At 47.4% G+C, this 71196-nt stretch overlaps 1 protein-coding gene across 1 annotated transcript; it reads left to right on the plus strand.

Annotated features, from left to right (window-relative positions):
• The first annotated feature begins 4638 nt into the window (after positions 1-4638).
• On the plus strand, positions 4639-51361 carry LOC111144440 (PEAK1 related, kinase-activating pseudokinase 1). Its single transcript, XM_022498749.1, has 6 exons — positions 4639-4805; positions 8939-9429; positions 11476-13316; positions 32445-32602; positions 43356-44113; positions 50091-51361. Exons 2-6 carry the CDS (start codon positions 9100-9102, stop codon positions 51282-51284), a joined length of 4281 nt encoding a protein of 1426 aa, XP_022354457.1. The 5' UTR covers positions 4639-4805; positions 8939-9099; the 3' UTR covers positions 51285-51361.
• The last annotated feature ends 19835 nt before the right edge of the window (positions 51362-71196 follow it).

Genomic DNA, 71196 nt, shown 5'->3' on the forward strand with positions numbered 1-71196 from the left:
GCTTGGAATATGATACTGTCAATTATTTAGAATATTTTATCCTGTGGAGAATTGCCTAGGACTAGAGTCGGGGGGTGAGGGGAGAATGGGATGTTGGAAAAGGTTTTTTAAAACACTGGGACACAAGGATGTAATGCCATAATCACAGGACAGGGGTTGGCTGATGAAATTCCTTGAATTTCCACAGTTCAGAGAAGAAAAAGATAAGTTGGGTTGGCAACCAAAAGAGCTGATTATCACTTGGGGAGAAAGAAGGAGGGGAGCGGGGCTGTGCACACTTGCTGGACCAACCTTTGGCTGGCTCGCTGAGACGACCAGCCTCCAGCTCAGATGACTCCCTCCCAGCAATTTTCAGAACTTTTTCCTTTGCTTCTTCCCTGACCAGTCCCCTCTGGGGTGGCTTTGGGCTCCTGCCTATGGCTTCCAGTGATTCCATCCTATCTCATCAGCGGCCCATCCTCCTCCCCGTTAAATGCCCTTTTCTGGACCAATAGCCCACTGGAGGAGCCCACCTTCTCCATCCCATGTTCCTCTGTCCCTGATTTCCTTCTTCTATGGGGTCCACTGGAACTTCCTGCTGTTATAAGCAGAGTAACTAAGAGTTTAAGCTGGTCTCAGACACTCTCCATCTGACACAATTCATTGCAACCTGAATTCCCTTCATGTTACCTCCTTCCTGGCTAGTCTCCCTCTGCACACGGCTCTAGGTTTCAGAAGGTCTCAGAGAGAGGGCCCATGCTCTTTTTCTCCATGGCATCTTCTAGATTACGTGTTTGCCAACACTTTGCCACTTCATATCATCTCTTCTCCAATGTCCTTCATTTTTTTCTATGGTTCCAAACGTCACAGCTGGCAGGATACCGTCCTTCCCCGGCTGGCTGCCATACACACCAGACACGAGAGCCCACTTCCCTACTTGTACTAGCACAACCATTAGTCTACCAGTCTCTGGAGGTTAAAATTCTGCTGGTTATCTTTGATTCCTTCCTCTCCCCCATAGTAGCACCAACCTGGGAATTTCTGTGAGCTTCCTATGAGAAAAGGCATACAAATCTGTTAGCACACAGGGCCTGACACAGAGTAGATGCTCCGCCGTGCAAGCTGTTATTTGTAAATATCTTAGTGCCCTCAGTGAATTACTAAGCAGTCAGTGCCCAGATCTCCCTCTTCACATCTTTCCAAACCATCCATCCCACATCCCTGCTTTCCATTCCCACTGCCCCTTACCTCCTATCTGGACCAAAGATAGAAACTCCAAGCCAGTCTCCTTGTCTCTCACCTCTTCTCCCACTTCCTAATCTATCTGGGATAGAAGATCCAGGTAGAGCCAATGAAAAACTAGCTTGGATGACGTCATTCGGTTGCTCAGAAAAGTCGGTGCTCCCCCATTGGTAAGTTTCCTCCTTCCTGCCAGTCCCATGCTGTGGTTTCAGCCTCATCTCCTATAACCACGCTCAGCCATACCGCATGGGGAATCTCTGCAAAGTCTCTTGCCTCTCCTCTGACCACTCTTTTGTGGATACCATTCTCTCAGTCTGGAAATTTCCCACTGTCCACAAATTGAAATCCTTCTCATCCTCCTAAGCCCCCTGCCTCTGTGAAACCACTTTTTGGGTTTCTGTCTTTTCCTTCTTTGAGCCCCCACTGTCCCGGCATTACCTCCAGCTCACAGACCTGTTTTCCCTGTAGGACCTCATCCTGAGCTTTGTAAGTAGAAGTGCTCAATAAATGTTTGTTTACTAACACTGAACCCCTTTCTCCCTTTAAGGGGAGAGACACCTCTCTGCTGTTTGGAGCTCTACTTTCCGGCTGGGGAGAAATCAGGCATTGGATTACTTTGGTTCAAACTTCCATGGTCCAACCCCTCTAGTATCCCAGCTAACCTCTTCTCAGTATATTTTCATGTGTACACTTCCTCATTCTGCCTTTTTGCTGTTCTAATTTCAAACGACTCTAGCTTACCGACCACCAAAGCACTACCTATCCCGGCCTTTGTCCTAATTTCCCCCCATTTCACGGCTGTCTTATACAGACTGGTGCTCAGGGACTAAAACCTTAAAGGGAATCACTCTTCTTCAAGGTCTGATCTGTATCTGGGAACCCGAGCCCTGCAGTTAGAAGTGTCATGAAATGGACCGATAAGTAACTAGAAGCAGAACGCTGTGTACACACCAATGACATTGCATTGCAGGATGCATTGTGGAAGTTCGAGCGAGAATTGTTTATTAAAATGCATGAGCTTACCGCGGCTTTACCGAGGAGATAACATACTTAACAGTCACTGGTGGAACCCTGCATGAGAGAACGGGTATTTTATGTGGCTCTAAGTGGGTCTTTTGAAGTATTTTTTGATTCTTTTCATTAGGTAAGATGAAGCCATCTTTAAGACCATGTTGCTGGCATGAAAAGATTCACGTGATATGTCAGCAACTACGGAATAATGCATTTATTTTGTGTGAGTGCAGCAAAACACTTGGGGACACGGATTATTTGTCAGAAAGACTGAATTAACCCTTACATTGCCGTCCCACGCCACAGAACTGCCAATCTCGTCACACCGTTGCCTTTGCTTCTGATCCTTATGTTCTTCCGCCTGTTTGTGTGTTAGGGATACGTTAAGTAAAGAGAGGAAGATCAAGGGGGAACGGAATGCTTTCTCTATGCTCAATCCTGTGAGGTGGGTGTCCCCAGCCAGGCCTTATAGAGGGAGAACTAGAGGCGCATCTAGCCTGAATCATGGGAACAAGGAACTTCTCGAATCCCAGGGATGCGCCATCTCCCACTGTAACTGAATCGCACGCATGTCCTTATGCCATTTTTTTACTTCTCTGGTACAGACCACTTTGTACCTACCTGCTTATCAACCCCCCGGCCCCCTGCACCCTCCCTCCACCAACAGGTCTTGTAAAGAGAGGCCTGGCCCCTTCTGTTTTGTTGGATGCTGACGGAGGCTAGCCAGAGTTTCCTTCCCTGTTTGTTCACATGGTTTCCTCTCACTTTGAGAAGAAGGAAAAATCGGGCTGGACTGCCAGGACTTGGAGAGGGCAGCACGGCAAGACCGGAATTGTCCACCAGTGGAACCAGATGGCTGTTGCTACCGGTCCCAGTATTACCGCTGTTCAGCTGACAGGCCCTGGCAAATTCTGTGGTCCTCTGCGCGTCAGGTTTCTTCCCTGTAAAATGGGGATGGCATCCCTCTCGTAGGGTGGCTTGGCACAGGGTAGGTACTTGAACAATGTTAGCTCCCCTTCCATCCCTCTATGCTATCTCCCCTCCCCCCAGTTCTATTCACACTAAGGAGAAATCCAGACATTGGAGCATGAGGAAGTATTCCTTATATCCCTCTACCGTTCCCCTTTTCTCGCACCCAAGCCAAACCTCAAGAACAGGTCCCCCCCCCTCCACCTACCTCCTCACCCTCAGTCCTGCTTTCACTGCCAGATCTCGTGGAAAGCCCTGGAATCTCAAGGGAAACCAGTCTTGCGCCTCTCGGCTGGCTGGAGCCTCATGGGCTTACCCCTGTGGACTGAAAGGCAGAGGACCTAATTGGAGTTGCCATACATTACCTCTCTGGGGAACAGGAGGGCCAGAGGGGAGGCCACAGGTGTTTTTCCAGGGTCTTCTTTCTATTCCATTCCACCACATTGCCCTTACCCAGGAGTGCTTACGGTGGTGACCCTGGCGCTCGCTAATTCCCTGAGGAAACACCCAGGTCAAGGTTCCGGGCCCGTCACAGGCCACTGGAGGAGGCGAGGAGACTGACTAGGTGGTAGGCGGTCATACTCTGTCACAAGAGTTTTTAGCCCGGGGACTCTTTCGAACTCAGTCTATCTCAGTGAGTGAGTCACTCAGGGAAAACTGTAAACACAGGTGTAATACGGGCCCGCGGAAGCGCTGGCTGTCGGTCCAGGTGAGGTGTTAGACCAGCTCTCCCCAGCCCCAACCCTTCCTTCTATGTCCAGAAAACTGAAGTTCCCGGGGGTTAAGCGACGTGCCTGACGCTCAGTCCCGGGATTGAGCGGGACCAGGAATCCGCGGTCGGGAGTCCCAGCCGGGCTCCCTCGCGTCCCACCGCCCGCCTCCTCCCCCGCCACAGTCACGGCCAACATCGGTGCCCACGCAGCTTTCGCGACCCGGGGGGGCTCCCGACCTCTCTGTTCCACTCCCGACCCCTCGCTTTCTCGTTCCCCCGCCCAGCGGTCGGGCTTTACCGCCCCGGGGTCTAGCAGAGCCGGCCGGATGAAGGGATGCCGGACACCTCTGATACCTACACACGCATTGTGCTCAAGGGAAGGCGGCAAGCCCGGATCGCCGCCGTAGCGGAGGCGCGCACCGCAGCCTCTGGGGCGGGGGCAGGTGGGGGCTCGGCTCGCGGGTCGGAAGGCACCCAGCGCCGGGGCCAGGGGCGGGGCCTCCCGGGCGGGCGGGTGGGCGCGGGAGGGAGGGAGGGGCGGGGCGGGGAGAGTTGGGAGCGCTCGGAGCTGGGAGAGCCGCAGCCCTGCAGCAGGGAGCCGGAGGCGCGCGGGCCTGCCGGGGGCTAGGGGCGCGCGGGGCGGCGGCGGGGACTGCGGAGGTGCGGCGGGAGCCCCGGCGCGCGGCGGAACCGGAGGCGGAGGGGGCGGAGCCGCGCTCGCAGCTGCCACCCGGCCTCCAGGCCCAGGCAGAGGACACCCGCCCGCGGCCGGGCACGCACCGCGCGCACTCACTCTCCAAACAATGCTCCGAGGCGCCCGGCGGGGCGGCTGGCGGCTGGGCGACCGGCGGCTGGGCGACCGGCGGCGAGGCCGGGGGAGCGCGGCCCCGAGGTGAGCCCGCGACGCTTTCTCCAAATCCCGTCTCTTTTTGTCTGGCGAAGGCGGCCGCAGAGGGGAGCTCCGGGGCGGCGGGGAGCGCCTTGGTGCCCGAGAGGGCGACTCCCCTGTCGGCTTCCCCCGGGGTGACAGGCGGCCGCTGGCGGAGGGTGGAGCGTCCGGACCGCGTGCGCCCGGGGGTTGTGCTCGAGGTTGGAGGCGCTGAGCCGGGAGCACACGGGAGCCGGAGGGTGTTTTCGATTCATTCGAGAATCGCGCTTTTTTAAAACGGGGAAACTTTCCTTCGAGTTCGGGGAGGGGAAGCCGCCTGTTCAGCCGGTCTTGTTGGGCTTGCTGTTCTGTCTGGGGCAAGAGACCGAAGCGATTTGCGAGTTGCTAATGGGGAAGACTTCATTTCTGCGGCAGCAGTATTGTCAAAGGAGCGGAGAGGGAGAGGCCGCCGGGGCTGCTAGGACGGGGACCCCGGGGGCGAGATGGTTTGGGGCCCCAGGGTAGCCGCCTCGTGCGCTGCCCCGGCTTAGATGTCAGCCTCCGAGCCCCCAGAGGGAACGAGATGATGCCTTTCTCCCGAGCGCTGGCTGAGCCCCCTGAAAGGCGTACTGTGGGCATGTTCCTAACCTTTGCTCCTGCTGCTTGTGTCCCCAGCTGGACACACTCACACACACACACACACACACACTGAGAAAACAGAACCTCTCCATCTCTCCGCTTTCGGGTCCTGTAAGAGGGAATGGAGGCAGGGCCGGCTAAACGTGTTTATTTTTCTCAGGTAGAGCTCAGCCGGCGAAGGCATGGCTTTGCAGAGCTGGAAAGCCCAAAGGTCTACGGGCCAGGAGTTTTGCAATGAGATCAGGGCAGAGCAGGTTCCACGGACCTTATTGATCACTGGCCCGAGCTATGGTGGCAGCCTTTTCCCTTTTTGAGAGGGAGATGTGACAGGAAGCCCTGGGGAATTCTGTAGCTACTTTGTTATCAGGGGATCCTGTGGAATCCGGCTGCCCTCCTTGCTGGCGCAGGCTGTACTGTAACCCATGAAAATCACATTCCTACCACTGAGATTAGATTACATAGCATTGGAGAAGGAAAAAAATAAAATTAAAAGTTGGGCAAATATCGTGACACCCTGTGTGTGTGTGTGGGGGGTGTTAGGGAGATGTGTTAAGGTTGTCATTTTGTTCTTTCTGTCTGGGCAACCCCGGCCAGTGGAGTATTGAAATCCAGACACCTTCCACATGTACTTTTCTTTTTCAGTGTTGCATTAATTTAATCTTCATATATAGAGAGATAGATATAGATATCTGAATATAGATACAGAAAATATGAATATTTTCTGGAATTCTGTCACTTCAGAGTAAGGCATTAACAGCCTTTGATGCAAGTGTGAGGGGCATTTGGAGCCACAAGATTTGATTTTATGGATCTGGCCACCATTCTTCAGATTCTTTCGAAATGGGATGGGAGTGTGTCTGACAACTTCAGTCTTGCAAACTGTAGCCACAAATCCCGTGCAGAAGTTTGCAGAGGCAAAGCTATTTTATCATGACTTGGATCAGAAAGAATGCTGGGATCTTTTTCTAATCTTACACTGCTGCCTCCCACTGAAATGGGGGAATTTGCATAATTCTGGGGGCTGCCTCCCCTCTGAGGTAAGGAATGTGGGCAGGAAGGTGCCATTCCCAGGCTGTGGAGAGTCAGCGCTGGGAGGCCCAGCACTGCTACCACTCTGAGAGCGTCACTTGAGTTTTTCACCATCTTTCGCTGAAAACAAATAGGTGATAATTCCAGGCAAAGAGCTCTCTAGACAGAACTGGAAAAGGATCTTTTCTGGCTTGACGTGATGGTAAATTCTGCTTGCTGTGACTGTGAAACCAGTTTTAACAGGAGGCAGTGAGTCTGTGATGGTGGAAGTCTATCGCTTCATTCTGTTCTCGTAGTCAAAGACTTCCCCTAAAAACCTTTGCATCTCTGAGCAGTGGTGTGGAGAGCTGTGCCCATGTCAGAGAATCTCAGAGCTGGGCATGGGAGCCGGCAAACGTTCTGAAGGAAGCTGCCTGTACCTCAGTCATCCAGAGCTGATCCAAAGTCCCAGGGCTGTTGTGGGCCATCGGGGACAGAGAATGGGACACTCTGGCACCAAGCAGATGTGACAAGTTTGTACTCTGGGTGGCCTGCCGGGGGAGGAAATGAGGGGCGGCCATCCCAGACTGCCTCTCTATGAGTCTGTGGTAGCCTTGAGGAAGTGGTTGGACGCCTACCTCCACAGATAGCTCAGCCTTATAAGGAGCTGCAGGAACCTGAAAGGCTCCCACAAAATGGGCTTCTAAGGTGTTCTTTCCCCATCCTACCTACGGGGCTTGGGAGCCTTTGCCTGCAGTAAAGGGGAGCGTTTCTTTCCCTGTGGTCAGGAAGCCAACCGCTCTCCAGGAGAGGACCAACTCCCCGCCTTGGGGCAGGGATATGGACACTTGCTCTCTGAATACCAGTGTGCTTCCTCTACTTCCCCCAAATTCAGCAGCAGAGCCGAAAGCTCTCTGTGGCTCAAGATTATGGGAGGAAAGAAAAACCCTTGCTCTCCTCCTCTGCTTGTTGAAGCTTAGTGACCTCTTCTGGGGAACTTGGTGAGGCGTGAACCTGCTACTCAGATATATTTAGGGGAGGAGAAGAACGCAACCCACAATCATCTTAAAGAGAGGGATGCCTAAGCCCCCACCAGCAGTTGTTGAAAGACAAACACTTGCCTTTATTTTGGAGCGTTCATTTAGCTTCACGAGGCAGTGGCTTCACAGTGATCCTTGGAGGGAAAGGAGGCAAATTTAGCTCTGGTCCTTGGTGATTAAACACCCCTGTCCGTGAGTGTGGAGCACTGGAAAGAGAGCATGCTCCCTGCAGATGCTGGAATGGGCTCCTGGCTCATTCCACCCGGTTAGTCCTGTTGATAATTTGTCCAGCATCAGCCCCAAAGCAAGTTCTCACTGGAGGAGAGTGGAGAGCAAACCCCAGGGCAGAACTCCCTTTTTGATGAGAATCTGATCACCCGCGGTTTGTAGAGATGATTTTCTCATGAACGTTTTCCTTCTGAGGAGGCCAGTTCATTTAAATGAGGGAAGGAGAGTGAGGAGCAGCAAACAGGCAATGGGCAGCCACCGTGTGTCACGAATGACGTGATGAAAGTTGAAGGGCTTCCGGCACAGTTGGCCTTTTGCCTTCTAGAACCACCAAACTCCCTGTGTCTTTTGGACAAGTCTTAGTTTATGTCACTGCCGTTGTTTCCTCATCTGTAAAGATAACAGCTCCCTGCCGGGCTGTTATTCAGGCTAATTGGCTAATATCTGCAACCCCTTTGGCTCATCTTCAACAGGTGAATTTACTAGGTTCTCTGGGAGAACCTTCTGCTCCCTGTTTCGCTGTCAGAGACAACTCTTGCAACAAGCTGGCTGCCTTACCCCTAGGGCTATCATAGGGAAAAACAATTGTGTGATAAGCTCTTCCCTCTGTTATATTTTACCTGGCCACCCTTAGACCAGAGGGCTGTGGTAATTGGGCATTTCTCTTTCTGTTTCCCTCCTGGCCTGCAGCCCCAGCTCTGCTGACCTCCCTGAGCACTGGGATGAAGTAAGGGGAGGAGAGCCAATTCCCAAGATGCTGGATCTCCTAACGCAGTTCCCCTGAGGGGCAGGCCGGCCCCATACCTCTCCCCTTTCTCATCCATACAGTGTCCGCGGGGCCAGAGGTATGGCTTCCAAAGCTAGGCTTAGGGCCCAGGCCTTCCTGCCCACTCACAGTCCTTGGTGTGAAGTCGTGGCTTGTCCTCTGGAAGGTGTGAAGTCGTGGCTTGTCCTCTGGAAGCCACCACATTTATTTGCTGTACAGCTTTGTAGTTCTTGTCCCCAGCGCTAGACCCCTTCGGCCCTGGGGACTGAAATGCCCACTGGGCTCTGTACTCCCGTCCCAGAGCTGTGTTTGGTTTTTACAGCTTCTGATAAGGCTGCCCCACCGGAGAGTGACTAAGAGCCTTATGGCAAATAGGTGAGGGCCTCCGAAAACGCGGAATGCTAATCTTTACCTTTTTTTTTTTTTCTCCTCCTTTCCTCCTTCCTCCCCCTTCTACTTCCCCTCGAAATAATCAGACTCCGGCTGGTAATGCAGCTGTCCTAGGGCTGGGCAGCCCTCTGATCGGCCCAGTGTTCTGCTACTGTTCCAGGAGGCCGCCCTGCGACCCACCTCTGTCCCCCAGAAGCCCACGCCGGAGAGCTGAGCGCAAGATGAACCAGTGCGCCGCAGGCTCAAGATGCACCAGACCGTCCGCCTGAGCGCCGAGAGCCCGAAGATGTCTGCGTGCAGTGACTTTGTGGAGCACATCTGGAAGCCCGGGTCCTGCAAGAACTGCTTCTGCCTGAGGAGTGACCACCAGCTGGCGCCCGGCCAGCCCCAGCCCAGAGCCGGCCACCTGCCCCCTCCGCCTCGCCTGCCCCCCAGGCCTGACACCTGCCGCCTGGAAGATGAAGCCGTGAACGGCTCGCCCTACTCCAAGCCCACCATCGCCGTGAAACCCACCATGATGAGCGCCGACGCCTCTGATGTGTGGACAGAGGCAAACCTGAGCGCCGACGTCTCGCAGGTGAGGCTGACTAACGCCCGTGGTATTTTTACAGGGGCTGCTCTTGCTGTAACGGGATGGCTGGCTGGCAGCCAGGGAGGGCTGTTAGAGCATGACTCCCGAGGGGTGGCCTCCGGTCAGCCCACCCCATGACGGCTCCTTTCCAACTCCTGCCCTCCGTTCCTAGCTGCGCTCCCTTCCGTCTGTCCCTTCAGGCTGAGAACCATCAGTCCGGTCCCGCAAGTGGCATTGGAGAGTGTCTTAATTATGTAACTGGTGGCACACAAAAATGCAGCTTTAAAAAGAAAAAGTTTTTGAACTTTTTTTAATCGCTAGTTTACAATGCATACACAAGTAGCAGTGATGGCATAAGGAATGTCCCATGTCCACGGCCATGAGTGTCCGCAGATGAACTCATGACCCCGTCTTGCTTCCTCTCTGCCCCCAGCCCCACCCTCTCCTCCCTGGGATTTTAAAGCGTACCCCAGGCATTGCACCATTTCTGCCCATGTCTTTAAAAAATAAAGTCTTCCTAAAAAAGGGAACCGCAAGGCCAGATCACACTTGACCTGTGAGTGGTCATCCCTTCATATCCACTTCCCAGCCGGTGTTCATGTTTCCCGTTGTGAAGCTTGGATTTCAGCAGTTTTGACCTGGGACCCCTAGAGACCGTTATATCCCCAGAGATTAGACTGGTCTGCTCATCCCACAGGTCCCCCTTACAGAAGTATAATTATTTAGAAGGCATGTAGAGCCTGCTGCCTCTAGACAGGTCTAGGAAGCTGGAAGTCTAGGACATCTAAGAACCTCTGGGGACTTGTTTGACCTTTTTGCCTATTCTGCTTTTACTAAACCATCATGCTGAGTGGATTAGGAAGGGTGTTTGAGCCGATGTGAAATCAGAGGTCAGTTTTAAATTGGAGGAGGCTTAACTGAGGAGCGGCATTTCCTGTGGTTGCACTTAGTTCCATGTCCTTCCAGAACCACTCCATCAGTCGGAAGCTGGTTACACCCATTCACCAGGCTGCACTCAGGACCTTTGGTCTTCGCAGACATAAGCCAGGGACTCCTTCAGTTCAGAATCATCTTGGAAAGGAGGCAAATGGCGGCCCAACTTTGAGGCTGCTTCTTAAAGTTTTGGGGTACGGGGAGACTTTAGAAGGGAAGGGCAAGGGGACCGTGACTTCAGTAATGGGAATGACCATCTACTTCTTTTTTTTTTTTTTTTTTTTTTTTTGAGAGAGAGAGTGTGTGTGTATGTATGTATGAGTGGGGGGGAGGGGCAGCGGAAGAGAGAGAATCTCAGGTAGATTCCATACTTAGTATGGAGCCCCACATGAGGCTTGATCTCATGACCCCAAGATCATGACCTGAGCTGAAATCAAGAGTTGGACACTTAACCAACTGAGCCACCCAGGTGTCCCATGACCAACCAGCATCTTTGCCTCAGAGCTCAACTAGTCCAGCCCCTTTTGCAAGCTCGGGCTGAGTCACACTGCCTGTAACTTGGAGGGGAAGTAGCTCTTCGGCAAGGCCCAGAGAGCAGTAAGGGAGCTGGGGACCCAGTTCAGAAACCAGCCCTCACTCTCCTACCCTACCACCCTCCCAAGCTGTTTCAAAAAGCCCCATGACTTTGGTTTCTTCAGCATTGTACTGTGACACGGTTATCAAAAAACTAACAGACATAAAACAAAAATGCACCCAAACTCAAAACTCTGTTTTCAAATCTCTTAGGAGAATTTCTCTCAACGGGCCATTTTGAGGGAGAAAGCAGAATGTCCTTTTTCAGATTTTTTTTTCCCCTGCCTCACAGACTTAAGCCAAAAGAATTACAGACCCCGGGTGGGAAGCACAGCTCAGTGTCTGGGAAGACCACTGGCTCCGGGGGGGCCCCAGCCATGAGGAGAGTCTGTGGGGAGATCAGAAGGTAGGCGTGCTCTGCAGGGAGGGAGCTCTGCAGCACGGAAGACCATTCACAATGTCATGGCACTTCCCTCTCACTTTTTCTCTCTTCCTTTTTTCTCTGACAAGGTCTAATGTAAGTCTTTTAACCTTGGGGCTGTGTAGGTCATCTGGAGACGAGCCCCCGGCAAGCTCCCCCTCCCGCAGCAGGACGACGTGCCGATAGTTTACCTGGGCAGCTTCCGAGGCGTCCAGAAGGCCACTGGGCCCTCTGCCTCCACAGATGGGCACGCTCGCTGCCCCCCCGCCTATGCCATGGTGGGGCTGCACAGCCTAGAGGCCCGGGGGGAGCGGCCCACCACCTTCCACCCCGTGAGTTTCTCCCCTGAGAAGGTGGGGCAAGAAGAGAAACCCATGTTTCCCTACCAAGAGCTGACCTCTGCTCAGGAGAGCTTCCGCCAGAAGGTGGCTGCCTTTGCTGGGATGACGTCTGGCTGTCACAAGGGCCCTGGGCCCTGCCCCTCCCCGCAGCCCCTGCGGGAGTCCCTGCCCTTGGAGGATGACAGCTATCAGAGGTGCTCACCTTCGGAGGACAGCGAAGGGGGAGAGTATTGCTCCATTCTGGACTGTTGCCCCGGGAGCCCCATTGCCACGGACACATCACAGGCCGAGAGTTCTCGGTGCAGACCCGGCAGAGGGGACCGCTCCCCGCCGTGCTGGGAGCAGGGAGTGTGTGCGGGGCCCCCCGATGAGGAGAAGCGGGTTCTGGGCTTCCGGAGGGAGGGTTCCGAAGAGAACCCACCCCGCCTGGCCCCCAAGAAGCTGTCCCTGACCTCCGAGGCTGCCAGCTCTTCTGATGGCCTCTCCTGCGGGAGCGCCAGCAGCGGGGCCAGCAGCCCCTTTGCACCTCATCTGGACAGTGACTACTGCTCCCTCACGAAGGAGCCTGTGCCAGGGAAGCCGCAGGACTCAGGCTGCCACTTGGCAACCTCTAACAGAGGCCTTGGACTAACGGGGGAACCCCAGCCTCCAGCCCACCCCCGAGAGGTGGTACAGCCTGAACCCATCTATGCCGAGAGCACCAAGAGGAAGAAGGTGGTTCCAGCACCTTCCAAGCCACAGGCCGCAGTGGAACAGGCAGCAGCTGCTCAGGGCCAGGGCCAGGGCCAAGGCCAGGGCCAGGTACGGACAGCTAACACCTGGGCTCAGAAATCAGCATCTGGCTGGGGCCGGGACCGGGAAGGCCCAGACATGGCTCCCCAGGTGGCAGCCACCATCACAGTCATGGCAGCCCACCCAGAAGAGGACCACCGGACAATCTACCTGAGCAGCCCTGACTCCGCCGTGGGGGTACAGTGGCCACGCGGGCCCATGAGCCAGGACTCTGAGGCAGGGGAAGAGGAGGCTTCAGCTGGTCAGGGGACGAGCTCCAGGGAAGGTGCCCGTCCCGACGCCAGTGAGAACACGCCCAAGGGGAAGCCTGCCATTCCCCCCAAGCTGTCCAAGAGTAGCCCTGGAGGGTCCCCTGTGTCGCCGTCTACCTCCCCATTCTCGGACCTCAGCGAGGGGAGCTCCACAGGTGGTCCTGGGCCCCAGACTTCCTCCAGGGCCCCCACAGACTCTGCTGCTTCCTGCCGGGCCAACAGCGTCGCCGCCACTGGTGACTCTGCGCGGTGCCACCCGTCTGCCACCGCTGCCTCCACCTTGGACCAGAGGAGGCCCCGGTACCAGACGGGAGCCTGGAGCCGCCAGTGCCGGATAGAGGAAGAGGAGGAGGTAGAGCACGAGCTGTTGAGTAAAAGCTGGGGCAGAGAGATGGAAAATGGCACCGCGGAGCCCTCAAGCTCCTCCACCTGGCACCGTCTCCGCCCCACGGACAGCTCTTCTGCGCAGAGCAGCAAAGTTGGGACTGGGATGAGCAAGTCGGCCTCTTTTGCCTTCGAGTTCCCCAAGGACAGAAGTGGGATTGAGGTATTCTCACCTCCGCCACCGCCTCCGAAGTCGAGGTGAGTACGATGGTCTGTGTGTCCCTCGGGGCCCTTCCAGAAACCTTTGCTCTTGTCCTAGACCGGAAACCCTCAAGGCCCAAGCCCTGAATCCTGCGCTCTGGGCACCAGCGTCAGCCCAAAGGCTCTTGTGCCTTTATATAAGCTTCTGAGTTGTTCATGTTTGTGCTCAGCAAACAAGCCTACCAGGAGGGCCCTGCCCGGTCTTTTTGAAATGACTCTTTCCAAGAAGCACTGCCAAGCTGGTCCTCCTCTCTCCCGGTGCTCAGAGCTGTGGAAACTGGTGCCGTTTTCCTCCCCGTCTCTCTGAAGTCTCTCTAGCAGGCTTTTCTGGGGAAATGCCCCCGATTCCCCATTTCTTGAGACATGCAAAAGAAGGCCAGGGGAGACTACAAGGCAGCATTTGGAGAGGCAAAGAGATGGGGAGGCCCATGGGCGCTGCCAAATGTGTTCCAGAAACAGTTAGGCCTTGGAGCCAAGAGCAGAATACTAGGAGGCTCTGCACGTGGTTAGTAACCTTCAGATGTGGGTTTTTACGGGGAGGAAAAAAAAAAGTTCATTTGAGCACGCTGAAACTTACAGCTTTTCTACCACTTCTCTGTAGTCTCCTGCCAGTTTAAAGTACCTTTCAAAGGCCTAAGAAAAAATAAGTGCCTTTTTAAAGATACTGAGTTGTGCATGGAATATAAATTCTGGGAAAACATAATTTCCCTCTTATTCCAGCAAAATGGATTTCTACCAGGGAAAGGAGAAAGCTTGCTGTGTTTTGTTGTTGTTATTCTTTTGTTTTTAAAATGACAGCCTTTCCAAACAGGCCTTTTCTAGTTGTGTCATTTCCAGTGATTCTGTTTCAGCCCATGTGCCTCTGGGCTGCTGTCGGAAGCAGGGAGCTGTCCACAGAGAGATGCAGCTGTGACACTTGACTTTGAACATCAAGGCGTCTCAGGCTGTGATGCTCTCTAACATGGGCTTTTCCCGTGACCACTGCTTTGTTCTGCTATTGCACTGGCCGCTTGCCATGCGGCGTAGACGTCCTCCAGGTCCTCAGGTGGTTGCAGACTCCTTTTGGCCGCAGTTTTAACTTCCTGAGTGAGTGAGGGAGCCAGCAGCTAAGAATAACTCCCGTTTATATGGTGCTCACTATGGACCCGGCATAGAGCTAAGGGAATTAGACCTATTAACGCATTTGATCCTCAGAACAGCCCCAGGAGGTAGGAATTACCACCCCCAATTTATAGACGACAAGGCAGAGATAAAAGGAGCTGATGTCACCTGCGAAGGTTACACAGCTGTCCCTGGACAGCTCTGCTCCTAACACATAGGGCACTTCAGCAGGTGTAGGAAGCGAACAAGGCATGAGAGGGAAAACATGGGCATTGGATCTGTCTGCCTCAGGCCTCGTTAGGTTAGTGGGATGCACGCGCTTTGAACTTGATCAGAAAATCAAGTTAGGCGGCATCTGTCTTATCTATGGGCTGAGTGATCTTGAGCAAGCCACTTGGGGGTGACTGAGCCTCCCTAAAATTGGATGGGAATAACAATGCTTTTATAACACCCTGTTGTTGAAAGACTCGAGTGTGATGAACAGACTCCAGTAGAGAGGTTAGTTACTATTATTATTACTTTTTTAAAGATTTATTTATTCATTTGTTAGAGAGAGAGAGCACAAGTAGGGAGAACAGCAGGCAGAGGGAGAAGCAGACTCCCTGCTGAGCAAGGAGCCTGATATGGGACTTGATCTCAGGACCCTGGGATCCTGACCTGAGCCAAGGGGAGACACTTAACCAACTGAGCCACCCAGGCATTCTGAGAGGTTAGTTATTATGTAGGCAAGAGCCACATAGGGCTACTGGTGGTGCAGAGACACCCGTACCCTATGGGAACCTCCTGACCCACTCCTAGGCATATCACCTGAACACTACCTGGTTCCTTGGAGAAGAAACTAAACCTTTCTCATGGAAGAATTAAGGACTTGGCGAAACCTAGTCGCCACAGCAATGTGACTGAGGTAGGGTTTGTGTTAGCGGCTGGGTTGAGATGAGAGTTTTTTGGCCCAGTTTGTTACGATAAAACCATTGGGTTATATACAGCTCAAACCTGGTGGGAATCTCAGAGGTTCTGGGTTCCAGCTCTTAAAAACAAGAACAAACAGACAAACAAAAAGCAAGCAAACCGAAAAAGTTCTTATTTTCAGGACTTTTGGGGGAAGAAAATCTAGGAAATAAAAATAGCTTAAGGGAACCAAAACAAAACAAAAAAATAGCTTAAGGGAACCTAGAAAAGAGCAAAGAGCGCCTGGTACTATTTAAAACAAACTCATATACATATATATTTTTTCATTTGGGGAAGATGTTTTAAGCATTACTGACATCTCTTGAATCATCTCCCTTGTGAGGAGATAAGAGGGTGGGCTTGGGACCATAAGGTGACTTTTAATTCTGGAACTCAATACTTACTGAATCCCTCTGAGAAAGGTGCCAGAAACCCACAGTCTTTGAATCTAGCAAGTCAGGGTGAAGGCAGATCACGCTATTCTATGAGAATAGAGCCCACGGTGGATCCAGAACCAATACCAGTATTACACTGGTAACTACGGCAGGCTGATGTCAGTTTTCCAAGATGGAAAATGTTGGAAGGTCTGTGAATGACATTGAAGGTTAACTCAATTTCTTTGCATGGCCCATCTGTTAATGGGTCCTATTTCTAAGAATCAGCCTCACCCGTGAACAAAAATAGCCAATCTCATATGACTCAACACTCTAGAGAAAGGGTTTGTTTCATGTAAGACAGTGTTACTTTTCACTTACCTTCACTTAGATCCTTCTGCTTTCTTGGACTATTATGGAAGAATGAAGAATCATTTTATGGCTTGGAGTTCAAAAAAAAAGGGGGGGAGGTTGACTTAGCTTTCCTGGGGTCTTGTTTTGGATGTTTGGCAGTAGCTTTTCTGTTTGTCTGAGATGTTGTCCTCTGTAAGCTCCCATTAGGGTTCTGGAGAAGACTCTTGCCATAATGCCATATAGGCTAGAGGCTCTCAATGCCCATTTCATACCCTTTAGAGGTCCTTAAGTGCATCCAGTGTTCCTCCCAGCAGATGAGGCATGGTCCGGGTCCACCAAGGTGGCCACCTACAAGTTCTGGCTCACTGACTTAGACCAATGGACCTCACTGAGGGAAATAAGCATGGGCTTCTTAGTTTCAATGTCACATTCAAGACTTAAGGCAGTTTCATGAGAGCGGCAGCACCTGGGGAAATAATTAAGATGTAGAAGAATCAAATTTATTTCTGCCTTTTATTTCTTCGCAGATGCAAACCTGGTTTTAAAAGACTTATGGCTTTTGAGTGACAAGATCAGTTGAGGGAGAATCCTCTGATTAGCACAGACAGAAATTTCATAGAGAAACCCCAAATTAGGATGAGAGGCCTGAACTCCGAGGAGGATTGAGAGCATGGCAGGTGAATAAGAACGAAGACAAGTTTATATGGTTATAGTGGCCAAAGGTCTGGCCCCAGATAAGACTAACCAAAAGAAAAGAGTTTCCCCCAAGAAAGTGACAGACGTTTACTTTTGACGTTGTCACTCATGCTCGTTGTGATTTTACCCCACTGCTTAACTACATTCTCCACCCTCTGCGGGGATTCTGGGGAGCAGAGACCTAGTCTATCTTTGGGCTTCTGCTCGTTCTTGAATCCCTGCTCTCCCTCCCATGTCACTGCTCCCCAGACAAGTGGCGACAGTGTCACAGATGAAGCACTTTTCTGTCCCCAGAAGTGGCCACTGGGCCATTGGAATAAAAATCAAAATGACTTCATTGTGTAGGTCTCTTAGTAAAATGGTCTCTCAGCATGAGCCCCAAGGATGGAAATGGAATGATGGAAATCGGTATTTATCTTCAGACTCCATATCCAATCTGAGTTAAGCTCCAGATGCTTTATTCCTGAGGCATTTTCTGCTACAGTGGATTACCGTAGAATGGCAACAATTTACTAGGAAATCCCATAGTCTTGATGTGTAATGGGCTTTTCTGTGTGGCATTTTAGGAATCACAGTTTGTATTAGAAAGCACTATGTGTGCTCTGAGAATCTTCTCTGGCTGTGTTTAGCCTTTTCGACAAAGCTGAAATAAGTTAGCTGGAGGTCCAATCGATCCAGGGAAGAATGAATACTGGGGATAGTTCAGGGAGAGAGACTGCTCCCGCGTATACACTCAGTTTGGCAAACAGAACAAAGCACACCAGCAAGGCACGTTTGTATTCTGCTTCCTGCCAGGGGCAAATTAATAGTTGGCTTCTTCCCCGGAGTTTATGGATAGAAACTGAAAACACTGGACATCTAATGATGTCTGGACCAGGGAGGATGAAAATTGATTCCTTTATTTCTATTCTGAAATTTAGAAAAATCACCGGGTTGAACAGTAGTCTATATCAAGAATTTTGGGACTTCTCTCCATTATGGAGCACACATCCAAGGCTAAGGTTAGGTAGGGATTAGATTCTTTCTGTAATTCATCAGGTGTCTACTTCCTGTTATGTTCTGTGTAAGGTGCTAAAACACCAGTGATTGGATTCTGGCCCTCACGACCCCTGAGGGTTGAGTGGGTATAAATTAAATCAGCGGATGTGTTGCCTGACCACCATGGGCTCTGCCCGTGTTGTTTTGGTTCCTTTTGATGAGATTCATTATCACAGCAACTGGAGTCTCAGCACATACTCGTTCTGTTGGGTAACACAGAGGTAAGTGCAGCTCGGTGTCCCAGAGGAGCGAAAGAATAGTCCTTCCTTTCAGTGCCTTTTGACCCCATTCAAGATCAAGGTTAGTACTGGTTTATAGATAACCATTTATTTTTTAAAAGGCAAGATGGGGTGGGAAGGCAGATGCTCCTTGAAGGTCAAGTGCATGCTTAGCCATCTGTAAAAACACAGTAACCTGTTTGGTGCCTGGTACATAATAGATGCTCAAGAAATACATGTTGAATTGTACGCAGAGAAACATGCTCGGCTTATCTCACTTTCTGCAAAAGCACTATGCTTTGACATCAGAAAATGTTGAGAAAAGAAGAAGTAGCCTTAAATTCTTATATCCAAGTATTTTTCTGAAACCCAGGTTTCTGGATTGCCCCAGTACTCTGTTTAGGCAGTTAACACAGTATGACTTACACCATGTTCAATTGGATCCCTATTTGTATCTTGTCAAGAAACTGTAAATCCCTGGGAGTGCAGGAACCATGTTCTGTATGTTTTCCTTTGACTTTCCCATAGGGTGCCTCAGCATAGTACCTGGGACATAGTAGGTATTTAATAAAGGATTATTGAATGGGGGGGGGCAAAAGGCCAGAGAGAATTACAGAACGTGGCCTGATTTTTCACTAGATAGCCTCTTATAATTCTGTGCCTAGCCTTGCTCAACAGAACATTGTCACCTTGAGCGAAAGAAGCCGAAGTTAATAATTATTAATGCTTCAAGATGGGCATTTCAAGGTGCCCTATAGGCACAATGCATCCTTTCATGGATTAATTTCTCTCCAGCACTTATACATTTCGGTTTTGCAACTGGGCTCATACTCTGCTCTTTTTTTTTTTTTTGCCCCAAGCTGAGCAGGTGTGTGGATCCAGCCCTCTCTCTTGCCATAAGAATGTTCCTTTCAGGTAGTTATCACCTAAGCACCTTTCTCCCCACCGTGAGTCGAAAGGAAGTCTGGGTGTGGTTTCACTGCTCTTGGGAAGAGATTCTTCATGCTTCCTGAGGTGGGTTGAAAAACACATGGGTGGGCCATATGCTTGAGCCCCCTTTGTCCATTAAGTGATCTGATGGACTTTTTCCTAAAATAGCCAGCCTACTTTTTGGGTGTAGGACTCACCAGTTGGTGAGAAATTATCTATTTGTGGTGCGAGTCGTTTGTTACACTGTGTTAGGATCATGGGTGTGCTCAGGGAAGGATTTCCTTTTATCAGCATTGATAGACCAACTGCGGAGAATACTCCGCGGCCCTTTCTGCAACTAATAACCTTCAGAGTTTAAGATCAGTCTTCATCCTCTGCACTAGAATTGCTTACTGTTTTTTTATATTGACTCTTGGTCACATCCCTAAAGCTGTCGGTTGTTAAGGGTGTTCATGCTCTTTTCCATACAAGTTTGTAAAACTCCCTGCTTCGATGAGCTTTTGTCTGATGGCTTGGATGGCTTGACTCTCTGTGCTTCTCTAATGGGCTGACTCCCAGAAACAGCTGTTCTTTGCGGGGGGGTGGGGAAAGGGGAACTTCCAGACTGAAGACAGCTGTAAGAAATCCTTCCCTTTTTACTCATCTTACTGTCCAGTACCTATCGCTGTCAGATGATCCCCTGACTTCCCGGTAGTTTGGTTTTTGGCCACTTCGTGCTCATGTATGCTTGTGCTATAAAAAGTTATCTGAAGTTGGAAACCTAGGCAGATAATGGGCAGTGTTACCGCGTATGTTCCCGGGTTGTAGAACGCCCTTCAGAATGGCTTCCGCTCTTTGGGAAGCTCTGGGTGGTAGTCAAAATGAATGAAAAAATACAATGACATTGGATAAACCCAAGGATAGTTGGGATAACTTGACATATTAGTAAGTAATAAGACTTTGAAGATCAGGGAAAAAGGGAGGAAGTCTTTGGAATTTTAGAACTGGTCACAGTGGGGATGTCACTTAAAGCTTATTCATATGTGTAGCTCAAAAGGAAGATTCTGTGATGGCATATTCTTGAACCGTGAGGGCAGTGCGGTTGCACTCTCCACACCAGTTCCCATCAACGAGAGTGACAGCCTGAGCCCCACGTGGAAAACAGGGAGACCCTGGGCCCTCCCTGCAGGAAGGTTCACCATGGTCAATGAGTACTGTCCCCACGTTATGCCAGCACAGGGTGTAGACATGTGTGGCAGGTATTTGTTAATTTAGGTCTAATAACTATTCCCTACACTAATTCAAGGATTTTACACCTGAGAGAGGATCTGTGTTCTGTCCAGCTCAGGCCGTCCTGAGCAGACTTCGGCGGACTATGGTCTCTCTTTGATTATAACCTCAAAGTCCAGATAGTTTGAAAATGAAAATTCCATATTATAAATGTAAATATTATATAGATTTATCATATAAATGTAACATAAATATATTATAATATAAATACATGTTTTCATAATGCATAGTAGATATAATTTTTCTGCATCTTCCGGGCTGGTGGTGAGCTAGGTTGTCTGTTTCAGAGATGTTCAACTTGGGGATGGAGCATGTCTCCCGAGGAGCAAGTACAAGAAAGCCAGGACAGAATATTCACTGATCTGTTACATTTGCTTCGTGACCTCCCTTCCAGTCTCTCAAAATGCCTTCTCTATGTTCATGTCCTCTCCAAAACTTGAAACAGAAATTGTCTCTACCAATGAATCCTAAATCCAGCCCCTTGATCCTACTTCTTATCCTATTTCCGATGCTTGCCCATGCCTCTTATAAAAGCAGAGAACCATAATGAAAGAGGCTCTTCTTACAGTTCAGAGTCTGAAGTTTCCTTGGCTTTCACAGTTGATCAGTCACTAAATATTGAGGACTCAGTGTAGGTAGAGCTAATATGAGTTACTGAGTAAAATTCAGTGTAAGAATACATTATGTCCTGCACTCTCCCTTCTTCCCTGTATGCCTCAGAGAAACATTTGGGTCCATAGAGGAACACATATGATGGAGATCATCACAACATTGTTCCCAGTAGAGGGTAGGTGGGGCAAGCCCAGGTATTCCTATCTAGGAAAACAGAAAAGTAAAAGGTCTAGGAAAACAGAAAGGTAAAACATCATGAGTATGAAATGAAATACTTAATGGCAGTCAGACATTATGCGCTGGATATATATGCAGAAACATGGAAGAAATTTAAACTAGCCTTGAGAGAAGTAACTAAGAAACAGAATAGGATCTGTAACACAAGGTAATTCTATAAATTGAAAACACGTAAAGTAACAACATGTCTTTTTAAAAGATCAGTCCAAGGAAACACAGGGAGTATGTGCAAGTGGGAAAACGGGAAAGTGGAGGGTTAGTGTAGAGATGGGGAGGAAGGGAAAAGTTAAAACAAGGCAGATCTGTGTAAAGGTGTATGGCATAATCCAGATCTCACCTCTCTGCCCTGGAAATGAATAAGAACATAAAGAAAGACTGAATCATGGAGAATGAAGACTTACTTGCAAGAAGTAAGGATGGCAACTAAGATTATCAAGAAAACTGTTGAATGTTTGATATAGCTGCTTTGTTGCATGAGAGGTCAAGTGCAAGGATTGCCAGGGAGCCCCAAGAGCTTGATGAAGGCAGGAAGCATATATTAATTGAGGTCCCCAGCTGCTTGGTTATGCATTTTCCTAGAGAAGCAGTGGGCTGCCTGGTGCAGGAGTGAAGATGGAAAGTGTTTGAACTTACCTGGTGCAATATTGTGATTTGTAAGAAATAAACATTTGGTCTCCATCCCTGTTTCTGGCACAGAGCTCCTAAAACCCCTGGAGTTTGCTAGGTGATGAATTTCCTAGGAGCCATAAAGGTGTGTTTTATTATGTTAATGAGGTGACTTTTGAACCCGCCTAAGTATGGGGGCTGGTTGCCAGGAAATCAGCCCTGCGATTAGAGGGTTGGAACTTTCAGCCCCACCCCCCAGCCTCTGGGGAGCAGTGAGGGGCTGGAGGTTGAATCCTTCTTCTGTGGCTAGTGCTTTAATCAGCTGTGCCTCTGGAACGAAGCGTCCATAAAACCACCCAAAGGATGGCGTTTGGAGAGCTACGAGGTTGGTGAACCCTCGGAGATGCGGGTGGAGTGGTGTGGACCTGCCGAGGTCATGGGTGGTTCCGAGCCCTTTCCCCACACCTTGCCCTGTGCGTCACTTCCATCTGGCTGCTCCTGGGTTATATTCTGTTAGTGAAGTGCTTCTGTGAGTTCCATGAGCTGCTCGAGCAAATGAATCGGACCCAGGGAGGAGGTCATTGGAACCTCCGATCTGTAGCTGGCCGGTCAGAGCACAGGTGATGACGTGGACCCGGGATTGTCATCTGCCACAGAGGGCAGTTTAGTGGGGACTGATTCCTTAACCTGTAGAATCTGATGCTGTCTCTGCACGGTTAGCGTCAGCACTGAGTTCAATAGTAGGACACCCAGCTGGTAAGAATTTGTGGTGTAGGGAACCCCCCCTACCACCACCGCCATGTTGGAATTAGGCGACCAGAACCCTTACCTGGGTTGGGAGAGGTTTCAGCCAGGGCTGTGGGAGATGGGAGGTGGGAGAGAGCAGCTAATAGAGGGCTGAAGAGGTGACCCGTGAGTGGGAAAGAAACCTCATCCTTTTTGGGCAACAGACTGGGCCAGAGTAGGGAGTGGAAAAGATCATCTAGTGGCTTTGTTACAAATAGCCTCACTCTCCCAAGCCAGGAGGTTAAGAACAAAGTCTAACGTAAATACACATGGATTTCTTAAGCCAATAGTTGGGCTCAGAAATTGGGTCAACAGAGTGGACTTGGAGCATTTGCTGAATCAAGAGAAAGAGGGAAAGATCATTCTGAAGGCGTCGTTGCCAAAACCAGTAGTCTAGAAACAGAAAGATTCTGGTGAGCCACAGATTGTATTGGTGGATGGGTTCCAAGAGAGATAGGTCAGGAGTGGAAGAGCAGTAATTCCCAAGTTGATGAGTAAGAATTTGCTGCTGCTTTGGTTTACTCAATCACCAGAGTCCTGGTGAGAGGGTGGAGAGGCGGTGTGAACAGGGAAGGAGTCATGCGAGGTTCTTTTTTGCAGAGGAGAGACAGGCTAATACCAGAAAAGAGGCTCTTCTGTTTCTTAATTTGTGTGTAATGGAGCTAAGCAACCTGGTCATCTGTGCAGTACCTTAGCCCTGAGCCTGGGGCCGTACTACAATTTAGCGACGTCTCGAATCATAGATTCATACTGAGGTCTGGTTGATGGACAGATTCATTCTTCCTCATTACTTTAGAATAATGCCTATTTTCAAAGCATCATCCTGATGAATTTTCTTCTTTGATCTCTCTCTCTCTTTTTAAAGATTTTATTTATTAATTAGAGAGAGAGAGAGAGAGAGAGAGAGTGTGTGTGTGTGTGTATGTGGGAGAGCACACAAGTGGGGGGAGGGGCACACGGAGAGGGGGAGGGAGAAGCGGACTCCCCGCTGAGCACGAAGCCCAAGGCCTGGGGCTCCCTCCCAGGACCCCAAGATCATGACCTGAGCCGAAGTCAGACACCCAACTGACTGAACCATCCAGGTGCCCCCTTTGAGTCTCTTCAAGGACCATAATAAAAGTAGAGATGTCAGAGTGAAATCTGGGACCCATGTGCTCTTTTCTGCTTCTATCCAGGGAGCAGAATTACTCAGTTTACTGGAGGCTGCTGAAGTCCTCCCTCTGTCTCTGTCTGTCTCCATCCAACCATCCATCTTTCTGTGCACCTGGTACTGTTTTTGGCACGTAGCAAATATTAACTCATTGCCTCTTGCCTAACAGTCCGGTGAGATAAGTACGATTGTTACCCCATTAGGAGAAATGGGCTGGACGGGCAGCTGAAGCACGGAGAGCTGAGGTGCCCAGCCAGTAAGCCGAGGAGCCAGCATCCAAGCCAAGCAGCAAAGCCCCCTGGGGTTCACATAACCTCCCCATAAGAAGCCTTCCTAGATGACTCTGAAATCCTTCTGGGAAGTTCCGCAAATGCTTGCACGGCTGTTCCTCCCAAAGGCTCCCGCAGGTGCTCCCACACCGTGCTGGCCCATAGGCGGCCCAGCAGTCAGGGTAGCCCTCCGGATTGCAGCTGCTTGGTCGTCCATTTGTTCCTCGTCTCCTTTTCATCTTCTCTTCCTCTCTGCCCTCGTGTGAACACCTGTAAGAGCATCCTGCTTGACTTACCAGGCCAGGACTCGGGGCCTCTTTACCTCTATAGGAGATAACAGGTGGTGCACTGGGGGTGGGGTCTCTCTTACCTGCTCCCCGACAGCTCCCGGCCTGTCCTCAGCCTCAGCTCAAAGCTCCCCAGGCCAGGTAATGCCAAACCTCTGCCTGCCTTCCTCCAGCATCAGGCAGCCCGGACCCTCTCTAGGAAAGTACACAAAAGAACAGCGCCGCCTGGGGCCACGGATTAAGGAACTTGAATTTGGGGGGACCTGAAAGGTGATCTTTTAAAAACATACACATCTCTCAGTGCCAAAGTAGATCTGTATGTCATCAGGGCAACGCCTTCAAATTTCCATTTGACCAATTCAAGCATTTTTATCCTTCCCTAAAACTAATGATTGATCTTAATGTGTGCATGTGCACGTCCCTATCTTTAAAAATAAGTATGGGTTTATTCCTGTTTTTAAGTGGTTTGCATTGAATGCAAACTGCGTTCATCATCAGGTTGAACCAAAGGGTTTTTCAGCTTGTAGAGCTATGGAAGTCACTAGTGCATTAACTGCAAATGCAAATTTATTAATTTGCATTGTGGGGAACATTGAGGTCATTTGACCAAAAATGAAACTGATTTCCTATCTTTATACATGCTAATAAATCAGGGGGAAGCCTGTCCCCCTGAGTAGACTGGACTTTATTAGCCCTTTCCTGTGACACTGAGATACTTGGAAAATAACTCCCCTAGCATTTTCATCAAAGAGAGCCAAAATTAAAAACAATAAAAACCTTTCAGTGTAGTTATCTGCCTTTTTCAACCCATCTCCTGAAAAAAAAAATTTTTTTTTTTTTGAAAAAAAAATTTTTTTAACTAGAAGATTTGTAGAAGTTCAGGATATTTTGAGACTGTTGTATTTTGTAAATATGAGAAAGGTCCAGCTATTCAATCCAGCCTTACTGTGGGTGTTTGCTCCATGTTCCTGCCTTTTGCAAGTTTTGCTGGGCAAGTGTAATTCTTTACCAAAAGGAAACATTTATGCTCCCAGATGCCACCGAGTTATTGAAACAGAGGCAGATAAACTTAGTCAAGAAGTATTTAGTAATTACTGTGTGTTCCAGTATATTCTGAGTATGACACAGCTCCTTGAACAATTTATAATTTGGGCATGGTAACAAGCATATTTCACATGAAACAATTAGAATAATCTAACCAGAATTATAACCTAATGCCCAGTGATGTGAATCAGACTCAGCTCGGTGTGCCTTCCAGAGGAGACGGGCCAGTCAGAAAAGACTGCAGTGGTTTGGGAGGGATTTGTAGGTAAGTGATACTGACCCTGGGTTTTGCAGGTATAAAAAGCTTTGAAAGGGAGAGACAGTTGTTTCTTCAGAGCTAGGATAGGCAGGGGACAGTAATGTAGAGTGCTTTGGGGACGATGAGAGATTAGCCCAGTTGGAGCAAAGGATTAAGGTGGAGAAGTAGTAGTATATAAACAAGATGGTAATAATTTTTTTTCCCAAACAAGAAGTCTAGCTATATATTCCAATATATAAACAGTGGGGGAAAATGTTTTAAATTGAGATTAGTGAAGAATATCTGGGGTATGTATTTCAGTCACCACGGAGCACCCAAGATCCAATATGATGGCCGAGGTTAAGCATACTTAGCAAGAGCTCTGGATAGAGCTCATCAGCGTCAGCCGTCATTATGAGAGCAGTGTTTTAGAGAGATTTGGAGTCAGGATGCTCAACTCCCAAGACTGCAAATGTATTCTGAAGGTATAGACTGAACCCTCTATATACTTTTTTAGGGGAGTTGGGTAAGTATTTATCTCCCAGGTCATAGGTCTGTTGAAGCAAGGATGGCATCGTCTCTACTCACTGTTGTAACCGCAGTATTTAACACAGTGCTCAGCACAGAGTAGACAGTCAAAATTTATTTCTTGAAAGACCTGGGAATGCTTTTCAGGACAGACAGAACAGGGGACATGCTGCAGGTAATAGAGGCATAGGATAAGTTAAAAAAAAAAAAAAAAAATGAGGTGCTTTTATTCACCGAGCAAGCTTAGCTTGAATCATTTAATGATCTTGACCTCAGGATGTGGCTACATAGTAGAGAGTGAGTGGGGTGAGGCTGACTGTGTTTCAGAGCGTATTTGAATTGCCGCTAACATTGGAGCCCAACAAGACAATTGGAGATTGAGAGCTGCAGGTCAGAGGCAGAGCCGTCCCTGTTTTCCTGTGCTTTTGCAGGAAGTGCATTTTATAGAAAAGTCAGAGAGGAACTGAGGGGAAAGGAGAGCTCTGAGCCGTGAGTTCCCAGCCAGCTGACCACGCACTCCCGGCACTGCCACCGAAGCTGGCCCTCCTCTTCAGGGCTGCTCCATGGGACCCTGTAGCCCCTGGCCCAGCCCGTCCCTGGGCTCTGGGGGGCCTTGCCAATGAGGATGACACGACGCGCCAGAGTTTAGGATGGTAAGAGGTTCTCCTTCTTTGATTTAGGCATGACTTATTTGCATCTGAAACTAGCCTGTTTTCACTTCTTCTGGGCAATTTTAAAAAATGGGTGTAGCATCTTCTAACCCGTGTGTGCTTTCAGATCTAGTTCAGAGGCTTTCTCCGAGTCATCACCAAACTTAGCAGTGAATTTGACCAGCCCGAAGGCTTGGTGTGCAGGTGTACCCGGGTCTGGAATGCTGGGTCTGAAATCACGCTCTAGCGTCCTTTGGGGTTTCATAAGCTTCTGCTCCGGAGGCAAAAACTTCTCAACCGAATGTGTGTGAACTGAACACAGTTCAGGACAGTGAGAAGGAAACTTGGCCTCCGTCATACTTTACGAACCGTGATCTCCAATGAGAGCCTGGTGGCCGTGCGAAGCTTGAGCCACGGTCCCAGCCGCAAGCTGGGGCTGGGCATCCGCTAAGAATTTTGGACATTCTGGAAGCTCGGTGGGTATTTTTAGATGAGTCTTGTTCCTATGAATGAGGAAGTCCGGCAGATGGCTCTTGTGCCTGGATTGTTTTGTCCCCCCCCCCCCCCGCCAGCTTTCTACCAATACAGTTTGGAGAAAACCCTGGCAGGGCTTCTTTCTTGAAGGACAATAGGGGGAAAGGCCATTCCGAAAACACCGGGCAGCAGCTGCAGGGCTCAGTCTCTGAGGACACCGGGCCGTGGGCCCTGTATTTCATCCTCCTCTTCTGTGACTCTAGCTCATCGACGGGAGGCAGGGAAGGAAGTCTGAGTAAGAACAAGTCGTTTATCACCCTGCGCGAGCAAAGACATCTGTTCAGGCCGTGCTCTCCCTGCCGCTGATAAGAGTGTTATTCACCACCCAGAGAGGAAAGACCGGAGTCTGTGGTTTCGGCCGGTTGAAGCTACTTCCTTAAATGACAGGACATCAGATTACAACTTCTAGATGGTTGGCACCAGTTTTATGAAGAGCAGATCAAATTATTGTTAATGAGGGGAAAGCGCCTTTAGAAACAATAGTAGAGTCTTGACTGTGGCCTTAGGTCCGACAGAACAACCCAGCGGCGCTCAGAGAAGTCACCTTTGGAATAGTGAGCCTTTCCCGGGGATTCTTAAGCAATCTCTTGCTTACATGGATGGAGCACACAAAAGCAGCTTGATTGTAGGTGTGTGGTGTGTGCTCTGTCAGCTTCCCCTTTCACTCTGAAATCTGAGCTAGTTTGGCTCATTCCCTACCTAAAATGGCAATGCGTTAAGAGCACAGATTCCACGGGCTTCCAAGAAAGAAGGTTTTTGATGCAATTCATATAAAAGAGTCATCACTCCCAAGATCTCAGTATTATGAGAAAGGGTTACCCCTTGCTTCCCCCATTTACACCGGAGCATTCCAGATGCCTACTGGGCTTTCGTGACCTGGTGGGAGCCTGGGCTTCTCAAGCCTTTTTAGTAGAGAAATGGTAGTCTTCCCAGAAGCCATGAAAACATGAAAATTCCCCCTGTGCGTAGGTACTGAGATTTACCAAGTCTACTTTTGAGGCTCCCCATGTCCATACACGTACACACATACTGCTGAAAATTTATCCTGCAACCCAGAGAATAACTTTGTCTGCATTCACTTGGTGAGTTCAAAACCGTGACTTCTCCATTCTAGTGACTAGATGCAGAAGAACTGATTTCTGAAGTCTTAGAAGAGTGCTTAGGTCCGAAAAATAACTTTTTCCATCTATAACGCTCTTCTGTGATATTACTAACCTTCTCTGAATCTGCCCATCCCACCATGGGTCCTGGTGGAAACCCTGTTGGGTCCTCCTTTCTGTCCCTCGCCTTTCCGAGGCTCAGCAGCAGGTCAACGAGAATGGCCACCCCTAGGTTCATGCAGGCCCTACTGACTTTCTGTCCTCCTAGAAATGTTCATTTTCCATTTATCAAATATGTTAAGCATACAGGGAAGTTCAAAGAATCCTCCAAAGATTTTTCAAGTGTTATTAGCCATTTTAGATTTTGAAAACTAAAACGTTACAGGTTCAGGGCAAAAGGACTTCATATCTAGTTTCTGTTTCCATTTCCCACTGTTACCCAGAGTGTCACTAACTTGAAGGTGATGAGTATTATTTCCATTTGACTGCATATATAGGATAAACAAAAAAATTGCAGCGTCATTATGTATTTTTAAAATATATTTAAATGGCATCACACTGTACTTGAGACCTTTTGCAAATTACTTTTTTTTAAAATTGAACTATATAGTTGGCATACAATATCATATTAGTTTCGGGTATACATAGTGATGCAACAATTCCATACGTTATGAAATGCTCACCATGATGCCTACTTACCATCTGTCACTCTATGAAGTTATTATAATATGATTGACTATAATCCCTGTGCTGTACTTTTCATCCTTGTGAATTACTTATTTTATAACTGGAAGTTTGTACCTCTTAATCCCATTCCCCTATTTCAACCGTTCCCCCACTTTCTTCCCCTCTGGCCACCGCTAGTTTGTTCTTTGTTTTTATGAGTCTCTTTTTCTGTTTCTTTGTTCATTTGCTCATTTTGTTTTTTAGATCCCGCATGTATGTGGGCTCATAGGGTATTTTTGTCTTTCTCTGACTGATTTCACTTAGCCTGATGCTTTCTAGATGCATCCATGTTGTTAGAAATGGTGAGCCTTCTTTTTTATGACAGAGTGATATTCCATTGTATATACCTACGACTTCTTTATCTGTTCATCCATCAGTGGACACATTGGTTGCTTCCGTATCTTGGTCGTTGTAAATCACACTGCAGTAAACATAGGGGTGCATTGATCTTTTCAAATTAGTGGGTTTTCATTTTTTTTTTCAGGTAAATACCCAGACGTAAAATTACTGGATCATATGGTATTTCTATTTTTAATTCTTTGAGGAAACTCCATACTGTTTTCCACAGAGGCTGTACCAGTTGGCATTCCCACCAACAATGCACGAGGTTCCCTTTTCTCCACATCCTCGCCAACATTTGTTATTTCTTATGTTTTTCATACTAGCTATTCAGATTGGTGTGAGGTCATTATCTCATTGCAGTTTTGATTTTCCCCAAGCTGCTTTTAACATTCAACATTTAAGAATCATTTCAGTATTAGTACATTAAGTCAAGTTCATTTATTTTTTAGTTATATATATTCCATTATAAGATTATACCGCAATGTATCCATTATTTTATTGATGGACACTGGACTGTTTATGATTGTTTTTGCATTAGTAACACCATGAAGAACCTGTCCATGTATGAGATTTTCTTTAGATCTGCACTGATTGGTATAATAGTCAGTAGCTTAAAATGCGTCTACTCTAAATTGCATTGTGCTGTATGTATAAAATACACACCAGACTTTGAAGATTTAGAATGAAAAAAAAAAGTAAAATATCTCATTAACGATTTTTATACTCGTTGCCTATTAAGTTGACCGTATTTTTACATACTTTGTTTAAATAAAAGATATCATTAAAATAATTTCACCTATAATTTGGCTACTAAAAAGTTTAAGATTATATATATATGACTCGCACTGTAATTTTGTTGGACAAGGCTGGTCTACATCAGGGCCAGTAATTACCATCTACAGTATGGTAATCTGTGTTTGTAAATAAAGTTTTCTTGGAAAACATGTCCATTCATTTACATAGAGTTGATGACTGCTTTCCTGTTGCCAGAGCAGAGTTGAGTAGTTGTAACGGAGACCATATGATCCATAATCCTAAGATATCACCCATCTGGCCTTTTAAGGAAATGCTTGTTGACCCCTATTCTAGAGCAGTGATTTTTTAGCCATTTTTTAACAATGACCCACAATAAGAAATTTATTGGCTATCATGACCCAGTAGGCACACACCTGAAACAAAAGTTTCACGAAACAATGTTTCTAAAATCCTTACTGAAATATTTTCATGTTTTCTGGTCCCATAGCAGCCTATTTTGTTAAACTGCTGGTAAATTGCCATTACTCACTAAATTGACTGGGCCACACGTTCACTACTAGTGATTTGAATAACATTTCTCACAGACATCTATCCAAGGGGTGTGTGTGTGTGTGTGTGTGTGTGTGTGTGTGTGTGTGTCTTCACACACACACACACACACACACACACACACACTCTTACATTTTTTTTAGTTTTATCTGTTTGTATACATTTCATTCAGTGTTTTTCTAGGTTTATGGACTGGGGAGCTTTGCCAGCTCAGCAGCTCTGGCGCCGGAATTTCTCCCTTGGCAATTTTCTGGGCCTGAGGAGCAAGAGACCCCAAAGGCCACTTTGGAGGCGGCTGGGTCGTTGCATTGCCACAGAGCTGGCTTCTCTCCTAGACCCAGGAGTTGTCATTATTCATAGCTGCATATCTAGGCTTTATCTGCAAAAGCCATGATTGATAGATCAGATGAGAATAAAAATATTTTACAAAACTTTGCATGATTTTATTTTGCCAGAGGGTAAAATAAAGATAATCTACTGCCAGAGCACTTCCTGAGGATCTGATATTTCCCAGAGCCCTACAGCGACATTAAAACGTAAGGCATAGTATTGGTCGTGACCTGGCCATCACTGTCACAGCTTACACTTGACAGCTGTAAGCTATTTCTCAATGTGGGTTCTAAGAATTGGGGGTGAGGAGAAGGATGTGTCCCTGAAGAGTATTTTCATGGGAGCTAACAAACTTTCTCTAAACTTTTCTGGTGATCAGTACAGCATCCCCGGGACCGCAAAGACCAATGGAGGGTCTGGCAATGTTGAACACAAAGAACAGTCGATACATTCTTGACTGTAAGGTCATGTGCATTAAATAAGGCAGCTCTGATGCCAGATCAATACTGCGTTGTATATTTCCTACAGCCAATATTGAGATAGAGATCTGCTGTAGTGGGAACAGGACTGTCATCAGGAAATATCAGTTTGGACAAATCTGGGTTACCACCAACAGGGAGAGAGCTAGATTGATTGTGGTCTGCCTCAGTTGGTGGCAAAAATGTCAGGTCAGAGTGAATATTCATGTAGTCCTTGGAAAAAGGGAAGGAGAAATCAATAAGCTAACTGCTTTACCTGATAATGGGCCGTGTTTTCTCCAAGGCAGGTTATTTTTCTCTTGAACTTGGTATTCCGGTCCGTGATATGTTGGTAATGGTGTCTTAGAGATGCAACAAAAGATTTCATAGAAAGCCTAAGGGCAGATTCTATGCTTCAGGAAGAAGGGTTATGTTAACGTGTTTCTAAGCGTTGTACTAGAAGTCTGGTTAAATTGATAGAAAGTTTTCGTTAATTCCAAGGAATAACCTAGACCCTTTGAAGCTCTGTTAAGAGAGTACCAGACAAGAGGAAATCCCACCTTTTTAGTCCTAATTTGCAATTCATTTGCTCTGTGATCCTGCAGAAACTACCCAATCTCCGTATATCTCTGTAATTGACTCGTATGATAATGTTCGTGTTTTTCTTCATAGAGATGTTGTACAGTCTACAACAGGGGACATAAATGTTTTGGCCAACAGGGTTAGAATATGAAGGCGGTTCCTCCCAAATCATGATTTTGGATTTGTCTAAATTTCATAGAGTCACCCGTCCTAACCATACTTGACAAATCTCCTACCATTCACGTGCATAAGGTTTCAAAAGTGTGCCCGTTCTCTCTTCCCAGGATCATCTTTTTTTTCAAAACTTGCTGGTGCTTCAGCTTTCCAGAGCATAGTAGGTTCATGACCCATTGCCTGGCTTTTGAACTGAACCCAAATTAATCGCTTTCCTTGTTTGTTCTTGCATTTTCCAGGCACCTTTTAAAAATGAACAAGAGCAGCTCTGATTTGGAAAAAGTGAGCCAGGGCTCTGCAGAGAGCCTCAGTCCTCCCTGCAGGGGCGTCCACGTCAGCTTCAACACGGGCTCCACGGACAGCCTGGCCTCAGACTCCAGGACCTGCAGTGATGGAGGTAACAGACTTGACCTCGACGAGGAGGCTTAGATTCCCCCAAGTCTGGAAGGCCAGCCGTGGGCTCACTGCTAGGATTTGGAATGGCTGAGCTAGACCTACTGTCTTGGTCCTGCTTTGCTCCTGAGGTAGACTCCACCGAGGGGCAGTTGTCATTAATTCCCTGTTGGATACATGACGAGGCATCTCATGCCGCCCTGCCTTTTCTACCGACACACAGTGCGTCCACTGGCTCCTGGGGTGATGAGCCATCTATGTATAGGTCTGTCTTCCATTTCTGTCCTCGGGATGTGTTCTCGGGGGATTAGTACCACCAACCACAAGCTTTTACCCTCCACGTTTCTCTCTCTCCCTCTCCGCCATCTTGTTCACTCCTTCATGTGCATGAGGGCACACCCCCGTGCACATGTGCACACACTCACTTGGAAATGGCAGGCGCTTACGTATATGTTTGTTGAATTAAAGCATGGAGGCTTCATGAGACTGCCAGCCACTCCGTGGAGAAAGCTCTAAGGTGTACTATGTGGGTATGTCCTGATTGGGCACATTCCTGAGAAGGAACTCTTGTGTTTCTGTAGTTGTAATGGGTAGTGTTAAAACCTCTCACCGTTTCAACATTCTTTGCATGTGTGTGTGTCTCTGTGTGTTTCTTCTGCTTTTCTCTTAAACTTGCTTTAGCATGTTAGTTTTCGACATGTGCTAACATGACGACCTCTCTCACTCCAGTGGAAATATTTCTTCCCAGTAGGCAATTTTGGAGTCGAGACTTCCATCGTAAAGTCGCAGTCACCAACATATTTCTATTGGAAAGATGAGTACTGCAAAGTCTAGAGCACAGTCAGTCTGTGGTGTCAGTCTGTGGTGTGTTCTTATGGGAACCTTCTGATAGCTCAGACTTTAAAACAGGAAATCACTTAGTCTTGATTGGGGTGGGATGTGGCAAAAGAGGGCTTTCTTATTCTGCAGATTTTCCCCTTTTCATGGTTCTGTCTTTATCATGTGCCAGTTATTCAATGGGAATGCACTTCAAAATGGGGATTCCTAGATCAACAAAAAGTGTATGCCTTGTTACTAGAATTTGGATCCTTAGAATGAACGATTTTATTCTGCTTATGAACGCTTATGCTTTCTCCTGCTTACGGCTCCTGCTTATGGCTCTATACCTTAGACCATGCTTCCTTTCCCCACCCTCCCTTTGTCATAGCTATTAAACATCAGTCTAGAGACCATCTAGAACCACACTGGTCATGAAATGTGAAGAAGCCTTCAGTCTGCTTCTCATCGTTAATCAAGGTGGCTTGCTTCCGGTCTATTCCTAAACAGTTATCTTTCAATCCCATGAATTCTTACTTGCTTTTACCTCTTAGAAAGAATATTGAAGTATTTACCCATCACACCTTTTGTGACTGTATCTAGCCCTGAAGCTGAGAGAATGGATCTGAAGGGAGGTAGAGTTAGTTCAAGCTAAAGTTCCTAGAGACCAGAATGTAGTGTCTTCTTTAATATTAAATCAAAAGATATCATTAGACTATTTGTTTTGTTAGTAAGAATTCACTAGTGAAAAAAGATGCATTTTTCAGACTTTTTGTATCTGCAGTAAAGATGGACCTGAGTGAGTTGAGGACAAAGTCACTCCAGAGTGTATCATAATAGTTTGTGTAAATTTCTTGGAAGCTTGTCAGGGTTAGTGGTTAAAGTTAGTTTTCTACTATTTGGGTTTTGTGGCAAAAGAAAAAAAAAAGAAGTTTTACATTTTATTTAAAATGGGGGGTGGGCACCTGGGTGGCACAGTCGGTTAAGTTTCCAACCCTTGGTTTCAGCTCAGGTCCTGACCTCAGGGTCATGAGAGGGAGCCCCGCGTTGGGCTCTGTGCTCAGTGGGGAGTCTGCTTGAGGTTCTCTCTTTCCCCTTCCGTCTGCCCCTCCCCCACTTCTCACATGCATGAGTGCACACTCTCCCTCTTTCTCAAATAAATAAATCTTTCTAAAAAATTTTATAAGAAAAACAAACATAATTGAAATATATTACTTTGTTGAATTTTAAAAACCGGTGTGTCTAAATTTTAGGTTTACAAAGTGTCATCTTTATGTCAGTGTTCACTTCATTTCCTCAGGCTTGTACCCCATGTCACACCCCTCAGAGCACATCTGTTATCCCATCTGTCCATGCGGGCAATTCAGCTGAACAGTGAGTCTGCTCTGTGGAAGGAAAAAAATCCATGAAAGCAGTTGTTTGGTTGGTGCTTGGCTTGGAGGGTCAGACAGCACGTGTCAGGACAGGTCCACGCACGCCGCCGAGAGGTGACCTGTGGGGAGTAGCCGGGAGGCACAGAGGTCGGCTAAATGATCACCACAAATGGTCATCAGAAGACTCTCATGCTGTAAATGGTTCCTTTTAAATAGGTGAACCTAATGCTCCATGGAGATCATTTTCCTCTTCGATTTAGGGTAACGTTAAAATTCAGTGCCACAGTTTAACGCACATCCCCGACGCCAGGTTCCCATAGTCCTGCAGATTAGAAAGTGCTCTGTCGAACCGAAGCTGTTGGCACCAGCAACGGGTAAGAGGTCTGGCCACATGGTGAATTTAGGTGTGGATTCACATGAAGGTCAGTGTTCGTGTTTTTATAGCTAGCAGACCAGAAATATAGCCAGGTTAATGAAATATCCTCAGGGTAGTCAGCTTCTTTTCCTCAGTAGTTACGCCAAAGGTTTTTGGTTTTTTGTTTTTTTTTTTTTTAAGATTTTATTTATTTATTTATTATTATTTTTTTTTAAAGATTTTATTTATTTATTTGACAGACAGAGATCACAAGTAGGCAGAGAGGCAGGCAGAGAGAGAGGAAGGGAAGCAGGCTCCCTGCTGAGCAGAGAGCCCGATGCGGGACTCGATCCCAGGACCCTGGGATCATGACCTGAGCTGAAGGCAGCGGCTTAACCCACTGAGCCACCCAGGCGCCCGAGATTTTATTTATTTATTTAAGAGAGAGAGCGCACACAAGCAGGGTGGAGGGGCAGAGGGAAATGGACAAGCCCACTCCCCGCTGAGCAGGGAGCCCAACGCAGGGCTCAATCCCAGTTATCCGGGATCATGACCTGAGCTGAAGGTAGCCATTGAACCCATTGAGCTACCAGACACCCTCCCCGCAAGAGGATTTTTAAAATATATGCATTAGTTCAGTCATTGACTTGATAGATACTTGTAGAATCCAGACCTCGCGCTGGATATGATTTTAGATGTTGAACGTAGAGCAGTGACAAAAAAGGCCCAGTTCCTTCTCTCCGATTCCAACGGGGAGAGATGGACAAGGAGAAAGATAAAGGGCTAAAGTAAAATAGCCAGTGTGTCAGATGACAGTGAATGCTATGAAGAATCAAGCCAGGAAGTGGGCAGGAAGGGGTGGGCGGATCTGTCAAGAGGAGAGACAGTCAGTCCACACAGATCAGACATCAGTCGGGAGTGACAGCCTGACCTTCACTGAGCATTTGCTCCTCTACTCGGGCTGTTACCTGAGACTCCGTAAGAAGAAAAGGCGGCCCTGAAAAAGGCCTCTCAAACTCCCTAGCTGAAAATAGTGTGTTCTGACTGTCAAACAGGCTCTCAGAGCGCTTGATCCTAAATTGGCGGGTTTGGTCTAATAGATTCCATTTGGTGTTTTGCTCTAACACGGTGAGGCCCGCCTCATCCCCCACCCCTGTGGAGACACACTGAGTCATGGGATCTGTTCTGGGAGATTGATTAGTGAAGGAGGAAGAAGCTATCCCAAAGGAAAAGATAGTCATTTTTAAGAATGTCTGTGGCCTGAGCCCTTACAATATCACCAAAGTGAAGCTTTACCTTAGCTTAAACTATTCCCTTTAAACTGAATTTTAAAATATATTTTATCACTTCAGTAAAGTCAGTACGTGTCTCTGAGTAACAATTCACTTGATAGGGAAAGATATGACAGGAAAAGTCAGAGTCATCAGATACCCTTTAAATGAACTCCCACCTCTGAAATTTTGAGGATATTTTTCTATATCTTATCAGAAATTCTTACCCATATTTATTTTTTTTAATTTTTGAAAAGATCTTATTTATTCACAGAGAGAGAGCACAAGCAGGGGGAGTGGCAGGCAGAGGCAGAGGGAGAAGCAGGCTGCCTGCCGAGCGTAGATCCCTCTGGATATGGGGCTGCATCCCAGGACCCTGGGATCATGAGCTGAGCCTAAGGCAGACACTTAACTGACTGAGCCATGCAGTCTCCCCTTTTATCTGTATTTAAAATGTCATAAACCTCAATGGGACACATCCTTACACTTAATATATCCTGAAGTCTTTCAAATCAGAACCTCTGATTTGAATCTCATTCGAATCAGAATCTCATTTTTGTTAATGCTGCGTATTTTGTCATTGTGCAGAGTGGTTAAACCCCTCTCTTAAACAATGCATGGTTAGGTGATCTTCATTACCAGTCTCCGGTAAGATCCTGTGACACACCTTAAGATAATTTGGTGAGCATATCTGTAAGATAAATTCTTAGAAGAAGTGGAATCGATATTTCAAAAAGACACATTTTAAATAGACATTCCCAAATTTTCCTGTAAAATGTCAATTTACACTTCCATCAACAGCATGGGAAAGTGCTTCAAACTAATTGTTAATTTTACTGTTAATTTGGAAGAAGACCCCTAAATGATACTGTGTTCTCACAGGAGATGGGGAGCACAGGAGTCCAGGGCCGCACTGGGGCGGTGGGCATGGAATGTTTGCCAGGAGCCTGTTTCCAAACTGAGACCTCCTCTTTTGCATGTAAATTGCATTCACGTCTTGATTATTGTTTCTTGGGATGATTAAGTGTTCTGGAGAGACTCCTCACAAATGCCACATCTCCCTGCCAGTTGTAAAATGTTAATAACATGCTTCCATTTTCAGACCACGTTTACCTTCTTGAGAAAGCAAGCATTCTTTTTGAAGGGATACTTGACTGCTTTTTTTTTTTTTAACATTTAGAGTTGAGCCTTTCTGATTATGTGACCGAAGAGTTTGCACAATTTTTCCCCAGAGGAAAAGCTACATGTGAGGCTAGACCATTCCCTCTGCCACCCACTTCATGTATCAAGGGCTGGGAAGAGAGGGTTTAGTAGAAACCATCAAGAGTGCCATTTCTGTGTGCCATGGGCAAGGGGCCCGCATAGATGGCTTTCTCTGAATGAGGCCACAGGCCGTAGGAGAGGTTTGATCCATCTGCTTTTTGCCCTGTGCCTTGCATTTAGTAGGTGCTCAGGAAACATTGAATGAATGGGTAAATCTCTACAGCCATTTCCAGTTGAACAGTCCATATCCTCATTTAAAAAAAAAAAAATGAGCCATGGAAGACTCCCAAGTTTTTCAAATAAAAGAAAATTCCATTTGCTTTACCTTACCTGCAGTTGGAGAATAGCCAGACCCAAAAGCTAAGAATTTGGAGCTTGGGTGCTCCTGGCCCTGACTCTGCCCTCGGCCGCCACATTTGTCCTGCGCAGCTGCTGTCAGAAGGCAGAGCTATGCACCGAGGGAGACAGACGGGCTCATTCACACAGCTCAAAACTGGACTGACCACTTCCTCCTTAAGCCTGCCTCTCATTTTGGCTGAAGAGAACAATGAAGGTACCTATTAAAACCCAGCAAGAAGAGAGGACTCTATAATAAAAGAAAACATCCCAGTACTATGTTTGAACTTCTGGCCTGCCTTTCTGCCTTGGCTTTAAGCTGTTTATCCCAACCACTAAAATCCTGATTTCTTCTCTGCTTTTCTAAATACACTGGCACCAAACTCGTATTCCTTCCCCTTGGTCTTTTTAGGATCCCACCCGGTGTCCCATATGTGATATGTAGTTTTTCCACCAGAAACACTTTTTCTTCCCTGAAATGCACACCCTATAGAGATACAGATGTGTTCTACTCTATAGTTGGCTACTGGCTTTATACGCAGAGTTAGAAATGGGAAGAAGAACTTTTGGAGCTCTCTGGCCCAATTAGTATGAAAAGTCATTTCAAAACCTACCGGTGATGTAACTATGATGAAGGCAAACTTCCCAGAAAAGTATTTTCCATTTTCACCTTTTTTTACACTCTTCACTGTAAGCCAGAATTTGGAAACAGGGTGATCTAGCACCAGCATAAAACCAGGATATATTTGAATTCTTCTCATTGCTGTTGAAGCTGAGTCCTGAGAATATGGGCTTTGGCCAAAGTTTTTTCAGGAGTTTAGGGTTGGTTTTTTTTTTTTTTTTTTTTTTAAGTCACATTTTCCTGAACCAGTGTTTTGCCTGTGATTTCTGTAGCTATTTTAGGTGTCAAGGCATATCTATCCCCTCTTTTTTCTGGCTCTCCTGAATGCAGAGTGTGGCAGCTGTTGCAAATACAGTGGATGGACCCTGGCAAAACATAGGGGTTATAACACCAACCCCCGCACAGTCAAAAATCCACATATAACTTCTGCCTCCCCAGAAATGTTAACTAGTAATAAGCCTACTGTTGACCAGAAGCCTGATAACGTGAAGAGTCAACTCACACGTATGTTGTATGTTGTAGGTATTATATACTGCATTCTTGCAGTACAGGAAGCTGGGGAAAGGAAAATCATAAGGAAAAGAAAATACATGTACAGTACAGTACTGTATTTATTTAAAAAAAAGAAAACACATAAGTGGACCCATTCATTCTGACCCCATGTTGCTCAAGGGTCCGCTGCAGTAAGAATGTAGCTGCTATGTTGCTTACAGCCACGTTCATGAGGAGGGTGAGAGACTGAAGAAACTGGTGGAATCAGAGTGGATCTTTAGGGGTGCCCTCTGGCCCCGTAGCAAATAGGTACTGCTTTTTTCATGGTGGAGGAATTGCAGTTTCGTCAAGAAGGGCCGCACGTTGACATCTCTTTCAGAGTAGCCCCAGGATACCACCAGCTGAGCTGTTATGTGGACCTGGGTGCCCGGGGCTCTCAGAGTGAAGGATGGGCTTATCACTAGTTGTGGTTCCAAATCTAGAGGAAAACTTCAAGAAACCGGAAGGAAGGGAAGGGAAGGAAGAAGAAAGGAAGGAAGGAGGGAAGGAAGGAAGGAGGGAAGAAAGAAAGAGGGAGGGGGGAGGAAAAGAAAAGAAAGAAGAAAGAAAAGAAAGAAGAAAGAGAAAGAAAGAAAAGAAAAAAGAAAAGACCTTAAGAAGGATGCCTCTTGTTGGAAGGTGGTTGTGCCTGTTACAGAATTAGGCAATTTTTTTTTAACCTCAAAATCACCATATGTATACAAAATCCCCAATTATACGGGTGAGGTGCACATTTCGGGTAAGCCTCACTTCCCTGAATGAGGTTTGGGTGATGGCAGCCCTGCCCTGCTGGGGACGTGTGTGGTTGGGGGTCACTCAGAGGCAGTGCCATCCACTAGTACACGCTTTGTTGGGTGACAGACACATAGCATCTAAGAACCAAAGAAAAATGAACTGTTCTCCACCTAATACCCAGTCCTCCTTCCAGATTTACCTATAGATCTGATCAAAGCCACACAGGAGAGCAAGGGAACACCCAGGGGGTAAGGGAGAAAATCACTTCCTTCCCACTACCTGAATACACAAGTTATTTTTGGTGTGGGAGCAGAACCTCTCGATTCTCTTAGGTAATCTAGGGAATAAGAAGTGTTACAGATTTTATTTTATTTTATTTTTTTTATGATTCCTGCTATCCCTACAGATTGAAAAGTTGACCCCAGGGGCAGCTGAGGGAGCTAGAGATAGAGAAACCGTGGAAGGGAGAGAGCCCTCTGTCTAGCGGTATTTTATTTCCAGGGCAGCTTTGAGACAAAACGCTTGTTGGGAGGGGTTGAAAACGGAGCAAGTGGCCAAAATTATAGACTATTCCCTGCTGGAAGGGACCTCCACCGTGATGCCATTTGGTCCGTTTTAAATGAGGGAACTCAGTCGGGTCAGGGCAACGGTGAGTCCGGGGCTGGTCCTGCTGTCCGCCCTCAGACCGCAGTCGAGGCAGAAAAGGGGGTGATGGGGGTGATGGGGGTGTCACGGAGAGCTGTACAGGGAGGCGAGGATGGGAAAATAGCACGGGGCTTAAAGAGGCAGCGAGCCCAGAAGTTCATTTGTCAGACACATCCCGGCCAGCAGGACTGGGGACCAGAAGGAGTCCTCTCCATAGGCAGGCTGTCCCTGTCCCTGGAGACACTGATTCAAGCATTGACCAGAGACTCTGATTCGATGCTCCCTGCCTCCCCACATCCTCCTACCCCTGCGTCTGTTGATAACAAATGGAGAATCTGACACTTAGACCCATTCTGCTGTCCAGAAAGCAGAAAAGGCAGGAGATGGACCTGCTTTTCTCCTGGTTGCCCTTCTGCTCATCACCTGGGAACCTGATGGCTAAGGCTTAGTGTCCTTTGAGAGCCACATATGTAAGGGGTCTTGCTCTTCCATTCTTCAGCCCAGGAGCGAGCGAGGCATCCTCCCCCGGCTCTCTCGGCCTCTGCTAGAGGGAGGAAGTGAGTGGACCGCCCTGGCCTTCTGCTGCCCCCACTGCTGGCTGCACCCTTGAGAGGAGAAATGTTCCTTCATGGAGAGTGTGGAGTAGGGGACACACAGAACCCAGGGATTAAGAACCTCTGAGATCAACTGCGCGCAGGGTCTCCGGTCCTCTGGCTGCCCGGCTCTCGCTTGCCCTGCTTCTGGCTGTGGGGGGAGGTACATGGGTATGTGGAATTGACTGGCCCGACCGTGTGCCGCTGCTGCTTGGTTTATCACCAACCTGGCCTCCTGCAAGGGTATAAATCAGTCGCGCGGCCTTGCTGGCCGGGGGCCCCACCTGTCATTAGCAACACAGGGTGAGATGGGAAGGAAAACTGACTGTGATCTTGATTAAGCCACTGAGCAGCATGAGTGCTTGCCTTGTGCGGACGCGGGAGCGTGAGAAGCACTGTGCTGTCCCTGGGGTCTGGGAGGAGAGACGGCAGAGCCAGGGAAGGTGCTGGTGTGGAGCCTGATGGCCTCGCTGTGCTGTGTGGGCTTCTCTCCCCATGAGCCTGTTGGCTCCTGGCTCCTGTGTTCATCAAGCTGCCTGCATCTACCTTACCCTGAGGTGAGCTTTGCTTCTGGGGTTGTCCCAGACAGGAGGCCCCCACTGCTGGCTCCCTGACTGTGCTGTCATTGGCGAAGCCACGGCATCAGTGTCGGTGCCTACGCTGCCCAGGGGCGGGGGAGCCCTAAGGATGTGTGTGTGCCCTTTGCTTCTGAGAGGGACCCTCTTCCCTATGGAGTGTCCTAATAAGGAGACCCCGTGTTGATCGGAAGGGCCTGGCGCCTGTGCGTGTCCCTCAGGGCCCCTTCTGTCCCCACTTGGGTTGGAGAAAGCAGAGGGGGACTCAGCATGGGCAGAGAAAGTTGTTGACACTGAGGGAGCAGCCCTGGAAAGATTGTGCGCGTCGACGCAGAGCTCCTAGTTTGCTTCCTTGGGGGCCTTTCCCTGCGCACCCGGGGCCCATGTGTTTGTCGCAGCTCTTGCAAACCGGTCATGCTGCTGAGGTGGGGAGAGGTGCAGAGGGACACCGCGTGCCCTGCCCTTAAGATGACATGGCTTGGGGAACTCCAGCAGGGGCGCATGTCCCCGTGCTGTGTCCTTGAATGTAAGACCTGTATTGCTCCCACATTTTAACCTTTGGGATCCTGGGAGGCATTTTACAACCTGTGAATACAGTGAGTGCTTCTGTTACTGCCCTCAAAGCTGCTATCGGAAGAGTGGGGACATCCTCCAGTCGGTTCTGAGAGTGAAGGAAATGAGGACTATTTCAGTTTGCCCCTTTCCGTGCCCAGTGGCGATGCCTTTTTTCCTGCGTATTTTTACCTGAACTCTTGTTTCATTGGGAAAACTCCATTGTCTACGCTGATATGAAGAGTGAAGTCCAGTTTTCGTCCTGTCTAGACTGGCCCTCCAGCTCCCCGTCTGTGATGCTTCTGAACATTCCCATGCTCTGGGGGTGGGCGAGGGGGCTGAGGCCTTGATGGAGTCCCCCACCCTGCCCCCCATCAGGGTCAGCATCCTGTGTGCCCCACTCTGGGAACTGGGGGTCTAGGAAAGACTCTCTTTCCCTTGAGATCTGTTTCGTCATTTATAAAGTCACGTACCTCCACCTTCTAAGATATTTCTGGGTCCACCCTGCCCCCCAAGGCACCAAGGTGTTTGTCAAAACTCATAGAAGTACACACCAAAAAGGGAGAATTTTGCTGTAGGTAAATTTACCCTCTATTAACCCGGCTTTTTAAAAAAATCCATTCAAAGCAAGCATTCAGGTTTGCTGATGTCGTTATTGCTTGCAAAATGTTGGAAACAACCTAAGTGTCCATTATGAGGGGATCGGTTAGCTAAATTATGATACTTACATAGGATGATATATTATGGGTCACTGTTAAAAAGAATTAGGGTAGATCTGTACATCTGGTGTGAAATACCTTCTTTGAGTAAATGTGTGCTGTGCATTTGTTTGGGTCATTTGGCAGATCTCCGGAAGGATCCCTGGTAATTGCCAGCAGTGGTTTCCTCTGATGAGGGAGCCTGGGTGCTAAGGGACGGGTGAGGAGGAAGACTTCACTGGCACTGTATACCTTTCTTGCATTGTGAATTTTGTTCATTGTGCATCTGTTGTCTCTAAGAAATAGATACAAATAAAATAAATTGCTTTGACTGCAGGGCCCCCTGAGTGTCATTGGCCTCTAGCCTGATTGTTGCTGTTTCTCTGTTTCAGGCCCTTCGTCTGAACCAGCACACTCACCCACCAGCAGTGGGAAGAAGCTCTTTGCTCCTGTTCCCTTCCCTTCAGGCTCCACGGAGGATGTGTCCCCCAGCGGCCCCCTCCAGCCCCCGCCTCTCCCCCAGAAGAAGTTAGTGAGCCGGGCCGCCTCTTCCCCTGATGGCTTCTTCTGGACCCAAGGGTCCCCCAAGCCAAGAACGGCAAGTCCCAAGCTGAACCTCAGCCACTCAGAAACCAATGTCTGTGCCCACGAAGATCCCCACTTCAGCTACTCCTCAAGTCCTGGGAGCCGCCATCATCCAATCTTCTCCTCTTCTGAGCCCCTGGAGAAAACATTCAGAAGCAACGGCCACTGGGTGCCAGCGCCAGGGCTGGCGGGTAGCAAGAGCCGCTGTGGGAGCCCCAGCCTCCGGTGCAGAGGGGTCCCCTCGGCCTCCTCCTCCCAGCTGAGCGTGTCCAGCCAGGCGTCTGCCAGCAGCGCGCAGCTCCACTTCCACAGCCTGCTGAGCAGCATCAGCAGCAAGGAGGGCACCTATGCCAAGCTCGGGGGGCTCTACGCCCAGTCCCTGGTCCGCCTTGCGGCCAAGTGCGAGGACCTCTTCATGGGCGGCCAGAAAAAGGAGCTGCACTTCAACGAGAATAACTGGTCGCTCTTCAAACTGACCTGTAACAGGCCCTGTTGTGACTCGGGGGATGCCATCTACTACTGTGCCACCTGCTCTGAGGACCCTGGCAGCACCTATGCTGTGAAAGTAGGTACCAACCCACCCCCTCCTTCCATTCTGCGGTGCAGCCGTCTGGCCCCGGCTACGACAGGGCTGCAGCTCGGACGAGTCCTCTCACAGTCCAGGCCGCCGGCGCAGGCTCGCAGCCAGAGTTCTTGCTAACACTGAGTGCTCTCTGATTTCTCGCTCAGCCCGGCCCGGGGCCCTGTGTGGGAAGATTTGTAGTGTGAACGTGGCATTCCTCCTCTGCATTTGGGAGTGAGCCCATGTGGTCTAGTTGGATTAGGGAGACAAGTTGTCTTTTTAAGGCAGCAGAGAGTTCATTGCATTCACTTATTCATCAGATTTTTACGGAGTGCCAGTCGTGTGCTTTTACGTGTTTTGTAAAGGTCTGAGTAGACAGAGGTGAACATAAGGTTCTTCTGGAGCTTGTAATTCAGGAAGGGAGACAACCACTGAAGATACTGTTCTGCACGTGTTAGAGCTGGAGAGAGCCAGGCCTAAGCATCATCTTGAGCAATAAGAGTAATTGTATCGATTAAGCATTCGCTCAGCAACAAGTCTCTCGGGTGTATTCACTCCATGACCGCACAGTGTCCCAATGCAAATAGGCTTTACAGATGGGGGATGGGAGGCACAAAATGATTAAGTAATCTGCCCACAGCTAGCCGGCAGCTGAGCTGGCTGCGAATGGTACTTTGTTTTGCCTGCAGCACCTCTGCTACCATCCTGTCAGTTAAGAAAAAGGAAGTTCCGAGAAGTTAAGAGACTAGCCCAAGGTAACACAGCTCTTGAATCTTTGCCACGGGATCAGAGCTGTTGCGAAGGAGAAAGAGAGCACAAGCAGGGGGAGCAGCAAGGAAAGGGAGAGGGAGAAGCAGACTCCCCGCTGAACAGAAAGCCCGATGTGGGACTCGATCCCAGGACCCTGGGTTCAACCCGAACCAAAGGCAGACGCTTCACTGACTGAGCCACCCAGGTGGACCATGGTTTTTATATTTCTTTCTTTCTTTTTTTAAAAAAGATTTTATTTATTTATTTAGCAGAGATCACAAGCAGACAGAGAGGCAGGCAGAGAGAGAGAAGGGGAAGCAGGCTCCCCGCTGAGCAGAGACCCCCCCCCCATGCGGGGCTCGATCCCAGGACCCTGAGATCATGACCTGAGCCGAAGGCAGAGGCTTAACCCACTGAGCCACCCAGGAGCCCCGGTTTTTATATTTCTGAGAGCTTGTCTCGTGCGCTGGGATATCTAGGCCCTCCTACAGTAATGCAGTTAGCCCCGTTCTCCGAAGGACAATGCGTAACACCCAGCTTTCCCAGAGGAGGTGAAAAACAAGCCTTCCTCCTTATTTCATTAGAAATGTAAACCATAAGGAGACAGGAGATAGCCCCCGCCCTCTAAGGAAGGCAGTCCCTGGGCGTCTGATCTGACTTTGCCAGAGACTCGGTAGCTCAAGGACTACCTCGGTCATGTACCGGAAGGAAATCCAGAGAACAGCTTCAAATATTCAGAGTCTAGGGAACAACGGCATCAATTTGCAAGCACGCCGGGCTGGGTAATTGTGGGGTGGGGGCTTTTGGAACGTCCTTTCCCATGTGCAGCTGTTCCACTTCATTAACGCCGCAGTCTAGACGGAACTCAGTCATCTGGACGCCGCGGGCCAGAGCGGGCCCCCTCCGAGCCGCTGCCTCCCCGTCCGCAGCTCACTTCGTCTGTGGCTGGGAAGCAGGAGCCTGGTGCCGAGTCCCCATGAGCAAACGCAGGCTCGCACCTGCTCCCACGAGACGCCGGGCCCCCTGTTTATGGGCTCAGCGCCCTGCAGCAGCGAGGAGATTAAAGCCGGCTCTCAGAGCCCCGCTCCGGGAATATGCGGTAGGGGAAAAAGAAAAAAAAAAATCATCAGCTGTGTGCGAGTTTCTGGAGCTGCTTTATTCCTCAGTCAGCTCCAACTCCGGTTCGGTAATTAGGGACCTGTGTTAAGCCAGCTGGGCCTTCTTTGTTTAACAAACGGACTTCGCCCAGATTTTTAACCGCGAATGAGGCTGTGGCTCTGAAGTTAAAAGTGAGACTTGGCTCAGCAGAACGTTTGAAATTGGAGCTGAACCAAAGGTTTGTGTGGTCTTGCACCAAAACCCAAGCATAAACTCCCTGAAGATGAGGTGGAGGGGGCGGAGGGTGGAGAGAAAGCCTCTCTGCCCCCGCGCCCCTTCCTCTACCCACCCCCACCATGCAGTGCTGTGAAAACCATCTCAGGGGGCGCCCGCCCAGGCCCCCCCACCTTTGCACTGTGCTGACTCGCTGATGCGCGCAGCGAGGAAGCCAAGGGTCCTAGCAGAGGACTAGCTCGCTGATTTTGAAACGCATCCAGCCCCGTTGCCATTTACTCTGCTCCTTCATTTACATGTCTGTGCAAGCTGTCCGCGTGTTTGCTGGGCCCCGGCCTTTGATAGCCTTGAGAAAAGGGCTCTTTGGAAACAGTTCCCAGGCCCTGGCCAGCTGCACCCTTCAGGTTTGTACAGTAACCCCCCCAGCCAGCTCTGGGTTGCCTCACCACGCGGCTCCAGCCAGACCTGCAGAGCAATCACCATGGCAACCCTTTCCAGTGAGTGCTGACCGAGGGCCAGGCACTGTGCTGGGAGCCACACCTGCCTTGTGTCATGGACCGCTCACGATGGCCCCGGGGAGAAGGGACCTATCACGGCCCTGACTACAGAGGAGAAACTGGACTGAGACACACCAGGTCGGTCCTCATTACTTGTGGATTCTGTATTTTTGAATCCACTATAATTTATTTGTAACCCCAAACCCTTTTCTGTGGTTGCTGCACACGCAGAGTAGGGGGAGATTGGAGTGACCCAATGGACGAATTCCCGGCCCGGGGGTGACAAGGCAAGGCCCTGGCTTCCTGTCTCAGTGCTCACCTGTTAACTAGGGGTCCTTGCTGTGGTCTCTCGATGGCCTCGTTCCTCCCATGTCTGTGTTTTGGGTTGATGATTTCACTGTTGAAAATGACCAAGCTAGGCACTGTAGTCCTGTCTGGGGTTCCCGGGTGCCAGAGGGCTGTGGTGTGGGCCCTGGGAAAGTGTTAGATAAGCTTCGTTTGAGACTGAGTTAGGTGCTGTTTGCCGTGAGTTCTTGGTTAGCGAATCTGCACTACCAGCTGCTAGAGAGTCTTGAAACAGAAACACCCACAAAATGAGGTTCCGTACTGGCGAGTTGGCAAAAATCCCGTGACCGGACGCTTGTCAGAACTTTGCCTTCTGTTTCGCTTCAGAGCACTGGGTCGATGTTCGCTCGTATGGTGTTTGTGGCTACTTGAATCACTGCCAGTGTTTGCAGAGCTCGGAGGTGAGCCCAGGTTTTTCTCACTCCCGCCGCCGGAACACATCTCACTTGTACAGTCTTAGGCAAATCATTTAACCCCTCAGAGCCTCTGTTTCCTCTTCCGAAGCAGCATCTGCCTCCTCTTTCCTCTTCAGGTTGTCTGAGATGTAATGAGACACTGTGTGAGAAATGCTTGGCGGGCACAGGGCCTCACACATGCGAGCATGAGGCTGCTGTCTGGTGGCCGAGAAGCTCTCACAGGAGAGTGACCTCGACAGGTCCGTGCACTGTAGTTGGGATCAAGATGTGATACCACTTTTTGAGAACTGTAAATTCCCTTTCATTTTTTTTTTTTGGAAGAGTTTTAAAAATATATTTATTTGAGAGGAAGAGAGAGAGAAAACAAGCAGTGGGGAGGGGTAGAGGGAGAGGGACAAGGGGCTCGATCCTGGGACCCCGGCATCATGACCTGAGCCGACGGCAGATGTTCCACCAACTAAGCCACCCAGGTGCCCCCCCTTCCCTTAAAAATGTTTCAGAAGACTTCCATTTAAAAAACCAAATACAGTTGGGTGGGCTAAAATGAAGAGTCTGCAACAGGGCCCCTCAGATATGTGTTCCAGAATCATTTCTGTTCGTGTAACAGGGAGCAATGTCTGGGAGAAAAACATGCGCCATTTGATTTCCGTTTTACTTCTGTGAGAGAGAGAGGACTACATGAGGGTGTCCCCTCCCTTCTTCCCCTCTCCCCATTACCGTTTTTAAAAGTTTCCTCAGAGGCTGGACTCTGTTACGCTGAGAAGGTGTGTACAGCCGCGGTCCAAATAAGTCTCTGGGAGAGGATGCTTGCAGCAGGACTCCTGAAGATGTCCCTCCCCCTTTAGCAGGTGGCGCTTCACAGACACTCCTGTGATCCCTCGTGTGCGGCAACGCAGCAGCCCAAGGGGTCATCCTGGGTCGTCTGCAGGATGATAAGTTACAGGTAGAGGCGAGGGGCTTCTCTCTGCGAGCCTGCACACCGATCGTCACCTTGCCATAAAGCGTGGCTGAGGCTGCAGCGTATCCTTTGGAGAGAGGGGACCACAGACCATCTTCTGCCCCTTTCGTGTCATTACAGGGACATTGAGGCCTGCCGGAGGGCCATGATGTCTGGCTCGAGACCCTCCGGTTGTGGCAGCCAGAGGAGAGTGAGCGTTGCTCGAGATGCTCGGGTGGCTGGTGCTGTCATTAGTATGGGACGATGTTTGAGAGGCGGGGAGAGATGCTCATGCGGTTCCCCAGAGGAGCTCAAGATCATCTGCTTGTTTATTCCTACCTTCAGTTTCGAGGGTGCCTCGGGCATTTTGGCATCCCTAACCCCGGAGAGCTTTCTGTTTTCTTTGGGCTCTGGGACTCAGCCTCAGAGGCTATAGCGTGCGGCTTCCGTATAGCAGGGCCAATAAAATCGGCTGGCCCCACAGGCCGTGGCAGCTCGCAGGCCTGGCATATTTACCTGGCTAGAGGAACCAGGGCAGCCCGAGGGACCTGGGCCACATCCTCGAGGGGCCTGCTTCTGTCTCTGAGATTCCCTAAGAAAGGAGCACCGCCGTGGTCAGACATACTCGCTGTCAGGTAGCTGCCCTCGGGTGCGAGGGATGGGGAGTCATGCTGACAGCCTCGCACGGTCCTGTCTGGCTTCCTGAGAACTTGTCCAGGCCACACCGTGAGCAGACAGATGTCTTCCTACTGAGGAACCCCTCTCCTGCTGGGTTGTATATGGATTTCATGTTTAACTTTTTTTTCAAAAGATTTATTTAGTTTAGAGAGAGGATGAGCAAGCAGGGGAAGAGGTGGGTGCGGGGGAGGGTGGGCAGAGGGGAGAGGAAGCATTGCAAGCAGACTCCCTGCTGAGCACAGAGCCCAACTTGGGGCTAGATCCCAGGACACTGAGATCACGTCCTGAGCTGAAATTAAGAGTCACCCACTTAACAGATTGAGCCACCCAGGCGCCCCTATGTTTAACTTCTAAAGAGATTGCCAAACTGTGTTCCAAAGTGATGGCACCATTTTCCACTCCACCAGCAATGCATGAGGGCTCCCATTTCTCTACGTCCTTACAGACACTATTGTCTGTCATTCTTATTATAGACGTTCTAGCGGGCGTCAACTAGAAGCTCACTGTGGTTTTGATTTGCATCTCCCTAATGAATACTGATACTGAGCATCTTCTGAATGCCTGTGGCCATTTGTATATGTGTTTGGTAAAATGCCTATTAATATCTTTTGCTCCCTTTTGATTAGGTAGCTTATCAACTAATTGTTGAGTTGTCAGAGTTTTTTGTTCAGTTTTACCAAGGAAATCATTTATCAGCTGTATATTTTGTAAGTGTTTTCTCCAGCCTGTGACTTATTCTTTTCTTTTCCTTAATGGTATCTCTAGAAGCACAAAAGAAGAATTTTGATCATTATCTACTTTTTTTCTTTTGTGGACCATGCTTTTGGTGTGGTATTTGACAACTCTTTGCCCAGCCCAGAGTCTCAAAGATCCCTGTGTTTTCTTTGAAAATGCACATTTTGAGCTCATACGCCTAAGTCATCGTGGTCCATTGCATGTACAGAGTAAGGGTTTCAGTCCCAACACCATTTGTTGAACAGGATGATGGAGTCCCCTCCTGACCTGACTTTGCCTTTTCCCTGCAGATCTGCAAAACCCCTGAGCCCAAGACAGCCTCCTACTGCAGCCCTTCTGTGCCCCTGCATTTCAACATCCAGCAGGACTGTGGCCACTTTGTCGCCTCGGTGCCCTCCAGCATGCTCACCAGTCCGGACGCACTCAAGGACCCTCTGCCTGCACCGCCCTCACACCCCCCTGCCCAGGAGCAGGACTGCGTGGTGGTCATCACCCCAGAGGTGCCCCACCAGACCGCCTCTGACTTTGTGCGGGATTCGGCCACCAGCCATCAGTCGGAACCCGAGGCTTACGAGCGGCGCGTGTGCTTCCTGCTTCTGCAGCTCTGCAACGGGCTGGAGCATCTGAAGGAGCACGGCATCATCCACCGGGACCTGTGCCTGGAGAACCTGCTGCTGGTGCATTGCTCCCCACAGGCCTCCCCTGGCTCCGCCACAGCCACCCCCACGCCCCCTGTCTCCGCGGCCACCTCCAGTGCCCCCGCCCCCGCTGCAACCCCTTCCCCTGCTGCCTCTCCCTCCCCTTGCCCGGTTGCCGCTCCCCCTGTCGGTGGCACTCCCAGCCTCTCGGCGGCCCCCGCCTGCCAGGACGGGCCCCGTGAGAAGTGCCTGCCCCGGCTCATCATCAGCAACTTCCTGAAGGCCAAGCAGAAGCCAGGTGGCAGCGCCAACCTGCAGCAGAAAAAAAGCCAGGCCCGGCTGGCGCCCGAGATCGTGTCGGCCTCCCAGTACCGCAAGTTCGACGAGTTCCAGACCGGCATCCTCATTTACGAGCTGCTGCACCAGCCCAACCCCTTTGAGGTGCGCGCGCAGCTGCGCGAGCAGGACTACCGGCAGGAAGACCTGCCCCCGCTGCCCGCCCTGTCCCTCTACTCGCCAGGCCTGCAGCAGCTCGCGCACCTGCTGCTGGAGGCCGACCCCATCAAGCGCATCCGCATCGGCGAGGCCAAGCGGGTGCTGCAGTGCCTGCTGTGGGGGCCGCGGCGGGAGCTGGTGGAGCCGCCGGGCGCGTCGGAGGAGCTGCTGTGCGCCACGCTGCACAACTGGATCGACATGAAGCGCGCGCTGATGATGATGAAGTTTGCCGAGAGGGCGGTGGACCGCAGGCGCGGCGTGGAGCTGGAGGACTGGCTGTGCTGCCAGTATCTGGCGTCTGCCGAGCCGGGGGCTCTCCTACAGTCGCTGAAGCTCCTGCAGCTTCTATGAGCGCAGCCCCCGGCCCCGCCCTTGGGCTGCCCGCTTCCCTGACCCCAGACCCCCCCCCCCCAACACCCCACCTTGCCTTGGACACACCTGCCTGCCCCCGGGAAATGGTACCGACGACTGTCAGACTTGGATGTAATATATATATAAAATATCTAAATCCAAAAGACGGCGGCTGTCATTCATTGCCCACTCTGGCCTCTCCATTTCCCCCCAGTTTCTTCCTACAATTATGTCCTCTTCTGGCTCAGCACCAGGGCCTGGGGACGGTTCTGCCAACACAGAAGAGCCTGTACTCTGGCTCCGCTGCCTCATCATGGGATCGCTTCACTCTCTGATCAAATGGCTATTTTAAAAAAAATAACAAAAAACATTTTTTTAAAAATGGGGAATGGAGTCATTAGCAAAGCTCTTTTATTGCCAAGTGCACCGGTGCGTTAATATCTTGGTGGGTTACATTGCATCTAAGCCTCTGAGCAGTGGCTTCAAGACCACTTGAGGTGTCCATATCTCACACTTCTACTGAGATACAGAGGCAGGCCACTCCGCTGTGGCAGGCCACATGCCCCCAGGCGTGTGGGTACCACTTCACCTTCCCTGCTCCCCTCCTCACCCAGCAGTCTCTTGGAAAGAATCCGGACTCAACTGTGAGCCCAGCAGAGGTCCAGAACTCAACCCCACTGCTCCAGATCCGTTTCCAGTGTGCTAAAGGGGTTGCCCTTTGTATTGGTCAGAACCCTGGCTGAATTGGAATCCACCCCAGATGGTTCAAGTGAAGAAACTCTAACGGGACCACTTAGAGAGGCATGGGCAGGGTTAAGAGCAAAAAGGAAAAGATGAGGCAGAAGCAGGGGCTGAGGTGGGAGAACTAGCTATTCACCCTCCCTTTCCGACCTGTCATCCCCAGGTCAAGCCCAAGGGGGGCTCAGGGATGGAGTTGGTGGGAATGGCCTCTGCCAGGAAGGGAACGGGGAAGGCTGGGCTGGGGGACACGGGGCAGGCAGCATGCCACCTCTTCCCTAGACTGTGATAGAGAACAGAGGTGCCAGAATAAAACAGAGGTGTCCCTGCTCCCAGACCAGTAGTCTCCCAGCTGTCCTAAGCTCCATTCAGTTTCCATCTATAAAACTCCTGTATTCAACACGCTTACTGGCCCCTACTCCCTACTGCAGTCAATATTTGTCACTGTGCCTTTAAAGCACATGGAGAAAATTAGAAAGCTCCGGATCTTTCCTCCACAAACTAGACACACAAAATGTTACTAATTACTCATTTGAAGGGAGAAAGCCCCAAGACCCTTGGATTTCTACCTAAAGGGTAATCTTCCACCTTGCGAGCTAATTAATTTCTTAAAACCTTGTTAATAACTATGGACAATTGTAAAACAAATGCAAAGATCTTAATGGATGTCCTAGAAATCTGGGGATGTGGTTAGCAACCAGGACAGGGAAATCTCACAGGTCCTCTTCTGCATGTTAATTTCACTCCTTTCGGACTACAGGTAAATATGCCCCCATTTCCCTGTGACAGCCATGAAGACAGCACCTGTACGGGGCACACTTGTCGATTGTTGCCTGAACATTGAGGAAAGAACTGAATAAGCCAGCTTCCAACTCTATTTAGACAAGAGAAAAGAGCCTTCGGATATGAAAATCATTATTCTTCATAGGACCAATCTGTTTCGGGGGCAATATTTTGTCAGTGGTTTATTCCTGGGAATTTTCCAGGCACACCCTCCGCCCTTGATTTGCTGTCTTTGCTTTCTCGTCTTTTCTCGCTTCAAGGAAATGAACAGTGGGGAGGGAAGAAGCAAATATTCTGCCAAGGGAATGCAGTGCTTCTTGGAAACGCATGTCTCAGGAAGCATATTTTGAATCTCTGAATGAATGACACCTTTTGGATATGCCACCCACTTCAGGAAAAAAATTTGACATCGTGGAAAAGGTTTTAAAACCAAAATGAATCCAAAGGTAAAGGTGAGAAGTAATTATCACGATAAAGTCCAATTGAAAAGAATGGTAACAAAGATCAAACCTACTTTCTGAGCTGTCAGCCAACCCAGAAAAAGCAGAAAACAGCTGCTTGCGGAATTCTTTGTGGGATGGTAGGAGGCAGTTTAGTTCGTCATGAGGAACAGGCCTTTTCCCAGTGTGTGGTTCTGAAGGGAATTTGTCAAGGATTTCCTTGTTTAAAGACATTGGATAATGTCCCCGATAGCAGGGTTTGTTTTTTGGTTTTTGTTTTTTTTATAAGACATTTTCCTAGACAGGGCAATTTCTTATATTCACTATTGGCAAAATCCAAGTGGGTAACATAGTCCCCCCCCCCATTTCCATCGGGGGGACTATACAGGATACTCGCCACCCTTCGTCTCCATGGGTTGTTGGCCTTTTCCATAAAGACTGCACATTTTCAGTTGGGCAAATAGCATTAGCCACTCTAAATTCAGGGCTCAACGTAACTGGGTTTTGGAGTTTTGCTTTATCTTTTTATTTTTTTGCCTCAAAGTACACCTGCAATGCACAACTTTACCTCCCAGAAGGCTCAAGCGCTAAGTAGATGAATTCCAGAAACAATATTTTGTTCCCCAGGGCTGAGGTTCAGAGACAAGCCGGGACTTCGGTATGAGGCCGGGCTCCTACCCCTTGGCTCCTCCACGCTCCTGGCATCTGTACACTCATCGCCTCCTTTTTGCTTGGCTTAAGACCCAGCTACTGGTATTTAAATCTCCAGATTTTTGTTTTTTCTCTCCAGCTCTGAGTCAGGTCGCCCCCATATCCTGTTCTCATTTGTAATCTTGGTTGTTAATGGGGCCTTTCCCGTTTTCATGCCAAGATGTGGAATCTTTTTTCTTCTCCTCCGTTCTTTCCTGTAGGCGTTACGAAGCCGCACATCTGAATTATTCTATCTTTGCCAGAAGCAAGATATGCACTTCAGGTGATTACTTATTTATCATAACACGTGGCTCAGATCTAATAAGGCAGGGCTCTGGGGAGCCACAGTTACCAGTCTGTGTAATACTTCCTGGTTTTCCAGAGCTCGGGGCTGGAGAGATCTTTTTTGTAATATGCACTTGCACACAAACAATTAAAATGATCTCGAAGAGGGAAGACATATGTTACTTTAATGACTTCTCTGAAATCCCTTCTTTAAATATACAGCTAATAAATGAGACAGGCCTTTCCCACTCTGCTATCTATAAATCTTTGAAGATCTCAGGATAAGCTTATTAATCTCATTAAAAGTAGTAGATTTGTCATATAAAACCTGCTTGGCATACTTAATAGAGGGCGATGTGAATAGAATTGATTCATTAGAAACCAAAATTTAACCCGACTGATGTCATTGCTAAAAAATAGAAGACAAGAATTAAATGACTGGGGAAAGTACCATGGGGCGAATATTTGTTAAGAACAATGACTCTTCTCTTCTCCAGTGCTGATTAATGCAGGTTAAGGGACAGCCAAGGAGACCTACTGCAGACTAAAGATGTTCTGGAAGGACTCGCGCTCTGGAAGGTTATTTAGAAGGTAGCCAGATGGGTTCTGGGGCCTCAGGAAAGGAGTCCAAATTAACCTAAAAATGATATCATTTATTTAGGGAGAACTGGGATCTGGCCAGAACGTCCATGATCCATTTGGAACCTTCCTGAGAACTGGTTGCTCAGTCTTCTCTGATCCACATCTTTTCCTCCCAGAGCTCGACGACACCTGTTCCAGCTCTCTGGAGTAGGGAAGGCAAAGTCAAGTTTACTCGGAAGCCTTCTGCAGGGCCACAAACCAGCTTGGTATTGAATTATACCAGTGGGAATTTGAACATACAGTGTTAGCACACGTTATAAAATGCTGGGTTCACATATTTGTAGATCCTTTCCTAGAAATGAGTATAGCTATTTCAAAAAACAAATAAACAAAACAAACAAAAAGCAACAACAAAAACCACCGTCCTGAACCTGGCTGTGCTAGACCATGAAAAGTTAGATGTTCTGTATTAGGACTTCTTGAAGGTTATTCTTCAGATTTCTGACTTACTGCCTTATCAGGGATAATCGGGCATGGAGACAAATGGACAGAATGCAGCATGGAGGTGTAAGGAGGGAAGAGAAGACAGGAAATAAGAAAGCAAGAGTCAAAGACAAACCACCTGCTTTACTACTTGCCTAGAAAAAGCCCAGATAACTTCCCACAACCCCAGAAGGGGATTCATGAGTCTTAGTCTATTCAAACTACTACAAAACAAACAAACAAACAAAAACAACAACAACACACACACACACACACACACACACACACACACACACACACACACAGACTGGGTGGCTTTTAAACAACAGAAATTTATTTGTCATGCTTCTGGAAGCTGGGAAGACCAAGATCAAGGTGCCAATAGATCTGGGTCTGGTGAGGATCCACTTCCCAGTCATAGGTGGACATATTCTTGCTGTGTCTTGGATTGGTGGAAAGAGCAAAGGAGCTCTCAGGGGTTTCTTTTTTAAGGGCTCTAATCCCACCGATTAGTTTTCACCCTCATGACCGAACCACCCCCCCTTGAGAATTAGATTTCAATGTATGAATTTTGGGGGAATGAATATTCAGTCTAGGGTAGCACTCTTATCAGCCCTTTCCTGGAATTATCTGGACATGTGTATGTCTATTCTATTCTCAAAGATCGCCAAGGAGTGGAGGCTCTACAGAACTCAAGGTGGTATAGAGTTCAATTTCACTTTGTAACAGATTCCTTTAAAAGTCAGAAAGGCTTTAAGAATTTGTCTTTTACTTATGTCCTTTCTTTACTATTCCCATCACCATGATGATGGGGACAATTTTCTATTTTCCCAAAGAAATAACAGAGATTTCCTCTCCCCTACCCCTCAGTTTTACTTGTTTCATATCTTCTGAGTATATAAAAAACATCACACATCACTAAAAGCCAAAATTACTCAAAAAGAATATATATACTCAGAGAAGTATCTCTCCCCCAAACCCTGTCCCCTTCTTCCATCTTTTTCCCTGGCTTCTGCCTATCAGCCGTAGTAACCAAACTCACTCATTTCTTCTTTACCTTTCTTGTGTTTCTTTTGCACAAATGAGTAGATAGAATACGATTTCTTCTTTCTTACATAAATGTTAGCATACCAGAGAGAAGGGCACTTTGCTTTTCTCTTTTAGCAGTGTCTCAACTAAAACTTCTTTTTTTAAGATTTATTAATTTATGGGGCGCCTGGGTGGCTCAGTGGGTTAAGCCTCTGCCTTCAGCTCAGGTCATGATCTCAGGGTCTTGGGATCGAGCCCCGCATCGGGCTCTCTGCTCAGCGGAGTCCTGCTTCCCCCACACTCTCTCTGCCTGCCTCTCTGCCTACTTGTGATCTCTGTCAAATAAATAAATAAAATCTTAAAAAAAAAAAAGATTTGTTAATTTATTTTAGAGGGTAGGGGTGGAGGCAGAGGGAGCTGGAGAGAGATACCGAGAATCCTCGAGCAGACTCCCCACTGAGTGTGAAGCCCAACACAGGGCTCGATTCCAGGACTCTGAGATCATGACCTGAGCCAAAATCAAGAGGTGGCCGCTTTACCCACAGAGCCACCCAGGCGCCCCTCAACAAGAACTTTAAAGCAAGGAGGTCACTTGATCTCTTGCTTAACTCAGAGAATTAACATAGTTTCATCACCCACCAAAGTGGTAAAATCAACATTTGCGCTGCTTGGGGAGCATGAATTCACCAACATTTTAATGATCCCTTACTGGTATTACCCCTTGGTTCTCAGAACAAGCCATTTTATTGTTTTGGGGAGGTATGGACTGCTTTTCCTCCCAGATGGAAACCCTGAGACTTGTCCCAAACTGCAGTTAGCAGCAGCCACAGACCCCTGAGGTCAATGATGAAATTCATCTCACGTTCTTACTCCTCTCTGGAGTGACTCTGCTAGCCCTTGCCCTTGGAACCTAATGCTTCTTTGATAAATTCTGTGTTGATCCCTTAGGCCAAACCCAACCTAGAGACGATGGCCAGGTCTTCAAGGAAAATACCTCTGGGATAATCTCCCAGAAAGTCTGCAAAGTAGAAACAGATTATGGGACTCCCTGAGGCTTGGCTTTTCCGGGGTCCCAGTGTGGTCCTCTCTTTGCCTGACTTCAGAGCCTTGCAATGTAAACAACAAGGACTCCACTCATGGAAATTTGTTCTGGAACTTGGGGTTAACTCGTACACAAAAGAAGCCTGATGCTGTTGGTCTTGGCAGAGTCCGACAGGAGTCATGTGCTGCTTTAAGGACCTGATGAAAGTTGGGTAGAATGAAGGAACTTGCGGGGTATTCTGTCCCGTGGAAAGGTTTCTTGTGATGGCAAGGGTTGGGGGAGGGGCGTGGGGGCTGTGAGCCGCGCTCTGGGCGGGGAAGGGTGCAGCGTAGAGAGCGCCCTTCTTGGCAAGGGCCGACTGCACCCCTGCAGCTGGGATCAGCAGCCTCCTCCAGCCCCGAATCTCTCGTTTGATAGCAGCCCTCAGGCTGCATACAGGCTCGGCGTGCGCCAACCTCTGCTCCCTGGCTCCTCACTGGACAGTCCCCTTTGTTTCAACTCTGAAAAGGCAGCGGCCCACTGGAGAAAGCACTGGAATGAAGAAAACCAAGGGCGCTATTACATGGGGACTGCAGCTGTGGTAAGATAACCATTTCTGAACAACACGCAGCCCACGAGGGTTCCTGAAAAGGACTTTCATGTGGGCGCACACCGGCGTCTGGGAGCGGCTCTCCCGGAGCAGGTTGCCAGAAGGCTGGGATTATCTCCTTCCCGGGACAAGCTTTGTCAGGTCCAGAATTTCTCCTTGGTGATACCTGTAAAGTTACAGTGAAGGGAAAGAAAGGTGGTAGGAGAGAGACACTTGATATTCCTGGAATGATGGCATTAAGAGCATGCCGCAAGCCCTCAGAACGCCTGTGGCTTGGCTCTGCTGTGTGTCTGAAAATGGACACCGTGTTGTTTAGCAAACAAAAACTGGCCTGCAATCCAGGTCCTTTGTCTAGTTTTAACTCCCTACCTGTCCAGTTTTCCCAACACCATTGGATATTCTTTTTCCATTGGATATTTTTTCTAGCTTTCTTGAAGATTAGTTGACCATATGGTTGTGGGTTCATTTCTAGGTTTTCCATTCTGTTCCACCCAATCTATTTGTCTGGTTTTGCATCTGTACCGTACTGTTTTGACTGTTGCAGCTTTGTAGTAGAGCTTGAAGTGTGGAATTGTGATGCCTCCAGCTTTGATTTGCTTTTTCAAGATTGCTCTGGCTACTTGGGGTCTTTTGTGGTTCCAAACAAATTTTAAGATTGCTTGTTCTAGCTCTGTAAAAAATGCTGGTGGTATTTTGATAGGGATTGCCTTAAATGTATAGATTGCTTTGGTCAGACATTTTAACAATATTTGTTCTTCCAATCCATGACTGTGGAATGTTCTTCCATTTCTTTGTGTCATCTTCAATTTCTTTCATCAGTGTTTTATAGTTTTCAGAGTACAGATTTTTTTGCATTTTTGGTTAGGTTTATTCCTAGGTATCTTACGGGTTTTGGTGCAGTTGTAAATGGGGTCTATTTCTCTTTCTGCTGCTTTATTATGGATATATAGAAATGCAACAGATTTCCGTATGTTGATTTTGTATCCTGTGACTTTACTGAATTAATGTATTAGTTCCAGTAATTTTGTGGTGGAGTCTGTTGCGTTTTCTATATAGATTATCATGTCGTCTGCAAAGAGTGGAAGTTTGACTTCCTTCTTGACAATTTGGATGCCTTTTATTTCATTCTGTTGTCTGGTTGCTCTGGCTTGGACTTCTAGTACTGTGTTAAAGAATAGTGGTGAGAGTAATATTCCTATCTTGTTCCTGACTGTAGAGAAAAGCTCTCAGTTTTTCCCCATTGGGGATCATATTAGCTGTAGTCTTTCATATAAGGTCTTTATGATGTTGAGTTAGGTTACCTCAATCCCTACTTTGTTGAGGGTTTTCATCAAGAATGGATGTTGTACTTGGTCAAAAGCTTTTTTTTTTTGCATCTATTGAGAGGATCATGTGGTTCTTATCTTTTCTTTTATTAACATGATGTATGATGTTGATTGATTTGTGACTACTGAAGCACCCTTGCAGCCCAGGAATAAATCCCACTTGACTGTGGTGAACAATTCTTTTTTTTTTTTTTTTAAAGATTTATTTATTTATTTATTTGAGAGAGAGATCACAAGTACACAGAGAGGCAGGCAGAGAGGCAGGCAGAGAGAGAGGGGGAAGCAGGCTCCCCACTGAGCAGAGAGCCCGATGCAGGGCTCCATCCCAGGATCCTGAGATCATGACCTGAGCCGAAGGCAGAGGCTTTAACCCACTGAGCCACCCAGGTGCCCCGTGGTGAATGATTCTTTAAATGTGTTATTGGATTTGTTTGCCAGTATCTTGTTGAGAATTTTTGCGTCCATGTTCATCAGGGATATTGGCTTGTAGTTCTCTTTTTTAAGTGGAGTCTTTGTCTGGTTTTGGAATCAGGGTGATGCTGACCTTCCATTTCTATTTTTTGGAATAGTTTGAGAATAGGTAGTAACACTTCTTTAAATGGTTGGCAGAATTCCCCTGGGAAGTATCTGGCCCTGGACTTTTGTGTTTGGGGAGATTTTTAGTTACCGATTCAATTTCTTTGCTCGTTATTGGTCCGTTCAAGTTTTCTATTTCTTCCTGTTTTAGTTTTGGTAGTTTATACATTTTTAGGAATTTATCCATTTCTTCCAGATTGTCAGATTTGTTGGCATATAATTTCTAATCATATTCTCTTATAATTGTATTTCCATGGTGTTGGTTGTTATTTCTCCTCTCTCATTTGTGATTTTATTTATTTGGGCCCTTTCTCTTTTCTTTTTGATAAGTCTGGCAAAGTGTTTACCAATTTCACCAATTCTTTCAAGGAACCAGTTTCTGCTTTCATTGATCCCCTCTACTGGGTTTTTATGTTCTTTCAGTTTCTACATCATTTATTTCTGCTCTAATCTTTATTCTTTCCCCTTTTCAGCTGCCTTTAGGCTTTATTTGTTTTTCTTTTTTTAACTCCTTTAGGTGTAAGGTTAAGTTTTGTATTTGAGATTTTTCTTGCTTCCTGAGGTAGGCCTGGGTTGCTATATACTCCCCTCTTAGGACCACTTTTGCTGCATCCCAAAGGTTTGGAACCATTGTGTTTTCATTTTCATGTACTTCCATGTATTTTTTAATCTCTTCTTTAATTTCCTGGTTTACCCATTCATTCTTTAGCAGGTTGTTCTTTAACCTCCATGTATTTGTGGTCTGTCCAAATTTTTTCCTGTGGTTGACTTTATGTTTCACAGCATTGTGGTCAGAAAAGATGCATGGTGTGATCTCAGTCTTTTTGTACTTGTTGAGGTCTGATTTGTGGCAGAGTGTGTGATCTGTTCTGGAGACTGTCTCGTGTGCACTTGAAAAGATTGTGTATTCTGCTCCTTTAGAATGGAATGTTCTGAATGTATCTGTTAAGTCCTAGTCCAGTGTGTCATTCAAAGCTATTGGTTCCTTGTGTATTTTCTGCTTAGATGATTTGTTTTGTCTATGGATGTGAGTGGGGTGTTAAAGTCCCCTACTATTATTGTATTACTATTGATTATTATTATTATTATTTTATTGTTGTTGTTGTTGTTGTTGTTATTAATTGTTTTATATATTTGGGTGCTCCCAAGTAGGGGTCATAAATATTGATGATTGTTAGATCTTCTTGTTGGACAGTTCCTCTTATATCGATAGAGCACCCTTCTTCATTTCTTGTTACAGTCTTTGGTTTAAAATCTGGTTTGTCTGATACAAGTATTGCTCCTCTGGCTTTCTTTTGACATAATGGGAAAACCTTCTTTCATAGACTCCCTGGACTGCCTCAACAGAAGTTTTCAGTTTGGCATCTAATGAAAATATCAGAAAACAATCAATGACATAATAATAGTCTGTTTGCCTGACTTCTCTGTTCCAAAAGACTTAAAGCCTTGGTATTTGAAATATTACTGTACCTTCTCACAACATTTCTCTAATATATGTAGGAATCCAGAGAGGTGATGTACATTTTGAGAGAATATTGAGATCTGGAAAGATGAATCAATAGATGAAGTGTAACCCAGGACAAGTCTCTAGGCTGCATGCCTTCCATTCTCTGCCAAGCATCACTCCACCATGTGTGAGGTCAGGTGTCCCCTGGGGACCTGTCAACATTCTGGCTGTCCTTCAGTATTCAACTCAAGTCTTACCCTGACCATGAAAGTTAGTGTCCCTTTCTCCTCTGCGCTCGCTCACTTCTAGGTCATTCTCTACCCAGTACTCTTGACCCGCTACTGATCACTTTTGGGGAGATGGATATTGTGTATTTATCTTGTTACAATGAGAGTGGTAATGCAGAGTATTCTTCCTCACTGAGTAGACTATGAGCCCCTTGAGGGCAGTGACCATGTCTGAAACCACTTTGTTTCCCCGTTCCTTAGCCCCTTATGTTGTATACATTAGGTGCTTGATAACTGTGTCAGTAACATTTGTGGTGATGCATAGTTTACGGTTGAGGACACCGCTTTGGAAAGATGGCGCCTCACAAATTACACACTGCTCTATGGCTGAGAAAGCACTTTTCTACAGCTTACCTTATACCACCCTCCAGGCTCATAAACATCCCCAAGTGCAGAGCATGACAATGAGCTTCAGAGAGACTAAGTGACTTGCCAGAGAGTCCTTGTGACTGATGAGTGGTAGGACTCAGACTGGAACCAGGTCATCTGTCTTTAAGCCCAGTGTCTCTCCCCCAACAACACAGCTGCCCCATGGTTGTGCGGTTGCTCCATGCACTTGCCCCGTGCACTTGCCTTTGTGCTGGGACCCCCACAGTCTCTGTCTTCCACACCAAAGCTGCTCTGTTGGGCAGTTTCCACTGTGATAATGACTGCATGGTGCTCTGTTATTAATTTCAAAAGTTAAATTCAAAGGAACATTTTATGTATTTTAGGCATGTCATGCAAATACCAGTCATCTCTCTGAAATGTGTGGTGATGAGGTGGGTAGTAACAGATGCACATAAGCTTTATTAGAACAATTTTCCATGGAATTACCTCAGATGCACTCCCAGAGCGACGATGCCTCCTGTGCCATACCCTCTGAGGGAGCACATTCTCTCTCTTGGACCATCTGCTCTTCCCCGGGCCACTGGCTCTGCCAAACCACCAGCCCCCGCTTCGTGAAGGCTTCATGGGGCCTCTCAGATGGGCATGTGGAGGATGTCCAAGGTGATTGCCCAGTTGAGCCCTGCCCAGGCCCTGTTTCTGGGCCCCCAGGAAGCATGTCTTCATTGAAATAGCTGTGATTCCATGGTCACCTTCCTGAGATGTCTCCCTCTCTCAAGGTTGTCAGCCTGGTGGCCAGCCTGAAGCAGGACAGCTAGACAAAGGAAGTAGTACAAATTGTATTGTTTGTTTGGTTTTTGTTTGTTTTTGTTTTTGTTTTTTTGTCATTTTTTTGTTTTGTTTTGTTTTTTGCCAGACCATCATAAGACACCAGATTCCATTTTCTGCACCAAACTGAAGCTACCGGGCAGAAAAGGAGCAAGAATCTTCAAATTTCCCAAGCTGCTGATTCTACACTCTGTACTGTGAGGGTTTTTTGTTTTTCTTTTTTCTCTTAAGGCTAAGTTTGAATATTAGTATGATGCCAGCTGGATGGGACATCTCTGGTTTATGATGAGGCTATCCCAATGTTCCCAGCAATTGAACCTCTTTTTTTTTTTTTTAAGATTTTATTTATTTATTTGTCAGAGAACGAGAGAGAGAATGTGCACAAGCAGGTAGAGTGGCAGGCAGAGGCGGAGAGAGAAGCAGGCTCCCTTCTGAGGAAGGAGCCCGATGAGGGATTCGATCCCAGGACCCTGGGATCCTGACCTGAGCCCAAGGCAGCGGCTTAACCGACTGAGCCACCCAGTCGTCCCAGCAATTGAACCTCTTAATGAGGCTCCAGATAGCGGGGCTCAGTGCTGAAAGGAATGGTGAACACACTGTAATCTTAGGTCTATAGGAAACACATTTACTAAGTGACTTGCAGTAGAGAACTCCCTACACCACAAGTCCCTATACATGGGATTCCCTCTACAGGAAGTACATTTTTCTTTAATGCTTAGGCAAAAATTCTGATGAAATTTTCTGAGAACCACCTAAATCCTTAAGTGTACAGAAGTTTACAAATCACTGAAATGTTTGTCAGTGACTTTACAGGAACGTTGTTGAGGGGAAAATTTTGTTATACAGGGTCTTGTATATACCCATTATACAGGGTTTCCCCAGATTTGGATGAGCTTTAAATCACACTTTCATTTCTCAGCCATGGCACAAGGGTGCCTTGTTTTTGAGCAGCTTCTAAGTGTTATGTTTTTATGACAGAAATTCAATTTTCCAAAGTAATGTATCTTTATCCTGGGATAAAGGCATCCACAAACTTCTTGAGTCTCTCCCAGGGTCCCTGACAGCCACATTGGTTGGAGTTCAGACCTCTGCCTGGTTTCTCCATTTTGGGTCAGAAAGGTCTGTGGAAGTGAGCTAAATGCTCAGCAGATTATTCTATCAGCCTTAATCAAGTCATGTCGGGACATTGCCAAGAAGAATCTGGTTTCAGAAGCAACTTCCTTTTTAAAGTGCCGGGGTAATCGCTTCTACCCAAACTCCTGGGGATCGCATTGCAGGAAGCAAAAATAGGATAGCAGGACATCTTAGCAGACAAACGTCTTCCCTCTCCCAGCCCTGCCTCCAAACAAATAGCTCTCGGGAGGTGGGGGACAGTGATGTCTGCATCACTCAGTGGGCCTCCCAGATGGGGAAGTGTTTTCTTTGTCTGTGAACAGCTATATTCTCTGTATCCAGAGCCAGGGGCTGACTGCAGCGGACTCTTTCTAGCTGCGGCAACGTGGATTTGCAGGAGTTGTGCCTTTCTCCCAGCTCCCGTCATCTAGAAAGTTCAGAGGAAGTTAAGACAATATGAGGGTCTTGACAAGAACTAAAGATCTCCAGAGTGCTGAGGCTGTTGGGTGTGCCATAGAGTTCATAAAACTTCTTTTAAATCTTCTTAGTTGGTACTCTTCAGTTCCTGGTAAAATCTGGGATCTTGAGAGATGCTAAAAATAGATTTTTTAAATAATACATAAGATGTAGCAATAGATAAATCTTTCTATTTATCTCATTCTTGCATCCATAGACATCCTCAGGAAATTAGTTTGCATTCAAAAGTCAAGGAAACATCTGACATGCCTTAGTCCTGGGGTGAGAAGTTTCTCTCTCTCAATCACTGAGCTGTAATGTGATCACTGCTCCATGTCCCAAGCCCTCAGCCATTTCCTCAGTCATTGATTGATTGATAGACATTCATAGCAATGTTCACTTATTAAGAGCTATGAAAATCTTAGAAGGTTTCCCTACGTCGCTTTTACACCCAGGGAAGACCCTAACTTTTGGTTGTGAGGTATCTGTCCAGCATCCTTAATTAGGAACAGGGTGACCCTATGGGAAATAAAAACTGGAGATCAAAGGCATGCCCAAGTCCTGTGACTTTTATACATGATATGGAGCGAAGCAAGGAAACGATTATTGGCTTAGTCAGGAAACAATGGCCAAAATTAAGTCAGTACTAAGTCAGGGCTTGAAAGAAGTGATGGTCATTTTCTTTCTTTTTTTTTTTTTTAAGATTTTTTATTTATTTATTTGACAGAGAGAGAGATCACAAGTAGGCAGAGAGGCAGGCAGAGAGAGAGGAGGAAGCAGGCTCCCTACTGAGCAGAGAGCCCAATGTGGGGCTCCATCCCAGGACCCTGGGCTCATGACCTGAGCCGAAGGCAGAGGCTTTAACCCACTGAGCCACCCAGGCGCCCCAATGTGATGGTCATTTTCTTAGAGAGTCCTAACCACTGGAACTTGGACAAGCCTAACCATATTATATTGCACTTGAAGTCTGTACACATACCTCTCAAACTTTTTTTTTTTTTAAGATTTCTTTTATTCTTTTGAGAGCGAGAAAGAAAGAGAGAGCGAGCACGAGCAGGGGGGAGTGGCAGAGGGAGATGCAAACTCCCTGCTGGGACCCCAGATGTGGGGCTCGATCTTAGGACCTGGAGATCACAAGCTGAGCCCAAGGCAGATGCTTAACCATCTGAGCTACCCAGATGCTCCTCAAACATATCTTCTTAAAATTTTCTGGGTAATGTCTCACCAATTCTTATTCAAATTCTTGGGAAAAAAAAAAAAAAAGCCATGCTTTATGTCTTTTACATCCTTCTAAACATGTTGAGGTAATGGCTTCTGCTTCCCGGGGAACCTGCTAAAACTGAGGAATCTCAGACTCCACCCAGGGCATAGTGAATCAGAATCTGCCTTTTAACAAAATCCCCAGGTGACTTGTGTGCACATTCAAGTGTAGGAAGTGCTGCTGTGTGCCTTTTGTATCTCTAGATCACCAGCCTTTAAGCCTAACAATTATCATAGAAATGCTTTCCTTTTCAAAAACTTTACTGAGATATGATTCATACACCATACAATCACCCATTTATAGTTCGCAATTCAATGGCTTTTAGTTGGTTCAGTTTTATATCCATCACTACAATTTATTTATCTTATTTTATTTTATATTATTTTATTTAATTTTTATTTACCACAGCTGATTTTAAAACATTTGTATTACTCCCAAAAGAACCCTTCCCCGCGAGTTAGCTATCGTGTCCCAAGCTCCCATCTCCCCCAGGCCTGCACAATTCCTAATCTACTTTCTATCTTCATAGTTTTGCCTATTCTGGATTTCCCGTAAATGGAGCCATACTATATAAGCCCTTTTGTGACTGTCTTCTGTCACTCAGCATATTTTTGGGTTTCACCCATGCCATCGCATGTATCAGTACTTCCTTTCTTTTTATCGCAAATAATATTCCATTGTGTGGCTATACCACCCTTGATTTGTCCAGGAACACTGTGGATCGTTTCCACTCTTTGGCCATTAGGAATAAAACTTCTGTGGATATCATGTTACAAGTGTTTGTGTGGACAGATGTCTTTTTCTCTTTGGGGTATATACCTAGGAGTGGAATTGCTGGGTCATACTTTGTGTTATTAAGTATTTTCACGTCATGATTCAGAGAGCACAAGGGCTGCTGTTTCTATGTAAAAGATGAGGAAATGGAAGTCCAAGAGCTTGGCTTGCTTGTGGAGGATGAAGTTGTCTAGTTCTGTCTTGTGACTTTCAGGTCAGTGGGTTGGTAAATGGTCTAATTAAAAAAGAATAGTTAATTGGTTTTTTCTAAGATCACCCAAAAGATATAGTTTAATAAAGAAAATTGTGATCTTGAATTTATAAATTTTACTCCTCCAAGTCCTAGATAGTGACTGGGAGCCTAAGACAGTGTCTCTAGCTTTTAGACTGTACTCAAACTTTCAAAATACAGTGTTTTACAACTTTTAAAGGAATTAATCAATGAATGAAAACATTGATTAGAAATTGAAGGCAGTCTAACAGGGAAACATTTTTAAAGCTAAAGACAAAAAACCCAAGTCCAAGAAAAGTTCTCTATCCCCAGCTTTTCCTTTACTATTATACTAATAAACTGCATTGTTCCTTCTGCTTCCACCAGGCCTTATGAATTTATGTCCTGAGGAGTTGCTTGTCTTTAAACAACAGCTTGATGCATTTATTTATGATTTATTAGGTTTCTGCAGTACTTTTCCACCTAATTAAGAGCCCATGGCACTGGTCATGTAATCTTTAGGATGTTATTTTTATCATAAACATTTCTAAGTATCCTTACGTTGACTAGACAATCAACAAGAATGGTCCCCAGTACAGCTGAAGAGAAGAGGCAACGAAGAAATTATTAGAGTGACCATAACAATGAACTATAAACATAAAAATGTGAGTTAGGTACAAGGGGGTACATGGGGGCTACAGAGGAGGAAAATCTAATTTTGTCTTCTGAGGTGAGAGAGGGGAGGAACTGGAAGAGATCCCAGAGGAAGACATATGGAGGTGAATTCTGAAGGATAATTTAAACAATGTAAGATAGACAAGGATGAAAAGGACATATTGTTTTTTAAAAGCTATTTTTAATATTTATTTGATATACAATTAAGCTGTGGATACTTAAATTTCAGATTTAGTAATTTTTTTAAAAGATTTTATTTATTTATTTATAGAGCAGCAGAAGCAGGGGGAAGGGCAAAGAGAAAGGGAGAGAATCTCAAGCAGACTGTGCACTGAGCAGGGAGCCCAATGCAGGGCTCGATCCCATGACCCTTAGATCATGACCTGAGCTGAAATCAAGAGTCAGATGCTCAACTGATTGAGCCACCCCAGATGTGGTAAATTTTGACACATATGTGCACCCATGAAATCATGCCATAATCCAAGATATTGAACGTAATCACCACTCCTAAAAGTTTCCTTGTGGCCATGTAATCCTTCCCTCCTGCCCTGCCCCACCCGGCCCACACTCAAGGTAGCCCCAAAGTAGCCATTGATAGGCTTTCTCTCACTCTTGCATCAACTTGCATTTTGCTAGAATGTGTATACACAGAATCATAGAACGTGTACCCTTTTCATTTAGCATTAATCATTTTGAGACTAACCTAGAGGTAATTCATTCCTTTTTATTATTGAACAGCTTTCCATTGTATGGATTTACCCCAGTGGTGTTCATCACCTTTTGATGAATATTTGAGTTTGCTTCTAGTTTTATAAAATTGCTGCTGAGAATACCCTATGTACAAGTCTTGGGTAAGTACCTAGTTGTGGAATGACTGGGTCATAGGGCACAGTTAGTTTAACATTTTAGAACCTGCCGAACAGTTTTCCAGAGAGGAATTACCGTTCTATATACTCACCTGCAACGTATGAGAGGCCTGGTTCCTCCACATGACTTGGCCCGGCTAGGCTTTTTAATTTTAATTTCAAAACTAAAATTTTGTTTTGTTGTGAGAGGGAGCATTTCTGATGATTCTCTTGGGAGAGACTCACAAAAGCAATAGGAACATTTTTAAACCTCTTGCTTCATATGGGAAATTGGTTTGCATAAAATTCTTCATTCATTTATGCTCCTAAGTATAGAAGTATAGTAAGGAGTATAGTAAAGACTTCCTCTTACTGGCCTTCTTTTTTTTTTTTTTCCTGAGAGAGAGAGAGAGAGTGAGCAGGGGAAGGGGCAGAGGGAGAGGGAGAGAATTCCAAACAGACTCTGTGTTCAGCATGAGCTCTATGATGTACTTGATCTGACAACCCTGAGCTCATCCTCTGAGCTGAAATCAAGAGTCAGATGCCAAACCACCTGAGCCACCCAGGCACTCTGCCTTCACATTTTAAAATCCTTCCTCGGGGCGCCTGGGTGGGTTAAAGCCTCTACCTTCGGCTCAGGTCATGATCCCAGGGTCCTGGGATCGAGCCCCGCATCGGGCTCTCTGCTCAGCAGGGAGCCTGCTCCCTCCTCTCTCTATGCCTGCCTCTCTGCCTACTTGTGATCTGTCTGTCAAATAAATAAAATCTTTAAAAAATAAAATAAAATAAAATCCTTCCTCACCTCCCTGAAAATTCCTGTACCGAAAGTCGCACATACCACCCTTCCCAGGACACATGTGCAAAGCATCTTTGAGGGCTTCCTAGTATTATCATCGGCCTTTGCTGTGGCCCTATTCTAACACATATCTCTCCAAGGCGAAGGACTCCACTCACCAGAGAGCAGGAATTTGGTGGGGGCAGAGAGCCAGAAACACAGACCATGATGGGAACGGGAAGGTACAGTTTTGAAGACCCAGGGCTGACTTCCATACCATGAGCTGGTCTTTTGGCCCAATCATAAAACCTGGTGTAACTTATAGCCTGATTAAAACTATAACTTTATTTTTCTGTCTCTCAAGTACTGCTCATTATTAGGAACACTTATAAACATGTTTATTTTTGTTATAATGAGTCAATCTAAAATCTTTTGGGGGAACAATTTAGCCCAGGGTTTATATTAGAAGATAATCTGTAATGTCTTTTCCAGTTTTGTGGCTCTCTGGATGCTATTTCCCTAAAACAAAAACAAAAAAGAAAAACAAACAAAAAAAAAAACGACTGCTGCTTCTGTCTGTTCAGCAGTGAATGTCTGCCTTTCACAGACCTTAGGAAACTTCATCATTAATGCAACCCCAGTACCTTGCCTTGACATTTAGCTTGATAATTCTGGGATTTATCTTTCCTGTCAAGTTTTAACCCACGATGCTTCTTCATAGGGACAGTCTGGCAGTATTTTGAGGTTTATGTCCTTGGACAAATGGCTCCTTCCAGCCTAAAAAGGGAGTAGACACATGGTTCTTTTTAAACACAGCTGAGGGCTGTGTGCAAAGGATGAGGCCTTCCTGGCTCATGAGGGACCCTAATCAGAGGGACACTGATTAGAATTAGAATTAGAATTAGAATCTGCCTTTTGTTGTAGCTCTAGCGGTCTATGTGGTTGGTGATTCCGGGGTAACATGGGAGTCGTAGGTGTTCTGAGGGTCTTGTCCTGGGCGTATGGGCTGGACATAACCATTCTTTTAACTTATGGCTGAAGTTACTTAAATATCGGAATAATTAAGATCCTCTACGGCAACTATTAATAATTAAGGGCCCTAAAGAAGAGTCTCGATCCTGTTCTCTCTCACCACCCTTCCTCCCCAGATGGCTGAATGGCTTACTCTAGGAGAGACTGCCTCAAATGTTAACATTGGCTTTCTCCTGACGGTGAGTCTCCCTACAGAGAGACATTGTTTTTTCTTCTTTCCTCTTCTCACATTATCTTTCCCTCACCCTCTTTGCCTTTCTCTTGATTTCCACTTTCCATTAGTGGGGAGACATTTTTACCCATTAGAATACTGCCCTGGGTGTTCCCTGACCCATAAGAATTTGACAGTTGACCCATCCACCCTGTTTAGGGGGCCAGCCCTCAGGGGATGCAGTGCATTTTTTTCTGAATCTGCCCACCTTCCCAGGCAGAACCGGACCCCTGAAATCCTAACCCAGCAGCGAAAACCCACCAAGAAATTTCTCCACTACACCTCTTCTTTCCTGGTCATATTATCAGGTCAACGCAAATCCCACTTTGGCATAACCAAACTCTAGTGGATTTTGACTATAATGCCACCATCTAAGTGCTTATGTTCTTTCTATCTCCTTTTGGGTGATGGCAGGAGGTGACACCAGCTCCACTTAAATAAAGAAGGAAACAGGAGGACACGAAAGTCACCACATCATCTGGTTATGCAATGGCTCAGGAGCCAAGTGAGAACTACATTTTTAGCTTGCTTTCAACATTTTATCGGAGTCAGTAGACCTATTTGAACCAGTCTAACCTTTCCCACTGCCCCTCAGAGGGCTCTGTTTTCATGCCTTCACTGAGATTCTCCACACAGATTCATGGAGATGGGAAAGAATCCCCCCAGATCCACCCCTCTCCCTCAGCCCCTCTTTGCCTTCCTGGTGCTCCCCCCAGACTGGCTGAAGGGGAGGGTCCCTCAGCAGCCTCTTTCACCACACAGGGGCCTGTGAGCAAGAACGTGTCCTACCATTCCACAAGTGACCCCAACTGTGGAACAGAACCCCCAAGGCACTGCTCTGGTGAGCTCCCCTTCCTGGTCTGCTCTGCACAGGTCTCCCTCTCGGGGCGAAAGTGTCTGAGAAGGTGAGACTTCCGAATTCACATGAAGGCTGCTGACTCTCAGAGAGAGGGTTGGGGTGGGGGGCGGAAGCAGCAGCGGTCATGAACTATGCCCTCGCAGAGGGGGGTTGAGATCAGGGCCAGCTGCTGAGGTCAGCCCGATGGAATGCTTCTAGGTGACACACCCTCCCTTGTCAAGGGTGTGAGTCAGAGGATATGACGCAGCC

Source organism: Enhydra lutris, unplaced genomic scaffold (genome assembly GCF_002288905.1).
Source record: "Enhydra lutris kenyoni isolate GAN:26980312 unplaced genomic scaffold, ASM228890v2 scaffoldscaffold11, whole genome shotgun sequence".
In the NCBI taxonomy this organism is placed as follows: Eukaryota; Metazoa; Chordata; class Mammalia; order Carnivora; family Mustelidae; genus Enhydra; species Enhydra lutris.

Coding starts and splice junctions, on each gene's coding strand:
- LOC111144440 (XM_022498749.1), top strand. CDS start 9,100: ATGCACCAGACCGTCCGCCTGAGCGCCGAGAGCCCGAAGATGTCTGCG. Junction 9,430..11,475: donor TGAGCGCCGACGTCTCGCAG/GTGAGGCTGACT, acceptor GGGGCTGTGTAG/GTCATCTGGAGACGAGCCCC. Junction 44,114..50,090: donor GCAGCACCTATGCTGTGAAA/GTAGGTACCAAC, acceptor TTTTCCCTGCAG/ATCTGCAAAACCCCTGAGCC.